The sequence below is a fragment of the Phaseolus vulgaris genome, chromosome 1, assembly GCF_051622355.1.
Source record: "Phaseolus vulgaris cultivar YP4 chromosome 1, ASM5162235v1, whole genome shotgun sequence".
Taxonomy (NCBI): Eukaryota; Viridiplantae; Streptophyta; class Magnoliopsida; order Fabales; family Fabaceae; genus Phaseolus; species Phaseolus vulgaris.
Window position 1 is genome coordinate 30,535,356 of NC_143498.1, and position 72,089 is coordinate 30,607,444.

General features: G+C 43.6%; 1 protein-coding gene across 1 annotated transcript; it reads right to left on the reverse strand.

Annotated features, from left to right (window-relative positions):
- Positions 1-6,241: 6,241 nt before the first annotated feature.
- On the reverse strand, positions 6,242-51,153 carry LOC137813832 (putative 2-isopropylmalate synthase). The gene is made up of 12 exons (XM_068616273.2): positions 50,604-51,153; positions 43,773-43,986; positions 43,611-43,691; positions 8,650-8,742; positions 8,469-8,555; positions 8,217-8,317; positions 7,980-8,013; positions 7,829-7,903; positions 7,513-7,596; positions 7,277-7,411; positions 6,735-6,874; positions 6,242-6,641 (listed from the first exon to the last, which is right to left on the reverse strand). The coding sequence occupies exons 1-12, from the start codon at positions 51,116-51,118 to the stop codon at positions 6,554-6,556; spliced, it is 1,647 nt and encodes a 548-aa protein (XP_068472374.1). The 5' UTR covers positions 51,119-51,153; the 3' UTR covers positions 6,242-6,553.
- Between the last annotated feature and the right edge of the window lie 20,936 nt (positions 51,154-72,089).

Genomic DNA, 72,089 nt, shown 5'->3' on the forward strand with positions numbered 1-72,089 from the left:
ACATCAAAATCATCATAAGAAGGTCGGACGGGGGCCTTGTTCACAAGGTACTGTTCCCTGAACAGTGTAGCAAACTGGTCGAAGTTGGTGATGTGTCCATCGGGAAGGCTAACGAACCATTCTAACACCGCGCCTGACAGTGTGCTCATAAGCATCTTGTAGTACACGACGTCAGATCCTCCAATGAGCATCATCTGGGTGTGGAACGCTGTGATATGGGCCTCTGGGTCCTCTACTTCTGTGAAGGAGACTTTCGGGCCCAGAGACGTTGTTGGTAACGTCGTATTCATGATCGCTCGTGAGAATGGAATGGGACGTGCCCTAACTGGTACTGATGGTGCATGTTCGTCCGTTGCGCGCTCCCCTACCTGTTGTTGATCCCTACGCAGATCCTCGTTGGCTCTGCGCAATTATGCGTTGTCCGCTCGTGATGCCGCCACTTCTGCTTGGAGGGCACACATCGTATCCAATATTTGTTGTGTGGTAACGTTGTCTCCTCTGGAGGGTACCCTTCCTGTGGATCCAGCGGCTGCTTGCCTTGTACTTCTCATATTGCTGGTAAAAACTCCTAACGTGATTGCGAGTGGGACCTTGATTTAACGGGCCCCACGGTGGGCGTCAAATGTTCCTGCCGGTTGACTTGCTCCGCCGGTTGGCTCAAACCGCTGCTACAACCCTTCGATCTTGCCTGAGAATCGTACCTTCTTGGTTAAGAAACCTCCCACTTGCATAAGACAAAGGGGCGCCCTAGCGGCCGTTTGCACTCCGACGCTCAAGTCAGTATTAGGGCAAAGAAACACCAAGAGTGTATATTAGCTTCAGTCTTGAAAACTACGTACCTTACTAGGGTTTTAGCACCCTTAATATAGGCTGAAACTAGGGTTTACCTTTGCGTCGCTGCCCTTGACTAGGGTTCCTTGGAGAATGTCCTTGCGCCGCTATTCATAAAATCCTAGCATATCTGGCACATGAACTTCCCTTAACTGGAGTGCAACAAATGACAGAGTGGCGCTTGGGTACCAACTTGTGCATCTAGTCTCTAGCGCCATCTACTTCGTGGGTTCCTAAGTATTCACGTGCCATGCATGCAGCTTGTTCTGGAAACCCTAATCCTAATGGGCATTAATGCCTCCTAGGATTATCCACACGTGTTGCGCCTTCATGGTCATATACACCACGTGCATGGGTCCCTCGTGACTTAGGCTTCCCACATATCTCATGTCTTTAACTGTTAACTTGTCATGGCTGTTAGGCCCACCTTACGTGGCCTTCTACAACGTCCAGACGATTGATGTCCAATCTTCCCCCTCTACTGGCGAGGTCTGATATCGATCTCCAACATCGGGCTTAGAATACCAATGTTCAAAGACTAACCAATCCCCTGGTGGGTACGTCTGGGGTCTACCTCATGGCCCCCCTTCCATCACCAAGCATCGGTGCGTGATGTCTGAGGTGAATCTCTAGGTCGATGACCGAGGTCTGGTCGGGACACAGTTCGAAATATCAATGATGGGAGAACTTTCTTTCTTCCTTGGACTACAAGTTAAACAATCGAAAGAGGGTATCTTTGTATGTCAATCCAAGTACTGCAAAGACATTCTTAAGAAGTTTGAGATGGAAGCATGTAAAGCTGCAGCAACGCCTATGTCAACAAATTGTTATTTAGGTGCTGATAAAGTTGTTAGCATATATGGCCTTAAACAATAGGGGGTGAATTGTTTATAAGAAATTTTTGAAAACATTTCAAGGTTTCATGAAATTCTGTGTAGAAATCCAGAATCGGAATTAAGTTAGCCAAGAACATAAACTGTTTTATAGCAAAACACAGAAAAGCAATCGGTTGTTTATACTAGTTAAAACTTAAACAACTTAAAAACATAATTTAAAGGAGTTCAGAGAAAGAGAAATGCACACAAACAGTTTATACTAGTTCACAATTACAGCAAGAGCTACATCCAGTTCCTATAAACCACTGGGTAACCTACTAAGCAATCAAACCATATTACAAAACACCACACACCAAAGTAGTGACCTTGAACCCCTCAAGAAACATACTACCTTTGGCAAACCACACCAAGAGTATTGATCTTGAACACCTCAAGAACACACAACACTGCTTGGCAATACAACAACAGAAATACAGAAGATTGAGAAAGGATTACACCTAATCAAAGTACAATCTGAAAAGAATACAATAGCAATCCTATTACACTATCACTAGAAAATCCAAAGCTTGATGTGAATCTTGAAAAACTTGAGATCAAATATGTCAAATTGAATTTCAACTATGTCACTCTTGATCAACAGAAGCTGGACCAGAGGTTGATCAAACCATGTTCAGGGGTTTAATAGGTTCTCTTCTATATCTAACTGCAAGAAGAACATATATAATGTTTGTTGTCTGCCTTTGTGCGAGATTTCAATCTTGTCCTAAGGAATCACATCTCAAAGCTGCGAAGAGGATCTTGAAGTATCTGAAAGGCACAATATCCATAGGTTTATGGTATCCCTCACATTCTCCTATTCATTTGGTAGGATATTCTGACTCTGATTTTGCAGGTTGCAAATTAGACAAGAAAAGTACGAGTGGAACATGTCATCTACTTAGATCTAGATTCATCTCATGGCACAATAAAAAGCAAGCACGTGTAGCTTTATCAACAGCTGAAGCTGAATATATTGATGTCGGAAGCTGTTGTGCACAAATCTTATGGATCAAGCAACAACTTGAAGACTTTGGATTAAAGATTAACAAAGTTCCTCTACTATGCGACAACATAAGTGCCATCAACATGACAAAGAATCAAGTTCAACACTCAAGGACAAAGCATATTAAAATAAGGCATCACTTCATCCGTGATCATATCAACAATGGAGATTATGAAATCAAGTTTATTTCAATAGAAAGTCAGCTTGCTGACATCTTCACCAAACCTTTATCAAAGGACAGGTTCTACTCTCTAAAAAATGAATTGGGAATAATTGATATGCATGCCTTATCTTAAATTGTTTTTCATCCTACAAAGTGTCTATTTGATGAGACAAATAGAGGATGAAGTTTGGTTTGTAATGTTCTGTAATGTTTTTGCACTCTTTTCTGATTTGAACATTACGATATAAACTGTTTTAAATAGTTTAGATTTAATGTTTGTTAAAATTGTTTTACAAAATTTTAACCGGTTATTCTTGTGAAATAACCGATTGTTTATCTGTTTTTACACCTTGTATGATTGTTGGTTTCTCATCTGATTTTGGCTAATGTTCCTCTGGAAATCACCTAGTGAGAACTAGTGTATGGTGCTTATCTGTTTTGGATTAGATTACCCTGTGTTTGTTCAATGAATGCAGGATTCCACAAATTCTAAACAAAGAACATTCCTAAAAGCATCCCAAGGATTTGTCTCCATCAAATAGGGGGAGATTGTTGAAGATGGGAGCTTTGATGTATCAAATCCACATGAAGCCTGAAGCAGTGCTGCTTTCTAGGTTTGGGTTTAGATTAGGGCGTTTAGAATCTTTGTAACTGTTTTTTGAATCAGTTGTGAAACTATTTGGCTCATTGAACCGGTTAAATCGTGGTTTCAACTATTTAAATGTGTGTTTTCATAACAGTATTTTCAAAACCTGTTTTAACTGATTTAGTAATTCAAAACTGCCTAAAACGCTACCTTTTCAAAGGCTATAAATATAGCTTAGTTTTCGAATCAAAACAATGAGAAATACCACGAGTATTGATTTAGATTTGAGAAAGAGATTTGGTTTTGAAAGTGTTTTTCAAAAAGAGCAAGATTGCTTTTAAGCTTTGTTGTGGTGACTAGTGCTGATCATATGATCTCTGGTTCTATAAATCCATGTATTTTCTGTTTTGTTTAGTATCTTGTAATTGTACATGTTTTACATACTGTTTGTGTTTGAAATCCTGTAAAGACAGGGGGTGTTTTGTCTTGAGGTGTTGTGTCTGCAAAGGGGGTGAGTAGGCTTTGTGGGATTCAAATTCACCTCTTTGTGGTGTGTACTTGTAATCTGTGATTGATTGCTAGTGGAACTCAGTGGTTTGATCGAGAACTGGATGTAGCTCAGGGATTGAGTGAACCAGTATAATCTCTGTGTGTAAATCTCTCTTTCCCTCAAACTCTCTAACTTTTTGACATTTCTCTGCTATAAACAACCGATTAAATTGTGTCTTTAACCGGTTGAAATTATGATAACTGTTTTGTTGGATTGTTTGATTGCCTTCCTTGAGTGCTTATTTGAGTTGTTTGTTAATGATTCATTCTGAAGCAAGTATTTGCGAAAATCTTTGATAAAACAATTCACCCCCCCCCTCTTGTTTAAGCCATCAATTCTTACATGATATATTCAGGTAAATTGACACACATGACACATGTATATGTATGAAGAGGACTACCTCTATATACTAAATTATCCAAAGTAGGTACTTCGTTTTTAAACAGTCCCCAAGAAAAGAATAAAGCCCAGGGTAATGCTTTAATCTTCCATAAAGTTGTGTAAATGTCTACATCTTCCCTCACCGGTTGTTTTCCATCGTTGCATATGCTTATTTAAGTGTATATATGCCTTTGTTATATCCAATCCACTTCCATTTTTCCTTTTTATGATTGTATTTTGATATCTTCAATCTTGTGTATGATTTCATCCACTAAAGTCTCCTCCCCTGTAGACCATTGCCTTCTCCATTTAAAATACTAAGCTTATTGATCAACATTCCAATCTATTGTTGATACGACCCAAGTCCACAAGAAGATGACCAAGGATGCCAACTATGAAGGTTCATCTCAACAATCAAGGGAATACCTCATCAGTAGGAGGAATGGACAAGGGCCAGAGCACCTCAAGTTCTTCCTGCTAGTCTTCTTAAATGAGTAGGAGATGTTGTAAATAAGTTGGCTCAATTGTAGGGATCCAAATAGTATAGTAAGCATAGAGTAGGTTTAAATAGCATAATTAGGAGGTGAAGACATAAGAATGGGCCCATAAGAAGTACATTAGGTTAGAAAGGAAACCTAGTTTCTAGAATATGTGTGATGGTGCGGTTTTGACCAAAGTCAAGACCTAAAACCGTACCACATTTGCTTTTGCCCTTATATCCTTTAAGCTTGCTCTCCAAGGCTCCTAAATCTATAAGTAGGGAGGCCTACCTCATGTATTGATATGTTGAATGAAAAGTAAAGTTACTATACACAAATTGTGTTAGAATTGTGAGTGAGTGAATCTCCTCCTAAACTGATCTTATCTTGTGAGTGTTGTGAGCTCTCAAGTGGCGGCATCTACACTTATCTTGGATTAAATTCACCATCCAAGTGGTGTGCTACATTCACAATTCCATGTCTCCTAAGTTTCTTTTCAACTCATCTTTTTCCATTCCTTTACCATTCTTATTTTCAATTCCAAAATATGTCTTGTTCTTGTTTTTGCTCATTTTAATTCATTTCGGTCCATGTATTGCTCACCTTGTGTTTGTTAAAATTCCGCACCTATTTTTGGCATTCATCTTCACCATTAATTGTGTTTTTCCTTTGGTCTTATGGAAATGAACCTTCACATCTACTTAACACTTGTTAAGTTAATGTCCAGTGGGAATTTTCCTTAGGTTTTTCACATATAATTGTCCTAAAATCTAAATCTAAGTAAAGTGTCACCAAACAAATGAACAATCCTAAAATCAACTCACATCATATGTGAACAAAATCATTATCCATGTTTATATAATTAGTTTGCAATATAAAATTTTAATTGAAATTGTTCCAAATGGGTTCAACACCCATACTTCAAATCATTATACTTTAGTTGACTGAGTACACTTGTCAAGAGAAATCAACAACAATGTCGTGATCTGTGTTTTGGGAGACAAATTATTTGTATTTGAGATCAATTTGTATCTTAGAAATATAGGGTCTTTAGATTTGGCTAGACCTATAATCCTTTTAGTGTCTGTATATTTTATGAGTTTTGCTTAAGTTATCTTAAATTTAAATTTGTATAAGGTTAACACCACTCATATACATTATATTTATGCTACTGATCAAAATAAATAAATCTTAACATATAAATCTTAAATAAATCTTAACATATAAATCTTAACATAGAGAAGAAGGATTTTCTGGTTGAAATCATCCTAAAATAAAATTTAAAAGATCTATTTGTGTTTAAGGATATAAGAGCCTTAAACCAAATATAATGCATAAATTGAAAATTAAAAAAATACAAGGGATTGATTTTCACCACAACTAGGAAATTACACTTAAAAAAATTGGATTAAATCAATGGTTTTACATTTAACCCAATAGAAAGTTACCTTAAAAAATATTTTAAAAAAAAAAGTAATTAGCATTTGTAATTCAAATATTTCGAAGAGACATTTACTTAGTCTGGTTTTGGCATACTTATCCCTTAATATGGAGACTCAACAAACTACATTATGGAATACTCTATTCCATTTTAAACTAAACTAAGAAATTACAAATAGCTAATTGAATTTTTGACATGAAGTCTGAACTTCTACATTCATATGCTAGAATACTAACAGATACAATCATTCCTTGAAATCAAGCATTTTGTTTAGTGCAGTAAGATAAGCCTCTACACTGGAAACAACAACATCTACTCCTTTTCCAATCCCACTATAAAAAGAAAAAATTTGAAATATTAGATGTGCATGTGGGGAGTTAGCAAGAAAATGATATACTAAACAATCAAATTTTGATTAACAATACCTAAATGTGGGATAAACAATGTTTCCAGTAGAAGTAGATGAGTGTGCATTCTCTTTACGAATTACAACATGTATAGTTGCAATTGCATCAGTGCCTCCTCTGATTGTATTTAGTGAGTACTCGTGTACTTTCACAGCTTCCTGCATTAAATATTAAATATTCTAAAGATTCCATAGAAATATATTTACTGATAAAAAAAACTTAATTAGAATATCAATATTCATGTGATTGCAAGAAATGTTCTTTTTATACATAAAAACAAATCTTTGCATAACTTGGTTAGATACTTCAAAAAAAAAATGAAATTAAAAACATTGACCTTCCAAGAACTTCCATGTAGGATGATATAAACATAATTCACACTATTTTTTACATAACTTTCTAGCCTATATAATCTTTTGGAAAAGAGAAAGTTCATAAAAATATTTGATTGCATACCAATAGATTTCAAAGTAGAAAAGAATAAATGCTTATATGTAGTAAGAGACTTAATAAAAAGGAAAATAAAAAGAAAAAGTTGGAACTTGTTAAAGTTGATATACCTTGACAATGAGATCGACAGCCTTGAGAGCTGAATCCACTGGTCCTTTTCCAACGGAACAAGCAACGTGTGTGGTACCGTCAATTCTAACAAGTTCAATAGTTGTTGATGAAAAATTCATAGTTCCACAAGTCACCTACGTTGATGATAGATATTCATTATTTTTTCTTCTTTTTCTGTTTTGTATTATTGTATCAAACATGTATACAGTTTAAAATTAATCTCATTCCAATTTACCTCCAACCCACCAAGCTTCCAAATAGGTTCTACATCACAAACTTTATCTGATACCAATGCTTTAAGGTCAACATCAGTAACTCTCTAAGAAAATAAATATATTTGAGTCACACATTAGTTCAAGATGATCTGGATTCTTAAGACAAAAAAAATTGAGTAAATATAATTAATATTGACCAAATTAATTATTTGATATAATATTATTAACTATATATTATATTCAGAAATGATAAAGAAAAAAGAAAAGTAAATTATTAACCCTTTTTTTCTCAGCCATTGAGAAATGATAAAGAAAAAAGAAAAGTAAACTATTAACCTTTTTTTTCTCAGCCATTGCTTTGAAGTTTTGAAATACACTCTCAACTTCATCCTTCTTGAGTTCATAACCAAGCTGAAAAGGAAGAAAAAGGTCATGAAACAGAAAAATGGTCCTTTTCCCTTTGAGTATAGAACAAATAGTTGCATACCTCTTTAAGTCGTTTTTTCAAAGCTTGGCGTCCACTAATAGATGTGGAAGTGTAAACGAAGGAAAAAAATAAGTTATAATTTGATTATATGAAATTTAAGATAAAAGCTAATTGATCAATTATTACTAAACTACAAATAAAAATAATAAACCATAAAAACTGATACCGCATTGAAACAAGAGTTTTATAGACAAAAGGTCAGAAAATGGGATAAAAGAGTGTGAGAAAATGGCATACCTTAGCTTCCCTAGTACCATAGTAGCTTCATTGGACCTTTCATAACCAATATCTTCAGGAGAAAGTATTTCATACGTGCCTCTATGCTTTAACAATCCATCCTACAAACGAGAAATCAAAATAGAGAAAAACAAAAACAATACAATAGAAAAAAAAGTTTAAGAGTAATCAAATGTATGTTTTAAGGTAATAACAAATAGAATAGGCATTAACAAAATCAAACGCAGCAGGGTGGCATTTAAGTCCACTAACCTGATGAATGCCACTTTCATGGAGAAATGCATTATGACCTACAATAGCTTTGTGTGGCTGTAAATGCATACCAGAGCACTCTTCAACCTGTTGAAAAATATTTATAAATTTTGAACTTAACAAAGGTATCTTAAAGGAGGAAAATATTCCAAAAATGAATGAATAATGTAATAATATAAACCATCTTGCTGGTCTTCAGGATGTGCTTTGTATTAATTCCAGTGTATAAGCCACCTAAAACATGATCTCCCCTGCATCTTAGGGCCATCACAACCTTTAATAAAATTAAATAAAATTAGTTAAAGTATATTAAAAAGATTAAATTAAGTTACTGAGATCATTTACCAATAATAATAAAAAGACTACAAGAGTAAATAATTCTAAATGTGAAGGAACTAGTACGTCTATCTATATGCATAAACAAAATCATATTTTTTTATATTTCTAAAGAGATATGTTAAATAATAAAAGGGATAAAAGTAACACATAAATGTCTTAATGATTTTTAATTATGCAATAAAGTATAATGACATGTACAATTATCCCTATTTCAATAGTATAAAATGTTTATTAGAATGTATTTCAATAGTATAAAATGTTTATTAGAATGCATGGAGGGACTAAAAAAAGTAAAGGTTAACATGCTACATTTTGCGAATGACACAATTTTTTTCTGCAAGGATATTACCCACAATGTGATGGTCATAAAATCTATGCTATGCTACTTTGAGTTGGCTTCAGTACTAAAATTCAATTTTTCAAAAAGCCGATTGGGAGGGGTGGACATAAGCCAACCCCAATTACGAATGTACGCGTCTATCCTTATTTGTGAGGTTATGAATGTTCCTTTCACATACCTGGGTATGGAGGTGGGCGGTAACCACCGAAGAACTAATTTCTGGGACAAAGTAATTGAAAAGTGTACCGCCCTGGTAGTCGGGAGTGATGACGTGGCATCCTGCTACAGTATAGGCGTGTTGGCAAGGCGCCAGGCTGGCAGAAGGAAAGGAGGTCGGGGGGGCTCGTGAAGCCGCCAATTATTAAGCTGGCGTGTTCCGATCTCCAGCATATCAGAATAGGCGATCACCGGGTTAAAGATGAAGTCGCCAAATGTGAACTCAGGCGACCAAGCAGTTGGAGATCGCCAGAGAAGGCACATCGCCGAAGATGAAGGAGAAGCAAATTACGAAGGCGGCCGGCGAGACCACAGGGAAGGTGTATGAGGGCACCCTAACTCGCCAATTCCAGTAGAGATCGCACTCCCAAGTTAGCTATGCACTGGGCAGTACCATGCATAAATAACTTAGCCAAAATGAGAGTAGAAGCAGCGCCAAGTCAAGGAGGCTCCAAATGATGGCACGTGTACGACTGGATGCGAGCCACGTGTCCAGGTCTGTAACTGCCAGGAGAGAAAAAACAACCAGGTATATAAGAGTTCTCAACAAACTTTCTGAGGTACGCACGTTCAGTTTATACTCTTTACGCTTGCAAGTTATAGAGCTGACTGTGAGAGAGGATTTGCAAGGTTCTTGTTCTCTTAGTATTTGGTGATTCGGTCACTGACTTGGGCGTTGGAGTGCGATCGGCCGCAGCGGCGCCGCTTTGTTTCTTTGCAGGTTCTTGAGGTGGATCTCGAAGAGGAACGGAGGTGTGAAGCGGTGCGCACGTCGATCCATTGACGAGGCAGTTTCCAGCGTTCCGGTCAACAGGCAGGATCATCAGGCGCCCACCGTGGGGCCGTGTAAAACTTGCTCCCATCCACAGCGTGAGTTCTTGGAGGTTTTCGAAGTTTTCTGCGTGGTTGTGTGCTGGTGCAACCATCGTTCGCTGTTCGCTTGAGTTTTGTTCGGTGAATTCGCGTTTTATACCGTTCGTTTGGGTTTTCGATCGGTGGAGTGAGGTTTCCTGCTGTTTACACGTAATTTGTTTGGTGGGAGTTCGAGTTCTTTCGCTCGTTTGGTTGTCCGTGGGGAAGCGGTGGTTTCTGGTGAAGTTGTGGTTTCCTTTGAAGGTTTACGGTGTTCTTGAGTTTTCTTGCGCAGTTTCGCACAGTTTTCTCCGATTGATCGCTGACTCGATCGTGGTTGAAGTGTCGTTCGCTGCATTCTGTGATTCGCTGAGTTCATGAGAAAAATGAGAAGCAATCGTTCAAGTCCAGTTGCGCCCGTTGCTGCCGAAGGCGCCGCTGCCATGACCATGGCGCAGATGGCAGAGATGATGCGTTCGTTGCAGGCAACTGTGGAAGCCTCACGCGTAGAGCAGGCGAGAATGCATGAGGACCTGGTCGCCTCTCGCGCCAGGAACGAGGAGCTCAGCAAGGTGACTGAGGAGCTGCGTCAAGCTCTTCAGGAGCAGCAAGGGCGTTCTTCTGCTGAAGAGGTGGCGCCGTCAACGCCACCTCGCGGTTTCCCTATGCCTTTTGATCAGGCGATTACTGACACGCCTATTCCCATGAGCGTGGTTCCGGTCAAGGCTGTCTTTACCGGCGTGGAGGATCCAGAGGCTCATCTAACCACGTTCCATACGCAGATGATGCTGTCGGGAGGGTCAGACGCCGTCTACTGCAAGATGTTCGTGAGTACGCTCCAGGGAACGGCGATGGAGTGGTTTGTGAGCCTGCCTAACGGCCACATAACCAATTTTTAACAGTTCTCGAAGATTTTTGTCGAGCAGTACATCGTGAATAAGGCACCGCCCAGGGTGTCCTATGATCTGTTTGATATAAGGCAGTACCAGGGAGAGTCCCTCAGAGATTACCTGAATCGCTTTGGAGCGTAGATGGTCAGATCGCCGGCCAAGGATGAAGAAATGCTGGTCTATGCCTTCAAGAAGGGCGTGCTGCCAGGACCATTCTGCGAGGCCTTGATCAGGGCTCACCCCGCGACGTTTGCTGAAGTCAGGCGACTTGCGGTGGCTCACATCGCTGACGAGAGTGAAGTCGCCGAGAAGAGAGGAAGCGTGGTTCCCGCCAGGCCACGCGCCCAGACCAGGATCCAGCCGCAGAGGGTGCTGGAAACAGCGGCGGCGGCCAGGAAGGACCAGAGGACTCGCCATCCTTACGATAGGAGGAACAAGGGAAGGAGCTAGGGGCGCCAGCAACCAGCACGCCGGGAATACAATCGCCCGCCTAAGCACAAGTTTGTCATGGGACTAGCGGATCTAATCGCCATTCCTAACATATCTGCTAGGTTGAAAGCGCTTGAGAAGGTGGGCGACAAGGTGCTGGGGTCAAAGCCGGATGCCTGGTGTGAGTTTCACCAAGGTTTTGGCCACACTTTGGACTCGTGTTTGTCCTTGGGATATCAGCTCGACGATCTGGTTAAGAGCGGGTTCCTAAATGACTATCTGCTGGACAGGAGGACGGGGGGAGCGTCGAGTTCCCAGCCAGCAGGTGGAGAAGCCCAGCAACACGAGATGCCTATCCACAGGGAGATCCACACCATTGCAGGGGGCTTCTCAGGTGGTGGATGCACCGCATCGAAGAGGAAGAAGTACGCGCGATCGGTGATGACAGTGGATATGTTTGAAGATCACTCGCCGGAAGTGGACATTACGTTCACCAAGCAGGATCTTCGGGACGTTGTGCCTCATGACAACGATCCCATAGTCATTTCGTTGGTTACGGCGGGAAGGAAGGTCCACAAAGTTCTGGTGGACCAAGGAAGCTCGGCAGACGTGATGTTCTGGCCGACTTTCACGCAGCTGGAGTTGCCCCTTGACCAGCTAAGGCCCTATGGAGGGTGCCTATATGGGTTCGCTGGTGACCAGGTGGAGGTCAGGGGGTACATTGAGCTGAGAACCACGTTTACAGATGAGGCTGGGTCAAGGACGGAGAAAATCAAGTACCTCATCGTAAACGCTCCTTCAGCATACAACATCCTGTTGGGAAGGCCCACGCTTAACAGGATAGGCGCCATCCCGTCGACTCGGCACATGAAGGTAAAGTTGCCGTCCATGGAGGGGGTGGTGATCACGATCAAGTCTGATCAGAAAGAAGCGAAAAAGTGCTATGAGAATAGCCTGAAAAACAAGAGGTCGGTGAGTTGTGTCACAACCACCCCACCTCCCGGTGTGAAGCCCAGATCGACGGTAACAGAGGAGGCCGCCGGAAGAGATGTGGAGATGGTGGACGCTGAGCTGGGGGGAGAGGAATGCTGGTCTGGAGGAGGAAGAGGCGCGGAATCGCCCTGAGGAAGCAAGGGAGCAGGGAATCGCCAGGGCGGTGATCGCCAGAGAATCCAGGCCAAAACCTGTCGAGCAATGGCTCGAAAAGGAGATCGGAGGAAAGATCTTCAAGCTGGGAAGATCTCTGGTGGTCGAGCTCCAGGACCAGATCGCCAAGGTGATTGAGCGGCATCTGGACGCGTTTGCATGGTCCGCTTCGGACATGCCCGGGATTGATCCCGACTTCTTGTGCCATCATCTGGCGATGGACAATTTGGTGAGACCAGTGCGACAAAGGAGAAGAAAGTTCAACGAGGAGAGGAGACAGGCGATCAGGGAAGAAACACAGAAACTCCTCGCTGCAGGCCACATCAGGGAAGTCCAGTACCCTGAATGGCTGGCAAATGTCGTGCTGGTGAAGAAGAGTAACGGGAAATGGCGCATGTGCGTCGACTTCACCGACCTGAACAAAGCTTGCCCAAAGGATTCGTATCCTTTGCCAAGCATAGATGCCCTGGTCGATAGTGCTGCAGGGTGTAAGTTGCTGAGTTTCCTGGATGCCTTCTCGGGATATAATCAGATCAAGATGCATCCCATGGATGAAGAGAAGACAGCCTTCATGACGGAGAGATCGTGCTATTGCTATAAGGTGATGCCGTTTGGGCTGAAGAACGCGGGGGCCACATACCAGAGGCTGATGGATCGAGTACTTGCACCAATGCTAGGAAGGAACGTGCAAGCGTACGTCGATGACATGGTCGTGACCTCGCCGGAAAAAAGCAAGCATGTTGCAGACTTGGAAGAATTGTTCACGACGATCGCCAAGTTCAGGTTAAAGCTCAATCCGGAGAAATGCATTTTCGGCGTGGAGGCTGGAAAGTTTTTGGGTTTCCTCTTGACTGAAAGAGGAATAGAAGCCAACCCAGACAAGTGTGCCGCCATCTTGGCGATGAGGAGCCCAGCTACGGTGAAAGAAGTCCAGCAGCTAATAGGTCGGATGGCAGCCCTATCTCGCTTCGTGTCAGCTAGCGGAGAAAAGGGGCATCCCTATTTTCAGTGTCTGCGGCGCAATAATAAGTTTGTTTGGACGAAAGAGTGCGAGGAAGCTTTCGTCAAGCTGAAGGAGTATCTGGCGAGCCCGCCGGTTCTATGCAAACCGCTGGTGGGAATCCCTCTCAGGTTGTATTTTGCTGTAACTGAGAGGGCGGTGAGTGCGGTGCTCGCCCAAGATCAAGATCAGGCTCAGAAGCCTATTTATTTTGTGAGCAAGGTGTTGCAGGGCCCAGAAACGAGATATCAGGCCCTGGAGAAGGCTGCGCTGGCTGTGGTATTTTCGGCGAGGAGGTTGCGCCACTACTTCCATAGTTTCACAATACTGGTTATGACTGACCTGCCCATCCAGAAGGTCTTGAAGAAACCTGACGTTACGGGAAGGATGGTGAAGTGGGCAGTACAGTTGTCAGAGTTTGATATTAAATATGAGCCCCGAGGCCCGATCAAGGGGCAAATCTTTGCAGATTTCGTGGTCGAGCTCTCATCTGAGGCAACGCGAGTTGAAGGGGACGATTTCCGTTGGGTACTTTCGGTGGATGGATCGTCGAACCAGCAGGGCAGCGGTGCTGGAGTCATATTGGAAGGACCCAACGGCGTGCTGATCGAACAATCTCTGAGGTTTTCCTTCAAAGCCAGTAACAATCAAGCAGAGTATGAGGCGCTGATCGCCGGAATTTTGCTGGCCAAGGAGATGGGAGCTAGGGTGCTGATGGCTAAGAGTGACTCGCTGCTAGTCACGGGGCAAGTAACAGGCGAGTTCCAGGCTAAAGATCCACAAATGGCGGCTTACTTGGCGTATGTGCAGGAATTGAAGAGTTCCTTTGCCTCCTTTGAAGTAGTACATGTACCCAGAGAGCAAAATGCCCGAGCTGACTTGCTTGCTAAGCTCGCCAGCTCAGGCAAGGGGGGTAGGCAGAGGACGGTGATTTAAGAAACTCTGAAGACGCCGAGGGCATTTGTGGTAGATCACCTGGTTCTTCAGATCAGCAGGTCGACGGAGAAAGCCGCGAGAAGCCATAAGTCCCTGACGCAAGAAACTCTGAGATCGCCGAGAATTAGAGCTTGCCGGGGAGAGAAGGTGAACGTGATGCAGGTCTGCGCTACCCATGAGCCAAACACTTGGATAACCCAGTACAAGCGGTGCCTGGCGGATGGCCTTCTCCCGCTGGATCCGGCTGAGGCTAGGAAGGTAAAGAAGAATTCTAGCAAGTACACCCTGATTGATGGCGATCTGTACAGGTTTGGGTTCACTCACCCGCTCCTGGAATGTATACACGGCGAGAAGTGCACGAGAATCATGGCGGAGCTCCACGAAGGTATATGCGGAAGCCACGTCGGGGGTCGAGCTCTGGCCGCGACGACTCTCCGTGCAGGATACTACTGGCCATCCATGAGAGAAGATTGCAAGAAGTATGCCCAATGTTGTAAACAATGCCAGCAGCACGCCGATTGGCATAAGGCGCCTCCCGAGGAGTTGAAGTCGATTTATAGCCCTTGGCCATTTCATACCTGGGGAATCGACATCCTGGGACCTTTCCCGCTGGCGATCAGGCAGATGAAGTACTTGGTGGTGGCGATTGGAGGCACCAGTTAAAGTTTTTAAGTCCTCATCGTTTTTCGGCGATTGGAGGCACCAGTTAAAGTTTTTAAGTCCTCATCGTTTTTCGGCGATTGGAGGCACCAGTTAAAGATTTAAAGTCCTCATCGTTTTTCGGCGATCGGAGGCACCAGATAAAAGACCTCAACGCCCTCGCGCGTTCTGAGGCGAGATAAAGACCTCCTCGCCGTCGAGCGAGTGCAGGCGAGGAAGAGTGAAAAGTCCTCAGTGTTTCTGGGGGCGAGAAGATGTAACCCCTGGGGCAATGTAGAGGCACCAGTAAAAGTCCTCCGTGTTTCTGGGGGCGAGAAGATGTAACCCCTGGGGCAATGTAGAGGCACCAGTAAAAAGTCCTCCATGTTTCTGGGGGCGAGAAGATGTAACCCCTGGGGCAATGTAGAGGCGAGTTAAAGACCTTATCGCCGATGAGCGAGTTCAGGCAAGTTAAAGACCTTCTCGCCGATGAGCGAGTTCAGGCAAGTTAAAGACCTTCTCGCCGATGAGCGAGTTCAGGCAAGTTAAAGACCTTCTCGCCGATGAGCGAGTTCAGGCGAGTTAAAGACCTTCTCGCCGATGAGCGAGTTCAGGCGAGTTAAAGACCTTCTCGCCTACATGCGAGCTTAGGCAAGATAAAATCCTTCTCGTCTCGAACGAGTTCAGGGATGGTGCAGAGGGTGGAAGAAGTTTGGAAGGTGGCTAAGGTAGGTTCGAAGAGAACGCCTAGTCACCCGGTCTTTTGTTCTGAAGTTCAGGGAGGTAAAGAAGGATCCCAAAAGGCGTTTCTACCCCAGACAAAGAAACAATGGCCAAAGCATGAGGCTAGAAAGAAGCTGATATCACCAAGAGTCTTTGGCGATCAGGAAGAGTTCAAACAGCGGCGAGAAGGTTAAAAGACCTGTTTGGTGAAGCAGGTCGAGTGGAGCGGTGTTTAAGCCAGTAACTGAGTTACAGTTCATTGCTTGAGGGATATTTTTACGATAAGGTTAATTGCCTTAAGATTACGAATTGTTAAGTGTTCGTTGCTTAAGGCTGAAGTGATCCGAAGCAGTTAAGTCAAAGGTTGTACCTACAGTTTTCCTAAGTCATTTCTTTGAAATTAAACAAGCAAGGAAAGTAGGTACCTTTTGATGATCAGGAAGACGATGAAGGTTGATGGTGATTCAGAATGCTGGAGAGCGCTGAGAGTTTTCCGCAGAAGAAAGTTAGAGCGTTCGTGAATGCGAGGGAAAGTGATGGAACAGTGTTGGGAGAAAATGGGTTTAAGGGTTTTTTCGAAATGGGTTTAGGAAGCGCAAACGGCAACTGAAGAGAGCCGTTGATGAAGCCACGTGTCGAGCGATGGGCGAGGGGTTTGGTGGAGCGTCAGAAAAGCAGAAGGTACAACCGTTTGGAATTCTGCGTCAGTGCCACGTAGACCGGTGTTGACGTGACTCTTTCAGTCTTTTCGCTAGACAAGTCTTCGCTTAAGACTGGGGGGCTTGTGTACCGCCCTGGTAGTCGGGAGTGATGACGTGGCATCCGGCTACAGTATAGGCGTGTTGGCAAAGCGCCAGGCTGGCAGAAGGGAAGGAAGTCGGGGGGCTCGTGAAGCCGCCAGTTATTAAGTTGGCGTGTTCCGATCTCCAGCATATCAGAATAGACGATCACCGGGTTAAAGATGAAGTCGCCAGATGTGAACTCAGGCGACCAAGCGGTTGGAGATCGCCAGAGAAAGCACATCGCCGAAGATGAAGGAGAAGCAAATTATGAAGGCAGCCGGCGAGACCACAGGGAAGGTGTATGAGGACACCCTAACTCGCCAATTCCAGTAGAGATCGCACTCCCAAGTTAGCTATGCACTGGGCAGTACCGTGCATAAGTAACTTAGCCAAAATGAGAGTAGAAGCAGCGCCAAGTCAAGGAGGCTCCAGATGATGGCACGTGTACGACTGGATGCGAGCCACGTGTCCAGGTCTGTAACTGCCAGGAGAGAGAAAACAACCAGGTATATAAGAGTTCTCAACAAACTTTCTGAGGTACGCAGGTTCAGTTTATACTCTTTACGCTTGCGAGTTATAGAGCTGACTGTGAGAGAGGATTTGCACGGTTCTTGTTCTCTTAGTATTTGGTGATTCGGTCACTGACTTGGGCGTTGGAGTGCGATCGGCCGCAGCGGCGCCGCTTTGTTTCTTTGCAGGTTCTTGAGGTGGATCTCGAAGAGGAACGGAGGTGTGAAGCGGTGCGCACGTCGATCCATTGACGAGCCAGTTTCCAGCGTTCCGGTCAACAGGCAGGATCAACACCCAACATCAATAAATCTTGTGTAGATATTGATAATGCTAAACTTTGGCATTTTCGAATGGGACATTTGTCTTATGATAGGTTGAAAATTTTGTCTTCATATTACTCAAATATTTCCATAAGTTTTGTTCATCCTTGTGATACATGTCATTTTGCTAAACAAAAACGACTACCTCTTCCTTCTAGTTCTACTAAATCAACTCAATTTTTTTATTTGCTTCATGTTGATATATGGGATCCTTTTAATCATGTTTTTGTTGAAGGGTGTAAGTATTTTTTAACTGTTGTAGATGATTTTACCCGATATACATGGATTTGTTTAATGAAAACTAAAGTTGAAACATGCACACATTTACAAAATTTCATCAATATGATTGAAAATCATTTTAACTGCCATTTGAAAGTATTAAGAAGTGATAATGACCATGAGTTCCTCATGACTGATTTCTTTAATAGAAAATGGATTGTTCATTAAACTAGTTGTGTGAAACTCCACAACAAAATAGTATTGTTGAATGCAAACATCAACATATTTTGAATGTCGCTCGTGCACTAATTTTTCAGTCTCACTTACCTCTTTGTTTTTGGCCATATGTTTTCAATCACGCTTGTTCATTTAATTAATAGAACTCCTACTCCTCTTTAACATGATAAATCACCATATCAAATGGTTTATTATGACATACCAGATTTATCTCATATAAAAAAATTTGGTTGTTTGGCTTTTGCTACAACTAGTAGTGTTCAAAGAACAAAGTTTAGTTTTAGAGTCCGAAAATGTGTTTTTCTCAGTTACAAAGATGGGGTAAAAGGTTTTACTCTTTTTTATATGAATTAGAAAAATATTTTTGTGATATGCGATGTTATAATTTATGAAAATCATTTTCCTTTTTATAAGGACAACATATATACCAATTTGGACACACATGATTTGTTTAAGCATTTGCTTCCTTATATTTTTTATAATGATATTGTTGTGCCTACATCTATTAGTGGTATTTGTTGAACCAAGTGGTGTTCAAGCTTTGAAGAATCCAAAAAACCCTTTTATTGCATGAAAAAGGGCCATTCGGTTAGATTCTGCAAAATAAGAAAGGTTTATGTTCCCAGGGGCTTCATGAAATGGATTCCTAAAGGATGTGAGGTTCCAAATGAGAAAAAGAAATCAATTGGACCCACATATGTGAAGGGGCCAAATCTTGTTGCTTGAGCTCATGCTTGTGCAGGAATTCTAAAGAAGTGTGAAGGACTGAGTCATCTTATCAAGTTCTTGGAAGAAAAAGACCAACATTGAAGCTGAATCAATGTTCTGCATTTGTCCAAAGGCCCTCAACAGTTAAAAGAGGCTTCTTGATCACAAAGCACATGACTCATTGAAAGAACTACATAAAGGATAAGACCTTCCTTATCTCTGTTCTTAATTCCTGTTTTTAAGTTCTTTTTCATGATTAAATAGCTTCATTAAAATGTTTAATTTCATCTGCTTTGAACTCTTTCTGCTCATAATTAAAAAATCAAAATCAATTTTAATTGTTGCAGAAAAACAACCGATTGTTTCCTCGAAACAACCAATTGTTTTGAGTCTGACAGCACTGTGAAGAAATCAATTTATTTTCTTTTTTAATTTCTATCCATTGCAGATCAAATTAAAGAAACAATCCTTGGTCATTGAACCTGTGTTGAAAGCTGATCACACTTAGAAGGAAGTTACAACAGTCATAAGGAAATATATTCCACAATCTTGAAAATTTAAGAGCTTTTATGACTAGTCAAAGATCACATGTGAAGACCATGTGATTTTCTGCTTTTTCTGACGTTTTCAGTGCAGGGCATGGTCAAGTCTTCTCTCTCTGAAAATCTGGTACCCACTCATGTCATTGAATTCTTTTTTATTCTATTATTGCTATAAAATATGTTGCAACTGATCTCTTCCACAAGAACAACCAATTGCAACATCTCTTGCAATTCTTGGGTGAGCTTCTCTCTATTTCTTCTCTGCCAACATGGACTCAACTCCTCCCACCTCAAGAAGATTCAAATCCAAAGCAGTAAGGTCTGGGGGAAGGCTGGAAGGATGGTATTCTGGTGATAATGATCTTATTGAGAGATATAGGTTTGAGACTAGCACCAAAGTGATAAACAACCCCAAGGTTGTTTGCTTTGATTGGCTGAAAAGCCAAAAGCTGGACAATGTCAGAAGGCTCCTCAAAGATCAATCCCTTAGAAAGTTCTTGGAGATGAAGGGCAATATCTACCTAAATTTGATAAGAGTTTGCTACACAAATCTCAAGTTTGAGGGAAACAACATTGTTTCTCATGTAAAAGGTGTAGATATGGAGATCACACATGATGTATGGAATGCAGTAGCTGGTCTTAAGCACTCTGGCCTCAGAATCAACAAGGGGAACCTTCGAGTAGTGGAGGATTTCAACAAAGTCCAATACTACAAGAGCTGCTTGAAGAACCAAAATGCTCAAGTTAGGACTTGTTCGGTTTGTGGCTTAAGGTGATTATCATTATCCCTAAACCCTAAACCCTAAACCAAAAGCCATGAGGTTAGGTGATTATCATTATCCATATGTTGTTTTGGTATCTAAATTTATACTCTATTTTGAAGTAACCTTGAAGATGAAACATCTGAGTTGGTCAAGTCAACTCAAGAGTTGAACAATGGATCACTCAGCAAAATGGGTTTTACCAAAATAGGTGGAAAATAGATAAGTAAGGATGGTTACCTTGGTGCCTCATCTAGTGGTGCTGCTAATCTTGAACAAGATGAACCTGCTGATATGGATGTTCAACATGAAGATCCACCTGAAGATTATCAAGATGTTGGACCAAGTGTTGGTGCTGGAAATCAAGGAGAAAGGATGCAAACCATGTCTTCTTTTGAAAGACTCATGGTGAATAGGCTTGATAGCTTTGCTGAAAATCAAAGGAGCCTCCATGATCTCTGTGTTAGCAATTTCCAGAGGATTGACACCAGGTTTGACAACATGGGTGCGAGATTCATGACTCTGGATGAATAGATTGAAGCTGTCCAGAACCAAATCTTTGATCTTCAGTTTGCTGATGAAGAAGAACGAAGGAAAAACAACCGATTGGTTATCGGAACAATCGATTGTTTTTGGATGTTATATCTGGTTTTTAAATTTCTTTCTTTCTGCTGTTACTGCTTTAATTCTGATGTAATCGAAACAATATCTTGTTTTATCGCTTCTATTTGTCTATTTGTGAAGACAAATAGGGGGAGATATATGTTGTGTTTCTGCTGTGTTTAAGTTTCGTTTTTTCTATTGTTAAAACAGTTTGGGATGAGTAATATTTTCTGATATTTAGTTCTGAAGTTTATTACTGTTTATCTGTGCTAACCAAATATCAGAAGTTTTATGCTTTGTTCAAAATTGTATCTTGCAGGAACTGCTTCAGATTTAATCAGGTACAACACAAGCATCAGGGATTTGTCTTCATCAAACAGGGGGAGATTGTTGAACCAAGTGGTGTTCAAGCTTTGAAGAATCCAAACCCTTTGAAGGATGTTGAAGCCTTTGTTGTGCTTGGTGTTGCTGTGCTGGTTTAGCTTAGTTCTGGGGTAGTTTGAATGTTGTAATCCACCCTTTGATTAAATCTAAAGCATAAGCATCTCAATCTTTGTAAAAGTAAAATGTTTTCAAACTAAGTTAAAACAACCGATTGTTTTGTCGAAACAACCGATTGTTTATACTTAGGTGTTTTGAGAAAAAGATTGAAAACTGTTTTTAAAATGGTTGAACTGTTAAGAACCAAAACAACCGATTGATTCGAGGAAACAACCGATTGTTTGTTTTGGGACCATAACAGAAAAACTGTTTTATCTTTGACTGAGCTTTAAATGTTTTAACTGCTTACGCTCCAGTCATTAAATGCTTTGACCAATCTTTTAATGCAATTTAAGAGTTTGTTAAGATTTGATAACAAACTGCATCTTTGAATAAATTCAGAAAAACGGATTTGACAATTAATCTTTGACAAGTTTTTGCTAAGAGTTTTTGAGTTTTTCAAAGAGCTGAGATTGCTAAGAGTGTGTGATTGATCAAAGTTTGTGGAATAGGATTCTGCTTGTATTGATTTCAGATTATCTTTTGTAACAAGTGTAATCCTTGTACTCTGTGTGAAACAAGTTTCGTTTCTGTGTTTGCTAAGATTGGCTGTGTGTTCTTGAGGGGATCAAGATCAGCAATCTTGGTGTAAGTGTGTTGACCAAGGAGAGTGTGTTTCTTGAGGTGTTCAAGGTCATTCTCTTGGTTGGTGTGTAAGTGATCAAGCTGTGATTGCTTAGTGGATTTCCTCAGGGTTTCTGAGAAGACTGGACGTAGCTCTGGGTTTGGAGTGAACCAGTATAAACAACTGTGTACAATCTCTTTATCTCTAACTCTTTAAATTCAGTTTTATTTGTTGTTTGCTGGTATAAACAACCCATTGTTTTTCTGGTTGTGCTGATTTTGTTGCTGTTTTTGGTAAACTGAATTTCTTATCAATAGTTTCCTTAGATAAATTCATTCTTGTTTTAAAAGTTTACGAAAATTCTCTTTAAACAATTCACCCCCCCTTTAGTTTAAAGTCATCCATTCTAACACTTGCTTCATCTTCAATCCATGATGCTTCCGCCATTCACCAAAAAAATCTGAAAACTATGAAGGCACATCTTCATCATATGCTCTAGGAATTTGATATTTTATGTAGGATTATAGAGATTATTTAATAAAAAAATATTTTTTTTTAAAATATAACGACGGTTCTGGAATCGTCTTTAAAAGCCCTCCATAGGCACTTATAACGACAATTCCATACTAGAACCCAGAACGGTGATCGGTGGTCAGTAACCAAGTGGCCACCAACAGACCAGTTCCCAGATGAACGCCTGGGGGCAGAACGCGAGAAGCAATAGAGCACTGATCATTCATCGGTGCGCATGGTCATCGGGGTCTCGTCTTACACGCAGTTAAGCTGGGACTGAGGTTCCCAGCGAGAGCGTTACACATGGACCTCGCATGAGCACATCTCAGGGAATCGCGCACGAGAGTGGCCTGAGGGAGCTAGTAAACCGATCAGTGATTGGTGACTCCCTCAACCCATTACGTGCGTGAAGGGTAAGCCGTCTACGCAGAGAGCAACGCTTGGTGAGTGTGCCTAGACTAGCCACACCTAGTGTTCTCCTGAGAGTAGGCGGTTTACCCAGGTGGGAGGAATATGCTAAGTTACTCCGCAAGGGAATAACTTAGCGCACAAAGAGAAGCGCTAGAGCCCTTCAAGTAGTGACACGTGTATGGTTAGATGTGAGTTGCATACCTCCACGTGTCACCCTCTGAGAGGGGCGCGGCCCAGATAAAGGTGTACTCCGTACCACTAAAGGTACAGACAAGCGCAGCCAAGCGCAGACACGCACAGACACTCACACTCTACTAATTCTGGAGGTACGTTGTCGCAGAAAAGCATAACAGGGTTCTGACACATGCCAGAAAGCATAATAGAATTCTGTTAGGCCCAGATACAGGCGGTGGCATAAAACAGAATCAGGGTGAGAGCAAGGGGGATACGAGAAAAAAGAGAGCAAGAGTTTTTCACACACACTACTAGTTTTTCTCATTTGGTGGTTCTGTGGTCTAACTTGATCGTCGGAGTGCAAACGGCCGCTAGAGGCGCCGTCTGTGTGTTTTGCAGGTCACGTTTGGAGATCCAAGAGAAGGTTCTGAGGGTGATTTTGCAGAAGACACAGTTGCGTAGACGGGACAGAGAGTGCTACAAAGCGATTCCTCCACGTTTGAGTTGTCGGCAGGATCATTTGGCGCCCACCGTGGGGCTCGAGTGAATCGTGGTCCCATATACACCACACTTTTTGAAGCTTACCAGAGTTTTACCAAGTTCTTTGCTAGGGAAAGATGCCAAGAAACAGACAACCATCACCTGCGCCATCTGCTGACGAAGGAGCTGTGACGATGGCGCAGGTCCTGGAGATGGTGCGCACGCTGCAGGATAACGCCGCTGCGTCGAGAGTTGAACAAGAGAGGATGTAGACGGAGTTGGCTACGTCGCAGAGTAGGAACGACGAGCTGAATCGCGTCAATGAAGAGCTGAGGAGGACGTTGCAGGCACAGAGGGAACATGCGGTTGACGAAAGGGTGTCGAGGCAACCGTCGCCTCCAAGAGCGTTCCCCATGCCATTCTCCCCTGAAGTCATGGGAACCATGGTGCCTCCCAACCTGGTGGGGGTAAAGACGTCGTTCACAGGGGTAGAAGACCCGGAGGCGCATCTGACGGCGCTCCACACCCAGATGATGTTGTCTGGGGGCTCAGACGCTGTGTATTGCAAAATGTTCATGAGCACACTAAGCGGAATCGCCATGGAGTGGTTCGTGAGCTTACCAGAAGGACATATCACGTCTTTCCCACAGTTTTCAAAGCTTTTCATTGAGCAGTACATCGTCAACAAAGCACCCGCAGTGGTGTCATACGATTTGTTCGATGTACGACAGTACCAAGGCGAGTCGCTGAAGGACTATCTCAACCGCTTTGGAGCACAAGTGGTTAGACTGCCCAGCAAGGATGAGGATATGCTGGTGCACGCGTTTAAGAAGGGAGTGCTGCCCGGTCCCTTCAGTGAGTCCCTCATCAGGAGCCATCCCAGCACCTTTGCAGAGATCCGACGACGCGCGGTGGCGCACATAGTGGCAGAAACAGAGGTTTCTGAGAAAAGAGGAAGTGCTGCACCACCAAGACCGCGTGGAGGGCAAGGGAAGCCGCAGCAGCAAGCAAGGGTGCATGAGGCCAAGGAGGGGAAGAAGGTGCAGGGAAAACCTCGTCCCTATCCACCAGGCAAGGATCAGAGCAGGGGGCGTGCAAGGGAGAATAACGCACCCCCAAGATACAATTTCATGGTGGGATTGGCGGATCTCATCGCGCTTCCTGCTGTGGCAGCGAGATTACGAGTACCGGAGAAGACAGATAAGGTACTGGGAAGGAAGAAAAACGAATGGTGTGAGTTTCACCAGGCCTTTGGCCACACACTCCACTCCTGTTTGGCGTTGGGACACCAACTGGCAGAGTTGGTGAAGTCTGGGTTCCTGGCAGACTACCTGCGCGAGCCGCAGGGTGATCGCGCGTCGGGATCCCAGGCTGGAGAACAGCAGCATGAAGTCCCTGTACACGGGGAAGTGCAAACAATCGCGGGGGGCTTCTCTGGCGGGGGATGCACCGCGTCACAGAGAAGGAGGTACGCTCGATCGGTCATGGCGGTAGACTCGGTAGACGAGACCCATTACCCTGAAGTAGATATTGTCTTCAGGAAAGCTGACCTACGGGACGTCGTCCCGCACGATAACGACCCTGTGGTCATTTCCCTCATCACGGCAGGAAGACGAGTGCACAGAGTGCTCGTAGATCAAGGAAGCTCGGCAGACGTCATGTTCTGGCCGACGTTTAACAAGTTGCAGTTGTCCCCTGAACAACTGAGGCCGTATACCGGGTGTCTCTACGGTTTTGCAGGAGATCAAGTAGAGGTGCGAGGATACATTGAGCTGAGGACAACGTTCACTGATGGAACGACAGCCCGCACTGAAAGGATAAAGTACTTGGTGGTGAACGCCCCTTCTGCGTACAACATTTTGTTGGGGAGGCCAACCCTCAATAGGTTGGGCGCAATACCATCAACGAGGCACATGAAGCTGAAGCTGCCGTCGATGGAGGGGGCCGTAATAACCATCAAGTCGGATCAGGCTGAGGCTAGACGCTGTTATGAGAACAGCCTAAAGCAGAAGAGAAGCGTATGTCACGTCACCACGACATCCCCACCAGGTGTGCGCGAAGAGCGATCGGTGGTTAGGGAAACACAGGGTGCTCAGAGGATGGAGAACGCTACGGTGGTGGGCTCCCAGGTAGCTCAGGTGGAAGAAGAAGAGGAAGGCGCGATCGCTCCTCGCGAGTCAGGGATCGCGAGGGCGGTCATCGCCAGTGAGAGAAGGCCCACCCAGCTGAAGGATGGGTCGAAGTGGACATCAGAGGGAAAAAGTTCAAATTGGGGGGATCCCTCGTTGAAGAAGAGCGAAAGCTGATTGTTAGCGTTATCGAGAAGCACATGGGTGCCTTTGCATGGTCAGCGTCTGACATGCCAGGAATCGACCCCGATTTCCTTTGCCATCGTCTGTCGATGGATCCTAAGGTTCGACCTGTGCGACAAAGGCGAAGGAAATTCAACGAGGAAAAGAGAAAGGTGATCCACGACGAAGCGCAGAAGCTCCTTGCTGCAGGGCACATCAGAGAGATCCAGTACCCCGAGTGGCTAGCGAACGTGGTACTGGTTCAGAAGGTAAGCGGCAAGTGGAGAATGTGCGTGGACTTCACTGACCTCAACAAGGCATGCCCCAAAGATTCTTACCCCTTACCCAGTATAGACGCCCTAGTTGATAGCGCATCAGGGGGGAAGCTACTCAGCTTCTTGGATGCTTTTTCAGGGTATAACCAGATCAGGATGCACCCCATGGATGAGTGCAAGACCGCGTTCATGACGGAACGGTCTTGCTATTGCTACAAGGTCATGCCATTCGGGCTAAAGAACGCGGGGGCCACCTACCAGCGGCTCATGGATAGGGTGCTCTCGCCCATGCTGGGAAGGAACGTACATGCATATGTAGATGACATGGTGGTTATGTCCCAAGAGAAGAAGCATCATGCAGCTGATCCGGAAGAACTATTCACCACCATCGCCAAGTACAGACTGAAGCTCAACCCTGAGAAGTTTTGGGTTTCCTATTAACAGAGCGGGGAATCGAAGCTAACCCAGAGAAGTGCGCAGCAATCGTGGCAATGAGGAGCCCGACGACGGTGAAGGAGGTGCAGCAGCTCACCGGTCGCTTGGCAGCCTTATCCCGGTTTATGTCCGCTGGAGGGGAGAAAGGTCATCCGTACTTCCAGTGTCTTAAACGCAACAGCAGATTCCTTTGGACACAGGAGTGCGAGGAGGTCTTCATCAAACTGAAGGAGTATCTGGCGAGCCCACCAGTCTTGCGAAAACCTCAGGTAGGCATCCCTCTTCGTCTATATTTCGCTGTGACGGAGAGAGCAGTCAGCTCAGTCCTGGTGCAAGAGCAAGACCAGGCCCAGCGGCCTGTGTACTTCGTGAGTAAGGTGCTTCAAGGCCCTGAAACAAGGTACCAGGCCCTCGAGAAGGCTGCCCTGGCGGTGGTATTTTCAGCAAGGAGACTCAGGCATTACTTCCACAGCTTCACAGTGGTGGTAATGACAGATCTGCCCATCCAAAACGTGCTGAAGAAACCTGACGTAGCAGGAAGGATGGTCAAGTGGGTGGTGGAATTGTCAGAATTTGACATTCAGTACGAGCCCCGAGGACCGATCAAGGGGCAGGTGTTCGCGGACTTTGTAGTCGAGCTGTCGTCGATCGCGACACCTGCAGAAGGGTTAGATTTCCGATGGGTGTTATCGGTGGATGGCTCCTCTAATCAGCAGGGGAGCGGCGCTGGAGTCATTCTGGAAGGCCCAAACGGGGTACTGATCGAGCAGTCCCTCCGCTTTGCCTTCAAGGCTAGCAACAATCAGGCGGAGTATGAAGCCCTGATCGCAGGAATGTTGCTAGCAAGAGAAATGGGAGCAAGAAACCTGCTGGCCAAAAGCGACTCTTTGCTAGTCACCGGGCAGGTTACAGGGGAGTTCCAGGCAAAGGATCCCCAGATGGCAGCCTACCTGGAGTATGTACAGCTCCTGAAGACGTCCTTCACCGAGTTTGAATTGGTGCACGTGCCAAGAGAGCAAAATGCCAGAGCAGACCTGCTTGCCAAGCTGGCCAGCTCAGGCAAGGGGGGGAAGCAGAGGACCGTCATTCAGGAGACCTTGAAGGTACCGCGAGCATTTGTGTCGGACAACCAGGTACTTCATGTGTGCAAATCAATGGAGCGTCTGACGATCGGTCATCGGTCGTTGACTCAAGAAACGTTGAAAGCACCGAGGGTGAGAGCGCGACCGTCGAAGATCGATGAGTCGATGGAGGTCCGCGCGATGAAGGAACCCGACACCTGGATAACGCCATACCAGTTATACTTAGAAGATGGTGTACTCCCACTTGACGTGGCAGAGGCAAAAAGGATAAAGAGGAGTTCAAGTAAGTTTACTCTAATTGATGGAAACCTCTTTAGATTTGGATTTTCTCACCCTGTGCAGATCTGTGTGCACGGCGAGCAATGCACCAGACTTATGTCTGAGCTGCACAAGGGGGTGTGCGGAAGCCACGTAGGTGGTCGCGCTTTGGCAAGTAGGGTGCTCCGCGCGGGGTACTACTGGCCAAAGCTGAAGGAAGACTGCGTGAGGTTTGCTCAGCGTTGCAAACAGTGTCAACTTCACGCGGACTGGCACAAGGCACCTCCTGAGGAGTTGAGGTCCATCCATAGCCCGTGGCCATTCCACACATGGGGGATCGACATCCTAGGACCTTTTCCCCTGGCGATAAGGCCATCGAGTACTTCCCCTGGCGATAAGGCAGATGAAGTTCCTCATCGTGGCCATCGAGTACTTCACCAAGTGGGTGGAGGCAGAACCAGTCGCACACATCACCGCACAGAAAGTCGAGCACTTCGTCTGGAAGAACATTGTCTGTCGCTTCGGAATACCCAAGAGGTTGGTCTCCGACAATGGCACCCAGTTCACGAGTCATCAGCTGAGGAAGATGTGTGAGGAGTTAAAGATACAGCAGGTTTTCGCTTCAGTGGAACACCCGCAAACCAATGGGCAGGTGGAGTCGGCCAATCGAGTACTGCTCAGGGGGCTGAAGTGAAGACTAGACAAGGCTAAAGGAGGCTGGGCAGAGGAGGTCCCCAGAATCGTATGGTCTTATCATACCACCCCACAGTCCAGCACCCATGAGACACCCTTCAGCCTTGTCTACGGGACAGACGCCATGATTCCCGTGGAGATACAGGAGAGCTCCCCCAGATTCTTGAATTTCATTGCTGAAGAGTCCAATGAAGAGCGAAAGGTGAATCTCGACCTACTGGACGAAGTGCGAGAAGAAGCCAGAGTCAGTGCTGAAGCCGTAAAGAGAAGAGTAGAACGGAGGCACAACTCTAAGGTGAGGCTCAGGCGCTTCCAGGAAGGTGATCTGGTGATGAGAAAGGCGCATCAGAATGAGATGGAGAACAAGTTGTCTCCAAAGTGGACAGGCCCGTACAGAGTGGTTGAGACGTTGGAGAACGGAGCTTATCGGCTAGAAACTCTGGAGGGAGGAGCAATCCCCAGAACGTGGAACGCCACCCACTTAAAATTTTACTTCAGTTAAGTTGTAAAGTAGTTGCGTTCTCGCGATAAAGATACATGCTTTGTATATAGTGGGAACAGTTGAACAGACAAGGGGGCACTCTTTTCCCTAAGGAGGGTTTTTAACGAGGCCACCCAATGAAAAAATTTCCAGCATATCAAGTGTGCGCAAGTATTAAAGTTCAAATCCTCCTTGCCCCAGGCGCAAGTGCAGGTGATCGGTTAGGCCTTACTCGCCCTAGGCGCGAGTACTGGCACTGATCTAAGTCTTCCTCACCCCAGGTGTGAGCGCAGGCAGCTAAGGGTTTGAAAAGCCAGGGGTGCTAGTAAGACCAAGAGAGGGAAAGGAAAGATTTTGACAAATGTCCTTACCCACTTAGCATACACCAATATTGGCCCAGTAAGGCTCTTAGTCCGAAACCCTTCTCACCCCAGGAGTGAGGCAGGGAATGAACGACTCAATCCACCGAAGGGTGATGACCTTGGGGAAGGTAAGAGGGGTTAGCGAGAAACACTTTTCTTTCCCCAAAACGAGGCATCACCTCGAGCGATCGATGTCAAAGTCCTCTATGCACTTAGCGCTAGAGCGACAGAGAAGCTAAGTGAAGATCGAAGAACGATCACTGATGAGTCGTCAGTGATTGGTTAGTGGTGCAAAGCAGCGCACAAGAACTGTTAAAGACAAAGCTAAGGAAGTTGTTAGTCGCGATCAAAGTAGAGGCCAAGATCAAAGGAGGCAGATCGCGCTAGGTCTAAGCTGGTTAACACTTAGTCGTGTGCAAAGGGAAAGACAAGGCCTAAGATCGCGCTAAACCTAAACTAGCTAACAGTTAGTCGTGCGCATAAAGAAAGGTGAAGCTCAAGAAAAATACAAGAGAAGAAGCTTATACAAATTGAGAGTATGTATTCACACCAAGTCTTATACAAATTCCAAGTGCTAAAGAGTTGTGCAAAAGTATAAATTTACAAAAAAGAGAAGAGATCAAGGAGGAGGGGTGAGCTTTCCATCTACCACTTCGTGATAAATGCTGAATTGCGAGAGGTCCAAGTCTGGGAGAACGCATCGGATCTGCTCGAGTGCCAGCTCGAATCCGTCAGTAAGGGCATCAGCACCCACGTTCATCAGATCAGCTTTCTCCGCCTTCAGTTTTTGCTTCGAGGCCTCCGCAGCATTTCTCTCGGTGGTAAGGGCAGCAAGGGAAGAGGCAGCTTCTTCCAGTTGGCCCTTGGCTTCAGACAGTTTGCCCACCACCTCCTCAAGCCTCTTCTCTCCAGCAGCGGCCGCTTCCTTGGTGGACTCGAGCTCCCCCACTAGTTGAGAGTTCAGTTGGCGTAGGGAGGAGGTCTCGGCCCGCAGCTGCACCACCTCGCAGTCCAGAGAGCTAACGGTTTGCCCCATCAAGATCTCAGTCTTGATGGTCTCTTGGACCTGCGCTAGGTACTCCCTCCTAGCTTTTTCCACCATGCCCCGCATCAGATCTACAGACCCTTGGGCAGCTTCGAAGTCACTTCGCAGCGACTCCTTGTCATGCTCAAGCTCCTTTACCCTCTTCTCCAAGGCTATTTGCTTGCGGTGCTGGGTGGAAAACTCCAAAGAGAGCACCATCTGCTTAGCCAGGTGCATGTCCACCTCATCTCCGTTCCATTCGACGAGCTCTCGGTTGCTGATGAGCTGTCGAACCAAGGTGATGACCCGGCTAAAGTTCTCGTGGCTAGCTCCAGAGGTGCTTGGTCGCGAGCTGGATCCACCACATTCAGCAGTAGCAGTGGAGATTGGCAGTGGTGGCGGGAGACCCCCCGGATGAGCAGAAGCGCCCCCAGCAGGAGGAGCAGATGGACCAAGAGATTGGCCTGCTTGGGGGGGAGATGACGGTTGAGAAGCTGGAGGCGGCTGTTGGCAAGGAGAGGGAAGGCACGTGGGCTCTGGGGCAGGTTGAGTAGGGGGAGGAGGGGGTGAACCTTCCTCTACCTCCACCACCTCGATCTCCCCAGGCTGAAGAGATGAGGCCCCCTCAACCGCTGGCAGTTTCCTTTGGCGGTGTATAAGAGGAGAGCCAGAGCTTTCCTCTTCGGTTGAGGGAGCAGCAGCAGTAGCAGCAGCAAGTGAAGTAGAGGCCTTCACCAATCTTTTTCTCTTCCTTCCTTGCTCGGGGCCTTCAGCTGGCGCGACCGAGAGAGGAGGGGCTGCAATGGGCTCGGTGGTGGAAGAAGAGGAGCCAGTTCCTTTGGTCCCTCGAAGCTTGGCCAGCTCCAGCAAAGCTTTCCTCCTGTCCTTCCCTGACATTGAATCTACATAGATGAGAAAAGGAAGAGTTAGATGGCCTAGTTACGCAAGTAAGTCAAAATGTATGCAAGCATGCATGAGAAGGTGCAAGTATCCTAAGAGGTGGAAGGAAAAGAGCTACCTATGTATTTTTTCAGGGCCAACACATCGAACTCATCTTTGATGAGGCGAGCAGAGTTGTACTTGGCCCCTAGGAACAGCCCACATAGCTCGCGCTCGTAGGGGGCCATGGCTTCAAGGTCCCGGGTTTCTTGAACTCAACCCCAGGAACCCAGTAGAGGGGGTACCCCTCGAGCAGGGTTGGACTTTGTGGGGTGGCAGATATCATGTAGAACCTGCCTTTCCAGTCTTTGAAGGATTGCTGGTACAGGCCCAAGAGCACCCGTCCAGCAACCCCATTCAAACTCACCCAGGACCTGTCCCCGGGGTTCTTCGCCTCGAAGAAGTAAAGGAACACGTCCACGGAGGCATTGAGTCTGAAGTAATTGCAGAGAATCTGAAATGCCCGGATGAAAGCCCAGGCATTTGGATGGAGTTGGCAGGGCGCGACGTTCAACTCCATCATCAGCTCCTTCTCGAAAAAGGTGAATGGCAGGCGTAGCTTCAACCTTTTGAAGACGGCGGAGTAGATGAAGATGAAGGGCACCCCATTGGTGGCCCTATCGTCCGCGCAGATGGGCCTCCCTCGAGGAGGAATGCGGATTTGGATGTTGAAATCATTTTCCCTGTCTATGGCGCACGAAGGTTCATCCGGGTCATGGCTCAGAAGAGAGGTGAGATGACCCTGCGGTAGTAGGGTGGATGTTTCGGCCAGCAACGCCAGGGGGGCCCAGCCGTAGACCCTGGCGTTGTCATGGTATGAGGTTGCAACGGGCGGTGGTGGAGCTGGCGCACTTGCGGAAGGCTGTGCACCAGAAGATGAGGCAATAATGCGTGCGGTTTGTTTCAAGCGAGCCATCGCGAGATAGCTGCAAATGGAGGAAAAACGAAAAGTCAGAATGAATGGAAGAAGAGGGAATGATGAATGGTTCGGTGAAAACAGAGAAGGGGAAGGAGAAAGAGATGCCCAGGTGAAAAGAGGAAGAAGGAGAAGCAGAAATCAGAGCAAGAACGCGAAAAAACCCTAGCGCGGGTTGAGAGAGGGGAAATAGAGAAGATGAATGCATGATAACGAGAAAGATAAATGCAATCGGTAAAGATGACCTAAACAAACCCAGGAAGAAGAAAAACCATACCTTTGGGTGATCGCGAGAGGCTTGGAAGCAGAAAACTTGAAGAAGGGTGGGTGCGCAGAGAGAGAGTTCGCAGGAAGTCTAAGAGTTGATTGAAGAAGATGAAGGAACAGTGAAGGCGCGCGCCTATTTGAATAAGAGAAGCGCTAGCGACACACCACGCTGGCCGTCGATGGGGCCACGTGTCGCGAGATTAAGGAAGGAAGTCCAAACGTTAAAGAAGCAGCACGTGTGGTGGCACGTGATGCGGTCCCACTTGCCACGTGGACTGAGGGCACGACCACTTAGTCTCTTCGCAGAGAACGAGTTCACGACTCGAGACTGGGGGGCTTGTGATCCGAACGGTCATCGGTAGTCAATGACGTCAGCAGCAGAGAACCACGTGGACCACTCGCAGGGTGACACGTGGACCAGGTGACAGAGAGATCAGGGAGGCGATCGCCAAAAGCGGTGATCGGGGGTCAGTAACCGAGTGACCACCGACAGATCAGGCGGCAAAGAGGTCAGGAGACAGATCACCCAGAACGGTGATCGGTGGTCAGTAACCAAGTGGCCACCAACAGACCAGTTCCCAGATGAACGCGTGGGGGCAAAACGCGAGAAGCAATAGAGCACTGATCAGTCATCGGTGCGCATGGTCATTGGGGTCTCGTGTTACACGCAGTTAAGCTGGGACTGAGGTTCCCAGCGAGAGCGTTACACATGGACCTCGCATGAGCACATCTCAGGGAATCGCGCACGAGAGTGGCCTGAGGGAGCTAGTAAACCGATCAGTGATTGGTGACTCCCTCAACCCATTACGTGCGTGAAGGGTAAGCCGTCTACGCAGAGAGCAACGCTTGGTGAGTGTGCCTAGACTAGCCACACCTAGTGTTCTCCTGAGAGTAGGCGGTTTACCCAGGTGGGAGGAATATGCTAAGTTACTCCGCAAGGGAATAACTTAGCGCACAAAGAGAAGCGCTAGAGCCCTTCAAGTAGTGACACGTGTATGGTTAGATGTGAGTTGCATACCTCCACGTGTCACCCTCTGAGAGGGGCGCGGCCCAGATAAAGGTGTACTCCGTACCACTAAAGGTACAGACAAGCGCAGCCAAGCGCAGACACGCACAGACACTCACACTCTACTAATTCTGGAGGTACGTTGTCGCAGAAAAGCATAACAGGGTTCTGACACATGCCAGAAAGCATAACAGAATTCTGTTAGGCCCAGATACAGGCGGTGGCATAAAACAGAATCAGGGTGAGAGCAAGGGGGATACGAGAAAAAAGAGAGCAAGAGTTTTTCACACACACTACTAGTTTTTCTCATTTGGTGGTTCTGTGGTCTAACTTGATCGTCGGAGTGCAAACGGCCGCTAGAGGCGCCGTCTGTGTGTTTTGCAGGTCACGTTTGGAGATCCAAGAGAAGGTTCTGAGGGTGATTTTGCAGAAGACACAGTTGCGTAGACGGGACAGAGAGTGCTACAAAGCGATTCCTCCACGTTCGAGTTGTCGGCAAGATCATTACTACTATTCGATTTATTTTGTCTTTAGCAAGTGCTAAGGGATGAATTCTTCATGAACTAGATGTGAAGAATGTTTTTCTTCATGGCGATCTTGATGAAGAAATTACATGACTTCTCCCGCAGACCTTACTCTTTCTCATCCAACGCAAGTTTGTAAACTTAGAAAATCTTTATATGGACTAAAGTGGGTGAGTAGGCAATGGAACTCAAAACTAACTCAGATTGTAATACAACTTGGTTATGTTCAAATTACAATTGATCATTATTTATTTATTCGCACAGGAAATCATTTTTTCACCGCTCTGTTGATATACGTTGATGACATTATGTTGGTTGGCAATAATCTTCAGGAAATTCAGCATGTTAAAACTCATCTTCATAACTCCTTTAGTATCAAAGACCTTGGTATTCTTCGCTATTTCTTGGGATTTGAGATAAGTCATTCACCTTCTGGTATTGTTCTCAATCAACGGAAATATTGTTTAGATCTTCTTTCTGATAATGGTTTATTGGCTTGCAAACCCGCCTTTTCTCCCATGGAACCATCTTGTCCTCTCTCTGAAAGTGAAGGTTCATTACTTTTGAATCCAAGTGAATATAGAAGATTGATTGGGCATTTGTTATACCTTACTCACACTAGGCCTGATATTAGTTTTGCGGTTCATAACTCAGTCAACTGATTCCAAATCCATGAGAACCTGATATGATAGGAACTTTTCGTGTATTACGCTATTTGAAAGGATGTCCTGGTATTGGTCTATTATTTTCCAGTAATAATCAAATTGTTATCAAAGCTTTTTCTGATTCAGATTGGGGAACTTGCATTGATTCTAGGAGGTCTATCAATGGTTATTGTGTGTTTATGGGAAACTCTTTAATTTCATGGAAGTCTAAAAAGTAGTCTACAGTGTCCAGATCTTCTTCAGAGACAAAATATTGTAATTGCTCTATCAGTATCAGTTATTTTTATTTTTTATCTTTTATCTTTTTATGTACTATATAAATATACACTAGTGCAAAATGAAGAAAAGAGCGCTCTTTATTTAGTGCAGCTTTGCGCTTAAACGCATTCGTAAAAAACACGGTGGCATTTTTTAAATTAATTTGATTTACAAATGCGGCTGCTTTGATTTACAAAAAACGCGGTGGCATTTTTTAAATTAATTTGATTTACAAATGCGGCTGTGTGTATAGCCGCATTTGTAAATCAAAGCGCTTGATTTACATATGCAGTTTTTACGTTTAGCCGCATTTGTAAATGCTTTTTACCCTAAATTTTTTTACGCGCCTCGCCACTTTCGTAGTTTCTTTCTGTTTTTGCCTTTCGTTTGCGGTGTTCATCCTTTTTGTTTGCTCTCATTTGCGCTGTTCATCTCTTTCGTAGTCTTCATTATAAGTTTGTAAGTTTTTGATTCGCTTTCTTCCTTTCAATCTTCACAATGTTTGTTTTTTAATGGCTTTCGTTTCCTTGCATTGTTGGTCGAAGGTACGTACTGTTCCATTGGCTCTCCGTCGCTGCTCCACCACCACTTCTGTTGCTTCTACTGCTGTCGCTGCCGCCGCTGTTGCTCTTTCTCCCCTACCACTCTTCACCACCAACTTTGGTTCACACACAAGGTTGGTGTGTGCTGTTTTAAATTTTTTAATTTTTTTTTTGCATTTTTTTGATTCTTTTTTTATGTATTATAATTTGTATATTTTAAATTTTATATTATTTAGTATTTATTATATTTTGAGTTTGTATGTTTTTTATGTGTTATAATTTGATTTTTCAAAAATTATATTATTTAGTATTAGCACTTATTATATTTTGAATTTGTTCTTTTTTATGTATTATGTAATTTATATTATTTAGTAGTTAGTTGTTACTTTATATGTTATATTTGTCAATAATACGTTCTGGTATTGAGTCTGAGGGTGTTCGACGTAACGCGACTAATAGTGGTCATGATGGAGCAAAGATCAGGTGTCCATGCGTTAATTGTTTGAATGGAACGATACTGGATGTTAATATAATGAGGGAGCACCTGCTATGTGATGGGTTTCTTCGATCTTATACAACTTGGACATGGCATGGTGAATTATTAAATATACCACGTGTTTCCGTAACTGAAGAATACGTGGGGTCCACCATGGTTGAAGTAGTACACGATGATGTAGATGATGATCGATTGGAAGACATGATTCGTGATGTAGGAGCTGAGTCTTTTGCAAAAGCACATGGATATGGAAGTATGTCAAGCGATGCAGAGACTCCATTGTATCCTGGATCAACTAACTTCACACGGTTGTTGGCGGTGTTAAGATTGATGAATTTGAAGGAAATAAATGGATGGACTGATAAAAGCTTCACGGAATTGCTTCAGTTGTTGAAGGATATGCTTCTAGAGGGAAATACTCTACCTAATCGTAATTATGAGGCCAAAAAGATTCTTTGTCCAATGGGTATGGAGTATAAAAAGATACATGCATGTCCTAATGATTGTATATTATACCAGAAAGATTTTGAATTGTTGAAAAGTTGTCTGAGGTGCATGTTATAAGTTGAAACAAAAAGATGATGATACTATTGAAGATATAGAAAAGCATGGACCCCCAATGAAGGTTATGTGGTATCTTCCCATCATTCCAAGGATGAAGCATTTGTTTGCAAACCCAAACGATGCTAAGAATCTTAGATGGCATGTAGATGAGAGGAAATGTGATGGCCTGTACCGACATCCAGTTGATTCTATTCAGTGGAAGAAATAATGAGTTTCTAGAGTTTGGTAAAGAATCAAAAAATATCCGACTTGATTTAACTACAGACGGAATGAATCTGTTTGGTAATGAGTACAAATCACAGTTCATAGCCTGTTTTACTAGTTATTTACAACTTACCTCCTGGATTGTGCATGAAGAGAAAATACATGATGTTGTCTATGATGATATCCGGTCTGAAACTACCAGGGAATGTCCAATATTATTGAAGATTTGAAGTTAATGTGGGACCAGGGTGTTGAAGTATTTGACAGATTTGCTAATGAAACTTTCAAGCTTCATGCATGTTATTGTGCACCATCAATGACTTTCCAGGATATGGTAACTTATCAAGTTATAGTTTTAAGGGTCATAAAGCATGTCCAATATGCGAAGAAGACACTACTTCTCAACAATTGAAATATGGAAGGAAAATAGTATATCTTCGGCATCGAAGATTTCTTAGAAGTCATCATCCTTACTAGAGGTTGAAAAAAGCCTTTAATGGACACCAAGAGGCTAGTGGTTCACCAACTCCATTAACCGATGTTGAGGTTTACGAAAAGGTAAATAACATAGACCATACCTTCGGTAAGTAAAAAAAAAAGTCATTTGTGACAAACATTTGGAAGAAGAAATCATTCTTCTTTTATCTTCTGTACTGGTCGAGGTTAGAAGTCAGACATTATATAGATGTAATGCATGTTGGGAAGAATGTGTATGATAGCTTAATTGGTACACTTCTTAACATTAACGAGAAGACGAAGGATGGTCTAAATGCTCGTTTAGATTTGATTGAGATGAACATACACGGGAGTTGGCACCCATAGAAATGGGTAAGCGTACATATTTGCCCCCAGCTTGTTACACAATGTCAAAAGATGAAAAAATTTAGTTTTGGTCAATGTCTAAAGGGTGTGAAAGTGCCACAAGGACATTCCTCAAATGTGAAGAGCCTAGTGTCAATGCAAGATTTGAAGTTAATTGGGTTGAAGTCTCATGATTGCCACATCTTGATGCAATAGTTGTTGTCGATAGCTATCCATGGGATCTTACCAAAAAATGTTAGACATACCTTAACCCGTTTGTCTCATTCTTCTCTTCCATCTGTTGTAAACTCATTGATTCATCAAAACTAGATGAACTTCAAAATGAAATTGTTGTTATCTTGTGTGAATTGGAGATGTTTTTTCCTCCATCTTTTTTTGACATCATGGTTCATCTAGTGGTGCATCTGGTAAGAGAGGTTAGATTGTGTGGACTAGTGTACTTAAGATGGATGTATCCTGTTGAGCAGTATATGAAAATTTTGAAAGGTTATGTGAAAAATCATTATCATCCAGAGGCTTCAATGATTGAAAGATACATAGCTGAAGAAAGTATTGAATTTTGTTTAGAGTACATGACAAAAGCAAATCCAATAGGTCTTCCAGCTAATTCATGGCATCACAGGCGTTCTACAAGTAAATGTTTACGTGGTGTGAATATTGTAAGCAAATCTCGATCAGAAGTCTTACAAGCACATTTGTATGAATAACATAGATGAAGTTATACCTTACATAGAAGCTCATAAAGCCATTGTGAAGGCAAATAACCTAAGACAAGCAGAGAAATGGGTCTTGATGGAACATAATAGAACTTTCATGCCTTGGTTTAAAGATGAGGTGTTCAAGGATTCAACTGCATCAGGGACCTTGACCTGGTTGGCTGCTGGATAGAAGTTTGATGTCATCTCATGTACAGCGTACAAAGTGAATAATTGTATATTTTACACGAAGTCCATGGATGAAAAGAGTACAATTCAAAATTTTGGTGTTACTCTTGAAGCCGAGTCAATGCAGTTTTCGACTTCGAAAGATACAAATCCAGTACTTGGATCAATGGCATACTATGGGTTTATAGAAGAGATATGGGAGGTTGACTACACTAAGTTTTCCGTTCCAGTTTTCAAGTGTAAATGGGTTGACAATAAAAGTGGGGTTAAAATTGATGAATCAGGATTCACACTAGTGGACTTTCGAAAGATAAGGTATCGAGATGAGCCCTTTATAATGGTTCAACAAGCATCTCAAGTTTTCTACTTGAAAGATCCTACGTCAGAACATTGGTATGTCGTTTTTCACAAGAAAAAACAAGGGGAGGCCATAGATGATATTGAAAATGGTAACCCCCGTTCATTCACACCAATGATAATTAATAAAGATGATGATGTACTTGATGATGTACATGCAACTCGTAAAGACCACAGTGAAGGAATTTACATATGAACATTCAACCCACATGCAACCCGTAAATAAGCATTTAGAATTTTATGTATTATTTTTATATGATTTTAATTCGATGCAGATTAGCTAATGTTTGTTACCTAATTTTTTTAACAGAGACATGGATGACGATCAGACCCCACTCAGACCCCGATCCAGAAGAGGCAGCAGAGGACCTACTAGATTGAAGCGTCTCGCATTGAGACGTGCTGCTGGTGAGAAGACACGTGTTGACATTGACGTCAACACTGGAGTGGCTTTTAGTCCTAAAGCAGATGAGTTTATGAGCTATCTTGGAGTTGTTTCTCGTGAGAGGCTCTCCATTTTGATTAATTCATGGGATGAGGTGTCAGAGGTTGACCGGAACATGATCTGGGAGGATGTTCTGGTAAGCTTTACAGTTTGATATAATGCTTTTTAATATTCATTGATTAATTTTAATTTGGTGATGTTATTTTCTAGGTAAACTTTAAAATTCCTGATGTGGAACCGCTTCGATCAAAGATTATATCCAATATCGGACTTAAATTTCGTACCTTTAAGCCAAGACTGACTTCGAGATATGTTTTTAGCGACCTTAAAGACGAAAATTCATGTTTAAAGTACAAACATATTGATGAAGAGACATGGCGTCTTTTTAAAGAAAGCCATCAAAATGAGGCTTAGATGGTAAGTGAAGTAACTTAACTTTTTTTATTTATATAAAATTAATAAGTTTATCTACTTCACTTTGTTTATTTCAATTATGACAGGATCGTCGGAAGAAAGCTCAAGAGATAGCTTTGAAGAATGTTACCCCGCACGTAATGTCTCGTTAGGGGTATCGAAAACTTGAGCAGGCACTGATGGTGGAAAAGGAGCAATCTAAACAGGGGACGTCGTCTGAGAATGTGGAAACAGGGGCCACTTCTCCTCCATCACCACCTTTTCGCCATGTAAAATGGAAGAGGGCCCGAATTAAAAAGTCGGGTGAAGTTCTGAGTAATCCGGGGTTATCATCGAAAAAATTGTAAGATGTTTTTATTATTTTCATTTATTTTAAAGCATTACTGATATGATTTTTGTCTCTTGTAGGATTCCTTGGAATCCGACGGTAAATTTGTTGATGAAGTTCGTCACGATATCCTGGTTGAAGCAATTGGACGACTTGAGCACTATGGTTGTGTTCGTGCAGCTGGACAAGGGGTTGGAATTAAACTATATTTTGGAGTTTCAGAACGACAGTTATCCTCCTCCTCCAAAGAGGGCGAAACTCAAATGAAGACTAATATACGTGAAGAATTAATGGAGGAGATGAGAAAGGAGACTGATTTGATGCGGTTAGAGATGAGAAAGGAGAATGATTGAATGTGACAAGAGTTTCTATCGCAACAACTTTGTGCTGAGCCGATTCAACCCCTTGTTAGTCCCACTCCCAAGAGCACAAAGGGGAGTTGTGCGGCTCCTACAACATCAGGGGATGATATCATTGGGCAGACGAGGGAATGTGAGCTACTGGTAGCGGACGACAAACTTCCTCGGGTGGTGGCCCTTGGAAAAGTCTATGAAGAGTCCACCACCTTACATAACGTTCCTTTCTCCCCTGATGTGGCAAAGGTAACAGTTGAAAAAGTACGAGTACCTGATGCTCGTGTTCCACTACCTTCAGATGAGGTAACCACTGTGGCCGATGCATTTCAGACATTCGTTGCCTGGCCCAGAGACCTCATTCGATTTATGCCCCAATTTCATTTAATAATTTCATTTCATTATATTAATTTTTATATATATTTATATATTACATATAATTTAATACAAATTTTCTTTATCTTGTAGAAACCTTTTCAGAAACCAAGTCCGGAGAAGAAGCGTGAGGTTCCAGTTGACGATCCTATAGCTTCCTTAGGTCTCATTGCTAGTCATATTGGTAATGAACCTTTTGCACTTTCGTGGGATGATACGTTTTTGCAAATAAACATTGAACTGCCACTGATGATGTACAACACAGATTTATTAGAATTTGTATCTGGGAATCAGAAGCTCAATATAAATATAATTCAATTTTTTATGATGTAAGTATCTTTACCTATTATTCAATTTACTTTATGTTAAATTATTATTGATTATGCGTTAACTAATAACTTGTAGGTTTTTGCATGGAGTTGTCTCACTGAGGGGAAGGAAAATGTGTATGGATTCTTAGATCCTGCATATAATAATCCCGTTGGACCAAGGTAATATGAGACTCAAGCATACATCACTAACACCTTGGAAAAAGAGGGAAAACAAATTTATTTATGCCCTTATATTAATGAGTAAGTTTAATTATATGTCATCAATTATTACTATTTCATGTTTTAAATATTTACTAACTCTTTTCATGGATGATATAGGCATCATTGGCAGTTACTTGTCTTATGAATGGTTCATAAGACTGTTGTGTCGTTCTGTTCCCTACACAAGAAGATACCCACAAAATTTAAGGATATCATTGATACATAAGTACACTATAAACCTAACTTTGTATGTTACTAATTAACCATCTACTAACGAGGTTTTTTGTATTAACCAGTTCATGGCGTGGATATAACATCCTAAAAGATCGATCCAGTTCAAATAATTTGAACTGGATAAGAATAAAGGTTTGTAATTTTTTTCTTTCTCTTATCATTGTTTATCAATATACTAACTTTTACTTTTTATTGAATTATAGTGTAATAAACAACCAGAAAGCTATGAGTGTGGCTATTACATTATGCAATGGATGATTACCATTATAAGATTAGGTGTTAAAACTGGTTGGAAAGAGGTAACATGATATGTTAAATCATTTTTATAATTCTTGAACATATATGTATCTAAAAACTAATTTATGTCAACTATATTTTGCAATGCAGTTATTCACGGAAGAAATACCAATGAATTTGGAAGTCATGTCATATGTGAGACATTCTTGGTCCACATATTTCATAAATTTTTATAACTCTACGATAGATGATCAATTGTGTAGGTTTTATATGTAATTTGATTACTTGTTTGTAATGTACATTTTGATTCTCTGAATTTATCTCTATATTTATGTATTTGTCTGGCTGGGTACATTTTGATCAATATGCAGGTTAATTTATATGGTTTAGGGACAAAACAAATTGCACTAAAAAAAACACTATTTACAAGTGCGGTTATTTACCAAAGCCGCATTTGTAAATCACAATTACGAATGCGGCTATGGTAATAGCCGCATTTGTAAACCCTAAACCCTCACCCCTCATTCAGAAGAATATACAAATGCGGCTATTTGAAATAACCGCACTTATAAATAGTTGTTCCCGCCGGTTGACCAGGGTAGTCTTTGTGCGTGGCTTGTCCTCGCGAGCTAGGGCACCTTCGTTCTGCTCCGTCTGTGAGTACCTGAAAAGAAGTGGACAAAGGGGCGCCCTCGCGGCCGTTTGCACTCCGACGATCAAGTCAGCTAGCGAGAAACATCAAAGGGACACACCTCCGTATCGGAACACCGTGAATGGATGCTCTGAAGGTGGTCAAATAACTGGATAACTAATGCTTTCTTCCCTAATTGCCTGTGCGTACAGTGGGTGCGCGAGCAAAACAACTAGGGTTTGTGTGTGTGAAACTGAAACTTCCCCCTTTTCTCAAACGTCTAAAGCCCCTTTTAAACGTATAAAGCATTTAAGGCGTCTTAAAGCGCATTTAAAGCGTATAAAAACGTTCAACGCGTTTAAAACGTTTAAAGCATTTAAAGCATTTAAAGTGCTTTAAAGCGTTCGAAACGTAAACTAAATCAATGCGTACCTTAGCGAATTTTCAGGAAAACATTGATGTTCGAGTGATTATCGCCACGTGTTCTTCTGACTTGATCGTTATTCTCTGTGGAGAGCCTTACAGCGTCGTAACCCAACTTAGGGATAATCCATCGTGTAAGTCCTTCTTTCTCGAAGTGCATCTGGTGCAAAGGAGGTGACTTTCTGGGTGCCAACTCATGCGCCCCAACCTCTAGTCACTCGCCCTGGGAGCGTATCTACCTTTCTCTCGTACCATGCACGTGGTTCTCCCCTGGGCGTGGCCCTCTCATGGGTCGTATCTGTCCCAGGGTCTCCCAGCGGTGGCGTGGGTACTTCACGAGTCAGGTTACCCCCTACTGGTACTAGAACTATGGCCTTGAAGTCACCTTTCTCTTCTCTTTATTACTGTCCTGAGGTAAGGCCTCTCGCGGTGTCGCCCCCTCCATGGTCTTTCCTACCCATGGGTATCGGGGGGTGGCACCGTCGATGCCTTAACCTGGCGACACCTCATCTTGGCAACGCCTCATCTTGGTGACACCTACTCCTAGCGACGCCTTAAGCGGTCAACCTGTTGACTTTCTTCCCTTGGGTCCCCCTTGAGGGGTCCAACCACATGTTGACTTTGACTTTGACTTTGGTCAACGCCCGGGAACGGGACAGTACAATAGTATTTACAAATACGGCTATATAACCGCATTTGTAAATGTAAAATAACTGCACATAATTAGAATTTTTGCGCCAGTGTAACACTCAATAATGTAATTGTGTAACAATTTTTAAGTGTGTATAAACTTAATAAAATATATCATTTTTTTCCCTTTTCTCTTCTTTCTCTATATGACATATACGAAACTAATATTCAATGAAGGTATAATTTAATCTCCAAATGCTTTATAATTGGTGAAATAAGATGTATTAAGTTGTCTAAAATATAGATGAATGATTCTAACCTCTTCTAATGCAGCATTACCAGCCCTTTCACCAATGCCATTAATTGTTACTTCTAGTTGCCTTGCCCCAGCACGTGCAGCCTGAAAGTATTTAAAACTGAGTAAAATTGATTATGACGTGTGTTAATGATTACATTAATTGAGTGGTAGGTATATAAAGACCTCTATTGTGTTTGCAGTGGCATGTCCAAGATCATTATGACAGTGAACAGCAATAATAGCCTTTTCAATTCCAGGAGTATTGGCTTTTATATCAGCAATCAGTTTTCCAAACTCGAATGGCATTGTTATGCCCACAGTGTCTCCTATGCCCAAAGTTGTTGCCCCAGCTTCGATAACATCTCCAAAAAATTGATAAAGGAACTCTCTATCTGATCTGCTCCAACAGAAGTAGTTGTCAAAAGCGGTTATTTTGCAGAAAGTTAATTGAGTGTGAAAATATTTGTTTTTCTATAATTGGATGGTGCAACAATGCCAATACAAAATCGACTACTAGTGTAAATAGAAAAACATACTTTTCATATGTAGATCCAATATCAACACACATCTATCTTCCTACAAGGATCACCACTCGCCCCTAAGCTCTATGCTGAAAGTGGTTTAACAATCTTTGCATTGCAATTGGGAGCAAAGAACAAGCCCATGTATGGTGCAGGAAGAAGCATGCAATATATGCTAGATTCTGGAACAAGATTGCCTGTAGTAATACATGTAATCTTACAACTAGATTGAAGGCGTGTGTAACTTTGATCGAAAAAGAAATAAAATGGAACTACGTTCTTTTTCTCACATTTTCCGGAGCATGGCAAAAGTGACATGTAGAGAATCTTTCAAAGGTGGGGTAAGACTAAACAAGTGGAATCAGAGATTCGGGTTCGTGAAATGTGATTGAATTGGAGAGAAAGTTAGCCAACATATGGATCGGGGACACTAAACTAAATGTTAATCAACCAAGGTACCGTGGATGTGAAGATGAACATCGAAAACATAGTGGGAGAAAAAAAAAGGGGGCAGAAGGGGAGGCAACAGGTTATCGGGATATAAGACTAAGCAGGAATGAGTCCTCAGGAGCCAAAGATGGTGTGGAAGAAGTGAGTTCAGGGTCATTCGGCTGCACAGGTGTTGAAGACAAATACCTCGTTGGAAAATAAGTCTCATAGCAATGATACATGGGAGTTTAACGTAAAAGTGGAATGTTTAGAGTATGCGAGATTGATGATAAGGTTAGTTGCTGATGAAGCAAGCCTAAAGAAAACAATGAAATATCAATGGGAATTATTTCCAAGTCTCCATCAAGGAAGAAATTATGTCAACGAAATTGTCATGGTGTAAACGTCATATTAGACGATCAAATGGGCGCATTATTGAATCGTCTAACTAGGGAAGCAATTGAGGGTTACTCATTCCAGAAGTGAAACTAAAATAATTAATCAAATCAAAGAAATGGAGGACAGGGACAGAAAAGCATATGAAAGTAGGGTGCAAAGGTCTTTATATGGTAATAAATAAATATCTTATGCTTAAACATTAAGAGGTTGGGGGTGAGACATAATTGGGTTATTTGAGGGAAATTATTAGGAAGGAATACATATGTAGGGTGTGTTTACAGGAAAACCAAGACTCAGGTTATCATTAAACACAAGATACACAAAATCTGGAGGGATGGCGCAGTACATTGGATAAATGGAAGTGAACAAAATTGTGCAGGGGTATTCTTACTACTTGGAAAGAAAGTGAATTTATGGTTATAATTAAGAAGGGGTTCATCTTAGTGAAAGGAAAATGGGGGAGGAATGGTATATATTATGGTAAACATAGTTCACACATACTCTGTAGGAGGGCTAAGTGATAAATCTACAATTTGGAAGGAAATCATACAAACAAGGGAGGAAAGGGCTACACATGGTGAAGGAAGTAGTGGTAGTAGGGAAATTACAGAGTTTAATAGCTTTATTGAGAGGATGGAGGTTCTAGAATATACCTATGTTTGATAGGAAGTTTACATGGTTTAGAGCAAATGACAAAAAAATAAAAATAAAAGCATATACTTGATAGGATATTGGTATCAGAGTTTTTAGATAGAACGGTTTCAAACCATTGTGAGTTAGTTCTCAAATAAATAAAAAAGTTGAATTTGGGACCTATACCATTTAAAACCATTTAAGACAAGTGGGAAACATACAAGTTATAGGGAACTGGGATGGTTGAGTAGAATGAAAAACTAAAAAGGATGAAATACAATCGTAAAAACTAGAATAGGTCCTTTGGATATTACAAACATGAAAAATGAAATAATATGACAGACAAGTTGTTTGGATGGGTTAGATGAGGCAGAAGGAATATAAGATAGCAAAAGAAAATAATGAATATAATTAATGGCTGAACTTAGGAAGAGTGATATAACATATGAGAAAATGATTAAGCATAAATCTATGTTAAAGAGGAGGAGGTTAGAGAGTACTTCCAAAATAGATTCAGTGATACAAACTTCTTTAACGTTAAATTAGAGAATGTACAGTTTACATCCCTATCAGAACATGATAATCTAATCTTGGTACAACCTTTCGCAAAGGAGGAAATTAGGGGGCAGTGTGAGACTGTCAGGACACTAAAAATACTTATAAATAGTTATAATTATTACTTTTATTATAAAATTAAGAATTATTGTTATTATTATTATTGTTAATTTATTTTTTCTATTGTTAATTTTGTTATTATAAAAATAATAGCATTGTTAATATTAATTTTATCATAATAATTATTATATTTAATATAGAACTAATTTTTTAAATAATAAATTTTAAGAAAGTTAATATTTAATGTGTAAACAATACTAAGAAATATAGGTCAAAAGAATAAAAATTAAATGAATATCATCGTAGCTTACTAGTAAAATGTCAGAATTTTAATGATTTTTAACTTGATGTATTCATAATTAGATTTTTTTTTTTCAATCTGGTGCAATCTCACTTTGAATCTTTGGAAATGGACAGATTCTTTTAAGTTCATAATTAGATAAATCGTATACAACAAATAAGATTTAATTTCATAAAAATAGTGAATGCTAATATTGTAACAGAAATTTTTTTTCCATTATTTAGAATTAAAGACTTTATTAAATCATTTATTCAAGTTGCAGTTTCCCTTACTAAACCATCAATGGAAAATGTGTTTTCCAGAATTTTTTTAAACTTTAGGAAAAAAATTTCGAAATATATGTTAAATATCATGTGTTTAAGAACTTCCAAAAAAATATTATGAGTTTCAAAACCTCTGTAAAATATCATGACTTTCAAAATTTTCATAAAATGACTTGCCATTTGAAATAACCTTCAAACCCATTTTCCACCATTTTTAACGATCCTCCTGACTTCTCTCTTCCACCATAGACACACTGCTCTCTGACACAGACTCAATGGATGCCGATGACAGTCCTAACAAGGCATCAGAATTCAACCACACTTATGTTTATTATCTCTAACAAGAAGACACACTAAATAAGGCATTATCTTCTTCTTAAACAACTCGTGTTTATCACTACTTTATATATTTTAAATAATTGCATTATTTGTCAGATGTGAGTTTCAAAACCATGTGTGTTCTTGGCTAAAGATTGCAAGAAGATATTGCAAAGAGAAATTGACTTTATTACTTCTCACGTTCATAGTGAATTAATTATTAGATGCATTTTAAAATAAAGGCCTTAATTTAAAATATTTCAAAATTATGAGAATTAAATACTAACCATTATAACTAAAACTAAAAATTGCACATAAAATATACGTACATCAAAAGCTAAAACAAAATAAGTCAGGTTTTTTGGAAGTATGAGCTCGTAACAAAAAAAAATAGGAATTATAAGTCATAAGAAATATGCAAATACTGTTGAAATACTAATTATCCAAGATTAGTTGTTGAAATACTTATTATCCAAGATTAGTTGTTGAAAAACTTATTATCCAAGATTAATTGTTGAAATACTTATTATCCAAGGTTATTTCGCTAAGTTTTTAATTTTTTTGAAATTTTAGAAAACTTATTTGTAGTGTAAAGTTACACTTTCAAAATTTTAGAAAATTTAGTTATAAAATAAATTAAAACTATATAGTTTTTAATTATTTATTTATAAATAGATTTAATTATATTTATTTATTGAAGTTTGAAAAATCTAGAATGTTTTACTGAGGTTCTAGAGTAAATCTTTGGAATTTAACGAAGGTTTAAAAAACCTTTATTATTTTGTTGAGATTTTAGAATAAATCTTTGAAACTTAACAAAAGTTAAAAGACTTTCGTTCATTTGTTGAAGTTATAAAATAAACCTTTTGGAACTTAACGAAGTTTAAAAAAAACCTATATTATTTTGCTGAGGTTTTAAAATAAACATTTGGAACTTAACGAAAGTTAAAAAACCTCAATTATTTTGCTGATGTTTTAGAATAAACCTTTGGAACTTAACGAATGTTAAAAATCTCTATTATTTTGTTGAGGTTTTAAAATAAACATTTGGAATTTAACGAAGGTTAAAACAACCTCCGTTATTTTGCTGAGTTTTTAAAATAAACATTTAAAATTTAATGAAAGTTATAAAACCTACATTATTTTACTGAGATTTTAAAATAATCTTTGAAACTTAAAAATCCACGAATAGTTAAATCAATTCCTAAGGTTATATTAACATCTGCTAAATAACTTCCATTGATACAGAAATTTTCTAAATTTCATAAAAAATATCATATACATCATATACCAGTTTAGTGTAAACGGAGACAAAATGGTATGCGTAAAATGCGAATTTAATTAAAAAAATTAAAAGTTTCAAATAAAATTTTATAAAAACAAACTTATATAGAAATCGTATATTAAATTTAAGATTTTAATTCGTATATGCATTGTATATATTTTAGAAATTAATTTCTTATATTTAATTTTCTTTTATAATATAGTTAATGAATGCAGGGAATTATATATATATATATATAAAAGTTTCTTTTAATATATTTAAATTATTTTAAATTCTTAATAAAATTCATTATGTAATAATTTTATAATATAAATAATATAATTAAACTATTTAAAAAAAATGATCAAACTAAATTTGATAAAACTCTAAATTTAAGACGATAAAAATAAATGGAAAACTTTAATCAAAAGGTTAAAGCTCATAATGTTAACCGATATTTTCAGTAACTTTTGGAAACTTTAACTCGAAATTTTAACCGAAAATCTTAAACTAAAAATTACATATCCAAACTGATGAACAGATAAATCTTAAAACCATAATACTTAAAGCTAAAACCTATAATTATTTAACTAACGAAGGAAAGTAATACTCCAGAGTTTAAAAAATGTTATGAAAAATGGTTTAATATTTAGAAATTTCTTATTTGTATTTATTTTGAGTAATTTGTTATAATTATATGCGTATAAATTACTAAACTTAGTTTCAATTAACATATTAAAAATTTTGTGAATTAAATTCAAGAAATTGTCTTATAGAAAGTAAAAAAAATAGTACAAGAGTATATCTTCTACTATTATCGATATTGTGGTTTTCATTCCTATCGTAAGAGCATTTGTTTGGTTTATTTAGAAGTCGTTCATCCATTTTATTAGAAGTATATTAATGCTAGACACATGAGGGAGTCAGCTTCATCTGATGTATTTATTGTTACTAGCTAACTTGAATAATATGTCAAACTTTAGTTGGGGGTCAAGTTTATTGACATGTTTGTATCATGTATTGGGATACAATAGCCCACTGATGTCCATCGAAGACAACAAAGAAGACCCCATATAAGACAAGATCATAGATAGTTCACTCGTCTTTAGGTTAAAACAATTAAGTTCAAAGGTGTTTTGCAGGTAGGTTGCTCATACCTTTTTGTATAAGGGTTGAATCACCCCTGAAGTGGTTCTTATGTATATATTTTATTGATTGCTCATAAAAAAAAAAAGTTAAAACTAGGTTGTCATGTTTGTGTGTCTCACTTAATATCAAACTTTATTTTTTTAATATAACTTTGTTTAAACATTTAATTATTAGTTTTGGTTATCATTCTTAGTTTTTCAGATAAAATTTTTGGTTTACTTCTAGTATCTTGGATTTAGGATTTTACTAATTTAATTTGTTATCCTATCTTGATTTAATTTGGTATTTTTTTTAAATAGTTTATTTAGTTTATTTTATATTATGAAAGTATTATATAATTAATTGTTATTAAGAATTTAAAATAATTTAAATATATTAAACTAAAGTTATATTTAAAGTATTTTATAATTAATATATATATATATATATATATATACAAAATTTCCTGCTTTTTTTAAATATTGTATAAAAAGAATTTAATTATAGGAAATTAATTTTTAAAAAACCTACATGTACAAATGTGAATTTAAAATGGTGACTTTAACATACGATTTCTATATAAATTTATTTTTATATCAATATTTTCTAACTAAATTTGTATTTTACTTATATGATTTTTTCATATAACATTTTTTCGTTTCAATTTGCTCTAAACTAGTATGTGATGTATATGAGTTATGTGAAATTTAGGAAATTCGTGTATGACATCGAGGATTTATGTGAAATTAAATCATATTGAGTGTACACTATTTATCCAATTTTAGAATTAAAAAAATCTGTCAATTTCCAGAAATTCAAAGTGAAATTGTACCATATTGAAGAAAAAAAAACGCATAAATATATTATTCACAGGCCGCATTTAAGATATATATGTTTTTTAATTCTGAGAATTGTTTGATACTAGAATCGAGGTTTTAAAGTTGTGAGCTTTGAGGAACGTTTGATCTCTTTATTTGTGCAAAATATGTCTGAAAAAATCATAATGTTAAAATAATTAGGATAGATTTTAATATTATATTAAAAAGTAAGTGGAGAAGAAAAAGAGATAGTTAAGAAGCTTGGTTGTGTTATAGAAAGAAGTTTGATGATAAATGCATGTAAGAGGAAAGAGAAGAGAGGAACCTGGCTGCATCCTCAGCACCAAATTGGATGTCACGACAACCCAAACTGCGAGCGAAAGCAACCATGGTGCGAGCTATTTGAAGAACCTCTTCTTTGGTCTTTCGAAGTTTGTACTCCATGTGAATGGGGCTGGTGGCGATGAAGGGCAAAAGTCTCGGCCTCTTCGCCTCCTTCACAGCCTCCCATGCAGTCCTAATGTCCTTCTCATTGCACCTGCACATCGCAACAATCACCGGAACGTACCCATCATCCTCGCACTTCCTCCCAACTTCCTGCGCTATCATCTTCACGCCATTGAAGTCCTCCTGTGATGCACAAGGGAACCCTGCCTCGATCACGTCCACCCCCAGCTTCGCCAGCTGCCGCGCTATCTGCAGCTTCTGCTCGGCCGTCATGGCGGCGCCGGGGGCCTGCTCGCCGTCGCGAAGGGTGGTGTCCAAAATGCGGATGTAGGAAGGGTCCGGAATGTTGCCCAGGATATACTCGGGGCGGGAACGAGAGCGAGAGCCGTTCATTGATGCAATTTGATTCAGAGGAAAGGAACTTTGGACTGAGGAAGAAGATGTTCGTCTTCTCATTTATAGAAAGTAAATTTTTATTTTTTAATAATATTGGTTAAGTAGAAGGAAAAGGATAAAAAAAGGGATGACGTGATAAAATTGAAGTTGCATATTTTGTTACTGTTGTATAATTTCATCCTTTAAGATGTTTAAATACCTTCTAATTAAGAAAAAGGGAAGGCGTGATAAAATTGAACTTGCCTATTTTGTTACTGTTCTATTACTATCATAATCATACAAAATACTTAAGAATGAGGAAAAAGAAAAAGGGAAGACGTGATAAAATTGATGTTGCGTATTTTGTGACTCTTTTATAATTTCTTCCTTTAAGATAATTATAATACCTTCTACTTTAACCAAATTTTAGGTATTTGCCTTGATCACTATTAATTTTTTTTTAGTGTCTAACTGAATCTATTACAAATGAATATTAATTTTTTTTTTATCACTTTTTTATTTTTATTTTGTATTTATAGGCCTAGGTTTATGAGACCGTTTTTACATGCTGATCCGGTCGGTCATCGGTTTGGGATGATGTCAGCCACTGATGGCCACGTGGGCTGTTCTTAGTGAGACAGGTGGGCCAAGAAAGCTGGTGTGTCTTGAAGAGGGTGATCAGGCGGAGATCGGTGGTCAGGAGGAGATCAGAGATCGGAGAGGTTATGCGTTCTACGGTACCATGCATGAGAATGGTCCAAGGAAGCCAGTCGGTCGATGATCGAATCCCTCTCGGCCCGTAACGTGCACGGGGCAGGACAGAGGTGATCGCCCGTGCGTTAGGTAGTACCTGGTATGCGCGCTTGCCCCAGTCGCACTTGGTACCTACGCAGAGGTTGCACGAGACATCCAACGAAAGAAACACGCTAAGTTACTTCGTGTATGCACAACGTGGGAGCGCAGGAGGTTATATAAAGGCATTCAACGTTGTTACAGAGGTACGTCTTTTATACTGGCAAAGATCTAGTTTTCGCACAGAGAGCAGAGAGAGCATTCGCAGTGTGCACGGTTCTCACAGAGACTCAGAGTAAACGACTCTTTGGTGGTCTTGTTCACTGACTTACGGAAGGCGGAGTTAGACGTAGCGGGGCCTTCAACAGACAAGTCACCGCAAGATCATTTGGCGCCCACCGTGGGGCTCGTGTGAAATTGTGATCCCATCCACTGTGTTGCCAGATTTCGTGTGTTCTTAAGATTCTTTGCTGCAAGAATGAGGAAGACAAGGCAAACTACACCCGCGCCATCCGTCGAAGAAGGAGCTGTAACAATGGCGCAAGTCTAGGAGATAATGCACGCTGCAAGACGATGTGGCAGCGTCAAGAATGGCGCAAGAAAGGATGCAAGCGGACTTGGCTGCATCGCAGGGCAGGAATGAAGATTTGAACCGGGTTAACGAAGAGCTGCGCCAGTCTTTACAGGCGCAGAAAGAGAGGGTGGCGGAGGAAGGAGTGGCGCCACCACCATCCCCTCCAGGACTTTCCCCATGCCATTTTCATCTTAAATAATGGGCGCAGTCATACCACCAGGCTTAGTGGGGGTGAAGGCCTCGTTCACAGGGGTAGAGGATCCAGAAGCGCACCTAACGGCTTTCCACACCCAGATGATGCTTTCTGGAGGCTCGGATGCCGTATACTGCAAGCTATTCATGAGTACCCTGAGTGGGATTGCGCTAGAATGGTTCGTAAGCCTGCCAGACGGCCACATCACGTCGTTTCAACAATTCTCAAAGCTGTTCAGGGAGCAGTATATCGTGAACAGGGCACCCCCAGTGGTGTTGTACGATCTCTTCGATGTGCGCCAGAACCAAGGCGAGTCCCTCCGGGATTACCTTAGTCGTTTTGGGGCGCAGGTGGTGAGGCTGCACAACAAGGATGAAGATATGCTGGTGCACGCGTTCAAGAAAGGGGTTCTTGTAGGCCCCTTTAGTGAGTCTTTGATCAGGCACCGCCCCAGCACGTTCGCGGAGATTAGGCGTCGTGCCGTGGCGCACATCACCGCAGAAACAACGGTTTCTGAGAAAAGGGAAAGCGCGATCCCTAACAAGTCACGCACAGGACCAAGCAGGACTCAGCAGCCGATGAGGGTGCACGAGGCCAAAGAGGGAAAGAGGGCTCAGGGAAAACCCCGCCCTTACGAGCCTCGAAGGGATCAGAATGGGGGGCGCACGAGGGAGAGTAACGCACCCCCCAGGTTTGATTTTGTGGTGGAGCTGGCGGAACTGATCGCCATTCCAGCCATAGCAGCAAGGCTGCGAACACTGGAGAAGACCGACAGGGTGCTGGGGCGAAAGAAAGACGTATGGTGTGAGTTCCATCAGGCCTATGGCCACCCACTCCGCGCGTGCTTGGCGTTGGGACACCAACTCGCGGAGTTGGTAAAAAACGGTTTCCTGAGTGATTACTTGCGAGAGCCGCAAGGCGATCAGGCATCGGGGGCCCCAGCAGGGGATCCTCAGCACGAGGTACCGGTGCACGGGGAGGTGCACACGATCGCGGGAGGATTCTCTAGGGGAGGATGTACAACCTCTCAGAGAAAGAAGTACGCGCGATCGGTGTTGGCAGTCGACTCGGCGGAGGAGGATCACTCCCCCGACGTCGACATTGTCTTCACCAAAGCTGATCTCCGGGACGTTGTGCCTCACGACAACGACCTGATAATTATCTCCCTTGTCACGGCAGGGAGGAAGGTGCACAAGGTCCTTGTAGACCAGGGAAGCTCGGGAGACGTGATGTTCTGGCCAACATTCAGCAAACTGCAGTTGTCCCCTGATCATCTGAAGCCATACCCGGGGTGTTTGTATGGTTTCGCAGGGGACCAGGTAGAGGTGCGGGGCTATGTGGAGTTGAGGACCACATTCACGGATGGTGCCACAGCCCGCACTGAGAAAATTAAGTACTTGGTGGTCAATGCTCCGTCCGCTTACAACATACTGTTGGGAAGACCGACGCTCAACAGGTTAGGAGCCGTACCATCGACAAGGCACATGAAGGTAAAGATGCCTTCAATGGAGGGGGTAGTGGTTACCATTAAATCGGACCAAAAGGAAGCCCGCCGCTTCTATGAAAACAGTCTCAAGCAGCGGAGAAGCGTGTGCCAATTTACCACAACGCCGCCACCAAGGTCGGACGAGGGAAGAGCGGAGGTCGCGACGTTGGTAAGAGGCACGCACGGCGACGTGGAAATGGAAGAGGCGATGCTTGAGGGCACGGGAAGTGCCCAGGGTGAAGCTGAGGGGGCGAGAGGGATCGCGCCTCGCGAGTCTGGGATAGCGAGGGCGGTCATCGCCAGAGAGAGAAGACCCCACCCGACTGAGAGGTGGGTGGAGGCGGCAATCGGGGGAAGGGGGTTCAAGCTGGGAGGACAGCTCGACGAGGACACGCGACGACAGATCGCCGGGGTAATTGAGAAGAACATGGGCGCATTTGCATGGACGGCCTCGGACATGCTGGGCATTGACCCGGACTTCCTCTGCCATCGCCTCGCAATGGATCCCCAGGTCCAACCGGTGCGCCAAAGGAGGAGGAAGTACAATGAGGAGAAGAGGCAGGTGATCCATGAGGAAACCCACAAACTCTTGGCCACGAGGCATATCAGGGAAATCCAGTACCCAGAGTGGCTGGCCAATGTGGTGCTGGTGAAGAAATCAAACGGCAAATGGAGGATGTGCGTGGATTTCACCGACCTCAACAAAGCATGCCCTAAGGACTCCTATCCCCTGCCTAGCATTGACGCCCTGGTAGATAGTGCGTCAGGATGCCAGCTGATGAGTTTCTTGGACGCCTTTTCGGGTTACAACCAGATCAGGATGCACCCGTCGGACGAGTGCAAGACTGCGTTCATGACCGAGTGGTCCTGCTACTGTTATAAGGTAATGTCGTTCAGTCTGAAGAATGCAGGAGCCACCTATCAGAGGCTGATGGATAGAGTACTCTCGCCGATGCTGGGAAGGAACGTACAGGCGTACGTCGATGACATGGTGGTTACCTCGCGAGGGAAGGAGGAGCATGTTGCTGATCTGGAGGAACTTTTCACAACGATCGCCAAGTACGGGTTGAAGCTCAACCCAGAGAAATGTATCTTTGGTGTGGAAGCGGGGAAGTTTCTAGGTTTCCTCTTAACAAAGCGAGGGATTGAGGTAAATCCCGAGAAATGTGCGGCGAATATGGCAATGAGGAGCCTGGCGTCGGTGAAGGAGGTGCAGCAACTCACCGGTCGGCTGCCGGCTTTGTCGCGATTCATGTCCGCTGGAGGGGAGAAGGGCCATCCTTACTTCCAATGTCTCAAGCGGAACAGCAGGTTTGTTTGGACTGAAGAATGTGAGGAGGCATTCGTTAAGCTTAAAGAATATTTGGCAAGCCCGCCGGTGCTGTGCAAGCCACAGACGGGCGCCCCTCTTCGTTTATACTTTGCTGTAACAGAGAGGGCGGTCAGTTCAGTTCTGGTCTAAGAGCAGGAGCAGGTCCAGAGACTTATCTATTTTGTGAGCAAGGTGCTGTAGGGCCCCGAAGTAAGATATCAGGCTCTGGAGAAAACAGCTTTGGCGGTGGTGTTCTCGGCAAGAAGGTTGCGTCACTACTTTCACAGCTTCACGGTTGTAGTGATGACTGATCTTCCCATCCAAAAGGTGCTGAAAAAGCCGGATGTAGCCGGAAGAATGGTAAAGTGGGCCGTAAAATTATCTGAGTTCGATATCAGATACGAACCCCGAGGACCGATCAAGGGGCAGGTGTTCGCGGATTTCGTCGTTGAGTTGTCATCGGGTGACGCACCGCCAGAGGGCTCGGTCTTCCGATGGGTCTTATCGGTAGACGGATCCTCAAACCAACAGGGGAGTGGCGCGAGGGTCATCTTAGAAGGCCCGAACGGGGTACTGATCGAGCAGTCCCTGCGTTTCGCCTTCAAAGCCAGCAACAACCAGGCGGAGTACGAGGCCCTAATCGCCGGAATGCTGCTGGCAAAGGAGATAGGAGCAAGAAGGTTAACGGCCAAAACCGATTCCCTGTTGGTCACTGGGCAGGTAACCGGGGAATTCCAGGCCAAAGACCCGCAGATGGCTGCATACCTTGAGTATGTGCGCACCTTGAAGGTATCCTTTATAGCGTTTGAATTGATCCACGTGCCAAGGGAACAAAATGCCAAAGTCGACTTGCTCGCCAAGCTAGCCAGCTCGGGCAAGGGGGAAGGCAGAGGACCGTCATCCAGGAGACACTGAAGGTTCCTCGTGCGTTCGTTACAGACAACCAAGTGCTGCAGGTGTGCGATTTCTGCGAGCGTGTCGCGATCGGTCATCGGTCTCTCACACAGGAAACCTTGAGAGCACCGAGAGTGAGAGCTCGACCGACGGCATCCAACGAGGTGATGGAGATTGACGCTGCTGGAAGGGCTGACACGTGGATAACGCCATACCAGCGGTATCTGGCAGATGGGGTGCTTCCGCTGGAGCCGGCGGAGGCAAAGAGAATAAAGAAGAGCTCGAGCAAGTTCACCCTCATTGATGGGGACCTCTTCAGATTCGGATTCACCCATCCGGTTTTAGTATGCGTGCACGGAGAGCAGCGCACGAGGCTTATGTCAGAGCTCCACGAGGGAATATGCGGGAGCCACGTCGGCGATCGCGCCCTGGCGGGTAGAATTCTCCGTGCAGGGTACTACTGGCCAACGCTGAGGGAAGATTGTGTAGGCTACGCTCAGCGGTGCAAGCAATGGCAGCAACATGCAGATTGGCACAAGGCGCCCCCCGAAGAACTAAGGTCGATTCACAGCCCTTGGCCTTTCCACACGTGGGGAATCGACATCTTGGGACCTTTCCCCCTGGCGATCAGGCAGATGAAGTTCTTGATTGTCGCCATTGAGTATTTCACGAAGTGGGTGGAGGCAGAGCCGGTCGCACAGATCACCGCTCACAAGGTTCAACAGTTTGTATGGAAAAACGTTGTGTGCCGTTTCGGAGTGCCCAAGCGTCTAGTCTCCGACAATGGCACCCATTTTACGAGCCATCAGCTGAGGAACCTATGCGAGGAGGTGGGGATACAACAGGTGTTCGCCTCGGTAGAGCACCCTCAAACGAACGGATAGGTAGAATCGGCCAACCGAGTGCTGCTCAGAGGGCTAAAGAGAAGAATAGAAAAGGCCAAAGGAACGTGGGCGGAAGAAGTTCCCAGGATCGTATGGGCCTATCACACCACTTCGCAATCTAGCACCCATGAGACACCTTTCAGTTTGGTTTATGGGTCAGACACTATGATCCCTGTGGAGATACAAGAAAATTCACCAAGATTTCTGAATTTCGTGGCACATAGGTCCAACGAGGAGAGAAAGGTGAATCTAGACCTTTTGGACGAGATACGAGAAGAAGCCAGGATCAGCGCTGAAGCTATAAAGAGAAGGGTGGAGCGAAGGCACAACTCCAAGGTGAGGCAGAGGCGATTCCAGGAGGGAGATCTGGTGATGAGGAAAGCGCATCAGTACGAGATAGAGAATAAGCTGTCTCCCAAGTGGACCGACCCGTTCAGAATAGTAGAGGCATTGGAGAACGACGCTTATCGGCTGGAGACCTTGGATGGAGGGGCGATCCCCAGGACGTGGAACGCCACGCACTTAAAACTCTATTTTAGTTAAAATGTGTAGTGAAGCCGCGTTTTCGCGCCAGGGTGAACAATGTGAACAAGTTAAGGGTAAGCCCTTTTTCCCAGAAATAAAAAGAGGTTATCAATATAAAGTTTGCAAAGTTTGGAGTTTAAAATCATCCTTGCCCCAGGCGCGAGTGCAGGTGATCGGTTAGGCCTCCCTCGCCCCAGGCGCGAGTGAAGGCAACCGGTCTAAATCCTCCTCACCCCAGGCGTGAGTGCAGGCAGTTAAGTTCAAAACGCCAGGGGCGCTAGTAAGCCCAAAGAAGAGAAAGGAAGGATTCGAGAAACGCCTTTACCCAAGTGGCATAGCGTCAATATTGGCTCGGTAGGACTCTTAGTCAAATACCTTCTCACCCAAGGAGTGAGAAGATGGTATAACCACCTGAAGCTCTGAGGAACGGTGGCCTTGGGGCAGGTAAGAGAGGTTGTCGAGAAACACTCTTCCTCCCAAAACAAGGCATCATCCCAGACCGATCGGTGTGAAAGTCCTCTATGCACTTAGCGCTGGAGCGACAAAGCAATGAAGAAAGACGTAAGGTAGAACCGCGATGACCGATGAGAAGGTGGTAGCAGTGGTTTAAACCTGATCGATCATCAGTTATCAAGGGTTGCTCGTTGTGATCAAAGTTAGAGATAAAGGAAGTTCAAATACGGTTAAGATTTGGCATCAAGCTCGTGTAGGTTAACAGTTAATCGCACGTAGCAAGAGATAAAGGCAAGAAGGTACACAACCAAACAAGCAATAGCAAAAGAGAAGAGTTTAATAATCTACAGTTTAAGTTTTCACAAGGCAAATGTTTATGGGCAAAATAAAGAAAAGCCACGACAAGGGCAATCAGGGACGGACGACCTTGCCATCCACCACCTCGAATTCAATGGACAGCTGGGAGCGGTCGACCTCGGGGAAAGCGCACTTGAGTTGCTCAAGAGCGAGGTCGAAACCCTCAGCGAAGGTGTCGGCCGCCTCTTCCCATAGTTTGGTCTTCTCGGCCTCGAACCCAGCTTTATCGGTCTCGAGCGCAACCTTCTCGGTGGTCAGGGTGGCAATGATTGACTCGGCTTCTTTGAGCTTCCGGTCGCTCGCGGCGAGGGCCTCTGTCAAGTTTGCATTCTGTTGACGCATGTAGGCGGTTTCAGCCTCGAGTTGGATGGCCTTACCCGTAGTCTCCAGCAGCTGGAAGTCGAGGGCGGCAACGACATCCCCCATCAGCATCTCAGTCTTGATGGTCTCCTGGACTTGTTGGACGCGAGCCATCTTGGATTCCTCCAGCATGTCCTTCAACAAGCCGTTGGTGTCTTGCAAAGCCTCATAATCACTTCGCAACGACTCCTGTTGGCTAAGCAGCTCCTTCACCTTACCCTCTAACTTTTCGAGGCGCCGGTGTTGTGTGGAGAATTCCAAGGAGAGCACCATCTGACGGGCCAAATGGAGGTCCACCTCGCTGGAGCTCCACTTGACTAGCTCCTGATTTTGTAGCAGCTGCTTGGTCAGGCGGAGAACCTTGGGGAGTCCCTCGGAGCTCTCACCACCACCCTCAGATGCGGTGGCATAGTCTTGGGGGCGCGGCGATGGCTGGGGATGAGGGGTTCCCTCCGAACGCACGATCCCACTCCCAACTGCTTGAGTCAGAGGGGGTGACTTTGCTGGGGGTGGGGAGGAAAGGGGGGCTGGTGATGGAGGGCGCTCGGGGGAGGCATGGGCTCGAGGAAGCGGGTCGGCATCATCCTCGGGCCCCTCGGTTCCCCTCCTTTTTCTTTGGACCAAAGGGGACCCAGAGCTCTCCTCCTCAATGGCTATGACAGTGGTGGGGGCCTACGCCAACCGTTTCCTTTTCTTGTCACCCCTGGTCTCACGCCCTTCAGCTGGTGCGACCGAGATGGGAGAGGCGCGAATGGGTTTGGCGATCGCCTCCACCTCAGAGGGCTCCTCAGCAGCCCGACGGCTCCTGGCTAGAGCGAGCAGCCTTTGCCGCTTTTCCTTATCAGAAGTCATATCTGCATCAATTCAACATAGCAAAAGGTTAGCATATCAAGGCTTAAGAAAGCAAGCAGTTCAAACATAAAGGTAGTTAGCAAGTATATGCATGAGGGGCATGTGGGGAAAGAAGCGAATCGGAAGCCCTGGGTGGAGGCAGGTAGAAGAGAAAGGAGGGAACAAACCGATGTATCTTTCGAGCTTCTCGACGTCGAACTCGTGCTTGATAATGGTGGAAGAGCCAAACTTGGCGCCCAAGCCAGAGAGAAGGCCGCACAGCTCGAGCTCGTATGGGGCCACGGTTTCCAAGCCTCGGCCCTCCTGGATGTTGTTCCGCACGACAATGACCCCGTGGTCATTTCGGTCGTCACGGCTGGCAGAAAGGTGCACAAGGTTCTAGTCGACCAAGGAAGCTCTGCAGATGTTATGTTTTGGTCGACATTCAACAAGTTGCGGTTGTCTCTCGACCTTTTGAGACCCTACACAGGGTGCTTATATGGGTTTGCTGACAACCAGGTGGAAGTACGAGGCTACTTGGAATTGAGGACAACGTTCACAGATGGAACGGCCTCGCGTACCGAAAGCATTCGGTACTTGGTCGTAAACGCCAATTCTGCCTACAACATCTTGTTGGGCAGACCGACGTTGAACAGGCTGAACGCAGTAGCCTCCACGCGCCATATGAAGATGAAGCTGTCGGATCTCAGTGGCAAAGTGATTGTCATCAAGTCGGATCAGGAGGAAGCGCGAAAATGTTATGAGAATAGCCTGAAAACGAAGAGAGGCGTGTTCATGGTGTTCGAACGTCCGCCAAGTGCAGACACAGCGATGGAGATAGAACCCTCGAATGGGGCGACGCCCGCGGAGCCAACGCCTAGCGAGGCCACGCCCGTGAGGGCGACGCCTGAAGCGGACACACACATGGAGGAGGGGCTCGACGACACATCGCCCGTAGAAGAGTCGACGTTTGGAAAGCACTACCGGGCGACGCCCATTAAGGAAGATAGCAGGGATCAGCCGGCGGCTAACGTGGTGGAGAGGCAGATTGGCGGCAAAACGTTTAAGCTGGGGCGTTTGTTGAGCCAAGAAGAGCAGGATGAGGTGGCAGAGGTGATTTCACGCCATTTAGATGCTTTCGCATAGTCTGCCTCAGATATGCCGGGCATCGACCCTGACTTTCTATGCCATCACCTTAGCATGGATGCCACGGTCCGCCCCGTGTGACAAAGAAGGAGAAAGTTTAATGAAGAGAGGCAACTTGTCATAAGGGAAAAGACACAAAAGCTGCTGAGTGCTGGTCACATCAGGGAGATCCAATACCCCGAGTGGTTGGCCAACGTCGTCCTGGTGAAAAAGGAGAATGGGAAGTGGAGGATGTGCGTGGACTTCACGGACTTGAACAAAGCGTGCCCGAAAGACTCGTACCCACTACCCAACATTGACGCACTCGTGGACAGTGCCTCCGGTTGCAAGGTTCTTAGCTTTTTGGATGCATTCTCGGGATACAACCAGATCAAAATGCACCCAAGAGACGAGAGTAAAACTGCATTCATGACAGAGACTTGCAGTTACTGTTACAAGGTAATGCCCTTTGGGCTAAAAAACGCAGGCGCCACCTACCAAAGGCTGATGGACAAGGTCCTAGCACCCATGTTAGGGAGGAATGTGTACGCCTACATGGATGATATGGTAGTGGCGTCGAAGGGAAGGACGCAGCACGTGACGGACCTAGAGGAGTTGTTCGTCACCATATCAAAATACCGCCTCAAGCTGAACCCCGAGAAGTGTGTCTTCGGGGTGGAAGCCGGTAAGTTCCTAGGATTCATGATCACGGAGCGGGAATAGAGGCAACAATTATTGCCATGCGGAGCCCGACATCAGTAAAGGAAGTGCAGCAGCTGACGGGACGAATGACAGCTTTATCAAGGTTCGTTTTTGCGGGAGGAGATGATGAGAATCAAATAAAAGAGGCTTTTATTAATGGAGGAAGAGGACATCCACCCTCACATTTGAAGTTCTTCCTTCTAGTCTTCTCAAAATTAAAAGAAGACATAAAATAAAGATGAGGCCCAAGCCCAAAGCCCAAGCCCAAAGCCCAAGCCCAAGCCCAAGAAGGCCAAAGCCCAAAGAGCCCAAGTCCATCCCATGAGGGGCAAGGCCAAGCTTTGAAATACTCTTGTATAGTTTTAGGAGGTGTGGTTATTAAATAAAGGTGTGTGAAAATGTAAAATAAAGTCACATTGTCCATGTGACTTAGGAGAGTGGTGTAGGTGTAGTTTTTGGGAGGTGTCATAGTAGAAAAAGGTCACACCTCCCATGTGACTTGTTTTTGGTGGGAATTTCAAATGAGTTTATTTGAAATTTCCCACCTATTTTTCAGCACCTTAGGCTATAAATAGAGGTGCTTCTTTGTAAAATTCAGATTGGAATTAATCTAAGAAAACTCTACTCAAATTTTGAGTGAACTTTGGAGAGCTTTGAGCCTTCTTCTCTAGTCTTATCTTGATGGATCATTGGAGTCCTCAAGTGGCGGCATCACTCTCATCTAGGAGCATTCCACACTTCTAGTGGCGAGATCATCCAACATTCTTCCATCTTCATGAGCACTCTCTTCTCCTTCCTTTCTTCTCTTTCTATTGTTTTTGTTAGCTTGTGTTCTTGAGTTTTGGTTTTGGTGTTCTTGCTGTTTTTTTTATGAGTTTTGGTTCAGCAGTTTTATATTTCAGTCCATTCATCTTGTTCCTTTGCTTTTCTTACTCTTTTGTTCGGTTCAATTTGACTAAAATTGGTTCATCCAAATGAGTTTGGGATTTGGTACTAGTTTTTGGTGAGTTCTTGTCTTAGAACAATGATCCAACTCTAAGAAAAGTGCCTCTATAATGTCCAACTCAAGGTGATTCCTAAGAAGGTCAAGAACCTTTCTCTATATGGCTATTGGAATCACATCATGTGGTATCATGAGTCTTAGGTTCTTCTTGTTTAATTGTTGAGTTGTGTGCACTTTAATTTCAAGAGCTCTTTAATTTTCTTGCAATTTAAGTTTCTGTTTTAGAATTTTAATTGAGTATTCTTGCTGTTTTTCTTTTACACCAAGTGCTTGTGAAAAGGTTTATGGCACTCATAATTCTTATGAGTATGGTTGCTCTTTTGGAATGGCATTATCCTTCCTAGAGTTTACCTTAAGCTTCCTTTCACTTGTTGTTAAAATTTGTGATGTGTCTTTTAATTTTGTAATCATGTCAAGTTTTGTCTTAGTCATGTTATTCCATATTTGTCATTACTTCTAGTAGTACTTTTATTGTTTTGATTGTTTCTTGCTTTGGTGTCATATAATTTTCTGAATTGATGTTGATCCTTTGTGCATTTTCTTTTTAGAATTGAGTTCATACTTGTATTCTAGACCTATACAAGTTCCAATACATCATTTTCTATTATGTCTTTGCTAGTTCATCATCCTGTTTTTTATTCCTATTAGGATTCCTCTGTTTCTGAAAAAAGTGCTTACTGTTTTTCCTTATTGCAATTGATTTACTTACTGGAAAATTCTGAAATTCTGGATTTGAAATATTCAAAGTGTTAGAAAATAATAGAAAAAATAATCATTCAAAAATACGAAGTACACAAAAAATGATAAATAAAATAAAAAAAGTGTACATTTCTGCCGAAAAAAATACGGTAATCTGGCAGCGATTTTGAAAAATTTATTTCTCTCAATTGGCTTACTGTTTTTAATTGATTCCAGTGCCATTTTTGAGTTAACATCTTGAAGTTTCTGTGGTTTAAATTTCATAATCCAGTTCGCTCTACATCATTCCAGTTAAATCGGTGAATATCAAGCACAGTTTGCATTTTAAAAAAAAAAATTTCCAGTAGCTAATTTTTTTTGTTTTCTTCATCTACTCTAGTGCTTTTCCTTAAGTATTCTTTTGTGTGCCTACTTTCTCATTGAGTTCTTTATTTTCTTGCTTGTCTTTCATTCTTACTCTTTGAGTTTGTCTTACACATAGTTTTCCTTTTGCAATTACCTTTCCTTGCTTATACCTTTTCTTGTTTGTCTTTATTGTTTCATTGGTTTTGTGGTGGTTGCTTTTGAGATTGGTGTGCTTGCTTTGACATATTTCATTTGAGGATTCCAAGGCCTCAAGATCAGATTGGTGCAAGAACATTATTTCTTTGAGAGTGATCTCTTTTTTCAGCCTCATTTCACTTCGGCAGTTTCATTGCCAAGCTTACTGTTTTTGCTAATTTTGTTTCTTAACTTGTTTGCTGTTTTTGTGTGTTTGCTGTTTTTTATTTGCAAAATGGCTGGCTATTCAAGTGGTGCATCTTACAAACAGCATTCTCCTTCCAAAGCTTCAGTCCTTGGTGAAGAAGAACATAGAAGAAGGAGACATCACCATCATTCTCATGAAGAGAGCTATAACCGTGACCAAAGATATCACCAAGTGTTCAACATTGCTTGTAAAAAAGTCCCTAGTTTTAATGGTGATAGTGATCCTAATGTGTATTTAGAATGGGAGACTAAGGTTGACCATTATTTTCATGTGTATAAGGTCCAAGATGACCAAAAACTTAGATTAGTTTCTTTATCCTTTTTGGGCTATGCCAAAGAATGGTGGCATAAAATTGTAATGGACATTATATATCGCAAGAAACCTCCCGTGGTTTCTTGGAATGCTTTGAAAGAGTGTATGCGCGCGAGGTTTGTTCCTTCTTCTAGGAAGGAACACTTGTTGAAGTTCCAAAGGCTTCCTCAAGGACATAGGATGGTAGATGAATACTTTAAAGATTTTGAAACAACTTTGACTAAAATGAATATGCATGCTAATGAAGAGTCAAAGGTTAAATGGTTTGTACGTGGTTTGAAAAGAGATATTAGAGATTTTGTAGAATTAAAAGAATATTCTTCTTTAAAGAGCGTGTTTCGCAAAGCCATCAAGGTAGAATCATATCTTTTGAACAAAACTTTCAAAAATACTCATGATGATGATTTCTACAACTCTTCTAGGAAGGATGCAAACAAAATTTCTCCTTCCAATTTTTCCAAACAAACCATGTTTCCAAACAAAGTTTCTACTACAAATCTTTCTACTCCTAAGTCACCTACCAAAACTTCAAATATCAAATGTTTTAAATGTTTAGGTTTTGGGCACATAGCTCTTCATTGTCCACAAAAGCAAATCTTAAAGATCAACAAGGTAAAACAAGACCTAACTCACCCACCTACCACAAGTAAACAAGAAAAAGACAAAGAAGGCCAAGTTGACATGGGTCTTATCCTTTCACCTCCAAGGTGTTTTCCTTCCTTATCTTTTTCATTACCCAAGGTTCCTATTTCACCACCATCTTGGTTAAAAAATGTTAGGGATGATTTGTTCATACCTCCTAATGGTTGTCACCATTTAAGAGGTCTTTTTCCAAAATATCACATCATTCCCAAACAAATTTTTCCAACTTGGTCGATTTATAGAACCTCCTTTTCTGAAATCCCATTGTTTACAAATGCTAAGTCATGTTTACATTTTTCTTCCACTTTTCATTGTAAAACTAAACTGACTTTGTTATATGCAGGGATTCAGAATTCGTGGACGAATTCTCTCCAACTCGAGGAGTATGATGAGAATCAAATAAAAGAGGCTTTTATTAATGGAGGAAGAGGACATCCACCCTCACATTTGAAGTTCTTCCTTCTAGTCTTCTCAAAATTAAAAGAAGACATAAAATAAAGATGAGGCCCAAGCCCAAAGCCCAAGCCCAAAGCCCAAGCCCAAGCCCAAGAAGGCCAAAGCCCAAAGAGCCCAAGTCCATCCCATGAGGGGCAAGGCCAAGCTTTGAAATACTCTTGTATAGTTTTAGGAGGTGTGGTTATTAAATAAAGGTGTGTGAAAATGTAAAATAAAGTCACATTGTCCATGTGACTTAGGAGAGTGGTGTAGGTGTAGTTTTTGGGAGGTGTCATAGTAGAAAAAGGTCACACCTCCCATGTGACTTGTTTTTGGTGGGAATTTCAAATGAGTTTATTTGAAATTTCCCACCTATTTTTCAGCACCTTAGGCTATAAATAGAGGTGCTTCCTTTGTAAAATTCAGATTGGAATTGTACCGCCCTGGTAGTCGGAAGTGATGACGTGGCATCCCGCTACAGTATAGGCGTGTTGACAAGGCGCCAGGGTGGCAGAAGGGAAGGAAGTCGGGGGGCTCGTGAAGTAGCCGGTTATTAAGTTGGCGTGTTCCGATCTCCAGCATACCAGAACCGGCGATCACCAGGTTGGAGATGAAGTCGCCAGATGTAAACTCAGGCGACCTTGAGATTGGAGATCGCCAGAGAAAGCACATCGCCAGAGATGAAGGTGGTGCAGATTATGAAGGCGGCCGGCGAGACCACAGAGAAGGTGTACGAAGGCACCCTAACTCGCCAGTTCCAGTAGAGATCGCACTCCCAAGTTAGCTATGTACTGGGCAGTACCATGCATAGGTAACTTAGCAAAACGAGAGTAGAAGCAGCGCCCAAGTCAAGGAGGCTCCAGATGAAGGCACGTGTACGACTAGATGCGAGCCACGTGTCCAAGTCTGTAACTGCCACGAGAGAGAAAGTAACCAGGTATATAAGAGTTCTTAACGAACTTTCTGAGGTACGCACGTTCAGATTATACTCTTTACGCTTGCGAGTTCTAGAGCACACTGTGAGAGAGAATTTGCACGGTTCTTGTTCTCTTAGTATTTGGTGGTTCGGCTACTGACTTGGGCGTTGGAGTGCGATCGGCCGCAGCGGCGCCGCTATGTTCTTTTGCAGGTTCTTGAAGTGGATCTCGGAGAGGGACGGACGTTGGAAGCGGTGCGCAAGTCGATCCTGTGACGAGGCAAGCTCCTACGTTCTGGTCAACAGGCAGGATCAGGAATTAATCTAAGAAAACTCTACTCAAATTTTGAGTGAACTTTGGAGAGCTTTGAGCCTTCTTCTCTAGTCTTATCTTGATGGATCATTGGAGTCCTCAAGTGGTGGCATCACTCTCATCTAGGAGCATTCCACACTTCTAGTGGCGAGATCATCCAACATTCTTCCATCTTCATGAGCACTCTCTTCTCCTTCCTTTCTTCTCTTTCTATTGTTTTTGTTAGCTTGTGTTCTTGAGTTTTGGTTTGGTGTTCTTGCTGTTTTTTTTATGAGTTTTGGTTCAGCAGTTTTATATTTCAGTCCATTCATCTTGTTCCTTTGCTTTTCTTACTCTTTTGTTCGGTTCAATTTGACTAAAATTGGTTCATCCAAATGAGTTTGGGATTTGGTACTAGTTTTTGGTGAGTTCTTGTCTTAGAACAATGATCCAACTCTAAGAAAAGTGCCTCTATAATGTCCAACTCAAGGTGATTCCTAAGAAGGTCAAGAACCTTTCTCTATATGGCTATTGGAATCACATCAGGAGAAAAGGGGCACCCCTATTTCCAGTTCCTTAAAAGAAATAGTCGCTTTGCATGGACTGACGAATGCGAAGCGGCTTTCGTCAAGTTGAAAGAGTATTTGGCGACGCCACCGGTCCTTTGCAAACCAGTAGCTGCGTTTCGCCTTTAAAGCAAGTAACAATCAGGCTGAGTACGAAGCACTGATTGCAGGGATGCTCCTGGCTTAGGAGATGGGCGCGCAGAACCTCTTGGTGAAAAGTGATTCCCAGCTGATTACGGGACAAGTATCGGGTGAGTTCCAAGCAAAAGACCCATAGATGGTGGCGTATTTAAGGTACGTCCAACTGCTGAAGGGAGCGTTTAGCGCTCTTGAGCTAATACATGTCCCACGAGAACACAATGCCAGAGCTGACCTGCTGGCCAAGCTGGCCAGCTCAGGCAAGGGGGGCAGGCAGAGGACAGTAATCCAAGAGACGCTCAAAGCTCCGAGAAAATTCATAGAAGACAAGAGGGTGGATGTCCTCCATATTAGCACTGCGAGAGGGAGGCCAAGGAGTCACCGTTCCTTGACTCAAGATACGGTAAAGACGCCCCATATTAGCACATACGCGGACACGCCCGAAGGAGGAAGACATGCGCAGATATGTGCTTTAGCCGAAGGAGACACCTGGATGACGCCATACAGACGGTATCTGGCGGATGGGGTTCTCCCAACGGAACCAGAGGAGGGCAAGAAGGTTAAGAGGAATGCCGCAAGATACACTCTAGTGGATGGAGTATTGTTCAGACACGGGTTCACCCATCCTATCCTGACATGCGTAAGCGGCGACGAGTGCACCAGAATAATGGCGGAGCTACACGAAGGCATTTGTGGGAGTCACGTAGGGGGAAGGTCTTTAGCTTCTAAGGTGGTACGCGCAGGTTTCTACTGGCCAACAGTAAAAGAGGATTGCGTGCGCCATGCCCAGCGTTGCAAGCAGTGTCAGAAACACGCTGATTGGCACAAGGCGCCGCCAGAAGAGCTGAGATCCATATACAGCCCGTGGCCTTTCCATACGTGGGGGATTGACATCCTAGGTCCATTCCCATTGGCGATAAGGCAGATGAAGTATTTGATCGTCGCCATTGAATACTTCACCAAGTGGATAGAGGCGGAGCCCGTGGCCCAGATTACTGCGCACAAGGTGCAACACTTTGTTTGGAAGAACATTGTGTGTCGCTTTGGCGTGCCTAGGCGGCTGGTATCCAACAATGGAACCCAGTTCGCCAGCCAACAGTTGAGAAACCTGTGCGCAGAGGTAGGCATCAAGCAAGTGTTCGCATCAGTCGAACACCCCCAGACTAACGGGCAAGTGGAGTCAGCAAATAGAGTTTTGATGAGAGGACTTGTATCGCCCTGGTAGTCGGGAGTGATGACGTGGCATCCTGCTACAGTATAGGCGTGTTGGCAAGGCGCCAGGCTGGCAGAAGGAAAGGAAGTCGGGGGGCTCGTGAAGTCGCCAGTTATTAAGTTGGCGTGTTCCGATCTCCAGCATATCAGAATAGGCGATCACCGGGTTAAATACGAAGTCGCCAGATGTGAACTCGGGCGACCAAGCAGTTGGAGATCGCCGGAGAAAGCACATCGCCGAAGATGAAGGAGAAGCAAATTATGAAGGCGGCCGGCGAGACCACAGGGAAGGTGTATGAGGACACCCTAACTCGCCAACTCCAGTAGAGATCGCACTCCCAAGTTAGCTATGCACTGGGCAGTACCATGCATAAGTAACTTAGCCAAAATGAGAGTAGAAGCAGCGCCAAGTCAAGGAGGCTCCAGATGATGGCACGTGTACGACTGGATGCAAGCCACGTGTCCAGGTCTGTAACTGCCAGGAGAGAGAAAACAACCAGGTATATAAGAGTTCTCAACAAACTTTCTGAGGTACGCACGTTCAGTTTATACTCTTTACGCTTGCGAGTTGTAGAGCTGACTGTGAGAGAGGATTTGCACGGTTCTTGTTCTCTTAGTATTTGGTGATTCGGTCACTGACTTGAGCGTTGGAGTGCGATCGGCCGCAGCGGCGCCGCTCTGTTTCTTTGCAGGTTCTTGAGGTGGATCTCGAAGAGGAACGGAGGTGAGAAGCGGTGCGCACGTCGATCCTTTGACGAGGCAGTTTCCAGCGTTCCGGTCAACAGGCAGGATCATCAGGCGCCCACCGTGGGGCCGTGTAAAACTTGCTCCCATCCACAGCGTGAGTTCTTGGAGGTTTTCGAAGTTTTCTGCGTGGTTGTGTGCTGGTGCAACCATCGTTCGCTGTTTGCTTGAGTTTCGTTCGGTGAATTCGCGTTTTATACCGTTCGTTTGGCTTTTCGATCGGTGGAGTGAGGTTTCCTGCTGTTTACACGTAATTTGTTTGGTGGAAGTTCGAGTTCTTTCGCTCGTTTGGTTGTCCGTGGGGAAGCGGTGGTTTCTGGTGAAGTTGTGGTTTCCTTTGAAGGTTTACGGTGTTCTTGAGTTTTCTTGCGCAGTTTCGCACTATTTTCTCCGATTGATCGCTGATTCGATCGTGGTTGAAGTGTCGTTCGCTGCATTCTGAGATTCGCTGAGTTCATGAGAAAAATGAGAAGCAATCGTTCAAGTCCAGTTGCGCCCGTTGCTGCCGAAGGCGCCGCTGCCATGACCATGGCGCAGATGGCAGAGATGATGCGTTCGTTGCAGGCAACTGTGGAAGCCTCACGCGTAGAGCAGGCGAGAATACATGAGGACCTGGTCGCCGCTCGCGCCAGGAACGAGGAGCTTAGCAAGGTGACTGAGGAGCTGCGTCAAGCTCTTCAGGAGCAGCAAGGGCGTTCTTCTGCTGAAGAGGTGGCGCCGTCGACGCCACCTCGTGTTTTCCCTATGCCTTTTGTTCAGGCGATTACTGACACGCCTATTCCCACGAGCGTGGTTCCGGTTAAGGCTGTCTTTACCGGCGTGGAGGATCCAGAGGCTCATCTAACCACGTTCCATACGCAGATGATGCTGTCGGGAGGGTCAGACGCCGTCTACTGCAAGATGTTCGTGAGTACGCTCCAGGAAACGGCGATGGAGTGGTTTGTGAGCCTGCCTAATGGCCACATAACCAATTTTCAACAGTTCTCGAAGATTTTTGTCGAGCAGTACATTGTGAATAAGGCACCGCCCAGGGTGTCTTATGATCTGTTTGATATAAGGCAGTACCATTGAGAGTCCCTCAGAGATTACCTGAATCGCTTTGGAGCACAGATGGTCAGATCGCCGGCCAAGGATGAAGAAATGCTGGTCTATGCCTTCAAGAAGGGCGTGCAGCCAGGACCATTCTGCGAGGCCTTGATCAGGGCTCACCCCGCGACGTTTGCTTTGCGGTGGCTCACATCGCCGACGAGAGTGAAGTCGCCGAGAAGAGAGGAAGCGTGGCTCCCGCCAGGCCACGCGCCCAGACCAGGATCCAGCCGCAAAGGGTGCTGGAAACAGCGGCGGCGGCCAGGAGGGACCAGAGGACTCGCCATCCTTACGACAGGAGGAACAAGGGAAGGGGCCAGGGGCGCCAACAACCAGCACGCCGGGAATACAATCGCCCGCCCAAGCACAAGTTTGTCATGGGACTAGCGGATCTAATCGCCATTCCTAATATATCTGCTAGGTTGAAAGCGCCTGAGAAGGTGGGCGACAAGGTGCTGGGGTCAAAGCCGGATGCCTGGTGTGAGTTTCACCAAGGTTTTGGCCACACTTTGGACTCGTGTTTGTCCTTGGGATATCAGCTCGACGATCTAGTTAAGAGCGGGTTCCTAAATGACTATCTGCTGGACAGGAGGACGGGGGGAGCGTCGAGTTCCCAGCCAGCAGGTGGAGAAGCCCGGCAACACGAGATGCCTATCCACGGGGAGATCCACACCATTGCAGGGGGCTTCTCAGGTGGTGGATGCACCGCATCGCAGAGGAAGAAGTACGCGCGATCGGTGATGACAGTGGATATGTTTGAAGATCACTCGCCGGAAGTGGACATTACGTTCACCAAACAGGATCTTCGGGACGTTGTGCCCCATGACAACGATCCCATAGTCATTTCGTTGGTTACAGCGGGAAGAAAGGTCCACAGAGTTCTGGTGGACCAAGGAAGCTCGGCAGACGTGATGTTCTGGCCGACTTTCACGCAGCTGGAGTTGCCCCTTGACCAGCTAAGGCCCTATGGAGGGTGCCTGTATGGGTTCGCTGGTGACCAGGTGGAGGTCAGGGGGTACATTGGGCTGAGAACCACGTTTACAGATGAGGCTGGGTCGAGGACGGAGAAAATCAAGTACCTCATCGTAAACGCCCCTTCAGCGTACAACATCCTGTTGGGAAGGCCCACGCTTAACAGGATAGGCGCCATCCCGTCGACTCGGCACATGAAGGTAAAATTGCCATCCATGGAAGGGGTGGTGATCACGATCAAGTCTGATCAGAAAGAAGCGAAAAAGTGCTATGAGAATAGCCTGAAAAACAAGAGATCGGTGAGTTATGTAACAACCACCCCACCTCCCGGTGTGAAGCCCAGATCGACGGTAACAGAGGAGGCCGCCGGAAGAGATGCGGAGATGGTGGACGCTGAGCTGGGGGAGAAGAATGCTGGTCTGGAGGAGGAAGAGGAGCGAAATCGCCGCGAGGGAGCAGGGAATCGCCAGGGCGGTGATCGCCAGAGAATCCAGGCCAAAACCTGTCGAGCAGTGGCTCGAAAAGGAGATCGGAGGAAAGATCTTCAAGCTGGGAAGATCTTTGGAGGTCGAGCTCCAGGAACAGATCGCCAAGGTGATTGAGCGGCATCTGGACGCGTTTGCATGGTCCGCTTCGGACATGCCCGGGATTGATCCCGACTTCTTATGCCATCATCTGGCGATGGACAATTTGGTGAGACCGGTGCGACAAAGGAGAAGAAAGTTCAACGAGGAGA

What these genes read in the sequence shown, in the direction of transcription:
- LOC137813832 (XM_068616273.2), bottom strand. Translation starts at nt 51,118, where the DNA reads ATGAACGGCTCTCGCTCTCGTTCCCGCCCCGAGTATATCCTGGGCAAC. An exon ending in GTAATGCTGCATTAGAAGAG is followed by an intron (nt 8,743 to 43,610) that starts GTTAGAATCATT and finishes ATTTTATTAAAG; the next exon opens with GTTGTGATGGCCCTAAGATG. An exon ending in TCCTGAAGACCAGCAAGATG is followed by an intron (nt 8,556 to 8,649) that starts GTTTATATTATT and finishes ATTTTTCAACAG; the next exon opens with GTTGAAGAGTGCTCTGGTAT.